We start from the raw sequence: 60,948 nt of genomic DNA, 5'->3' as shown, positions 1-60,948 counted from the left end.
CCCGAGCGAGGTGGGGGAAGCTGGCTGCATGGCCGGGGAGGGGTTAGGGGAGCGCAGGCCGGGGACCCTCGGGCCGTGCCCGGAGGAGGGACCGGCCCCGGGACAAAGGGCCACGGCCCCGGGGCGGCCGCGCTCCCGAGCTGCCCTGCGCTGAGGAGATTCAAACGGCGGCCCCGCCCGCCCGCGGCGGCCAGTCTGCCCCGGCCCCTCCCGGCAACAGGCGGGGCTTGGCTCCCATTGGCCGAGGGAGCGGGCAGCGCGCTCCCATTGGCTGTAGCGGGGTGGGGACGGGAGGAGGGAGGAGGGTGAGGGTGTTATACGGCGTAGGGAAGCGGCGGCCATTTTGTGTGGGAGATAGAGGGGCAGCGAGTCGCTGGAGCGGTTCGGGCTGTGCTTTGCGGGAGGGGGGGGGTTGTCGGAAAGTGACGGCGGAGGAGCAGCGGGGTCGGTGCCTAAAGGCCCGTGTGTGTGTGTGTCTGTGCTTGTGGGCGAACGAGACGGACAGAAGTCGGTAAGGGAGGAGCGGTGCGGGAAGGGTCGGGCGCTGTCGCCGCCATGTTGTGCTCGCTAGGCTGCTCCATTGTTGGGGAAATGGGGACGGGGGTTTCCAGCTCCCCGAGGGGTCGGGCGGGACGAGGGACGGGGGGTGTAGGTAAGACAAGAAGGAAGAAAGTTTGGAGACGAACAGACGAAGCTCTGGCAAGCGCTGATCCCGTGAGGGCCGCTCCGGTGGGAGCAAACAGCAGCTTGGATTGTGCTAAGGACGTTACTTTGGCCCTTAGTTTTAGTCGCAACAAGGCGAAAGCTGGAAACGAGGTTGGGGGGCTCTTCCTGGAGCTTTTGGGGAGAGATGGACTGGGGGTGCTGATGACTGAAGAGTGGCACGTTGATTAGGGGGTGGTGAGCAGATTTGAGTGCTTTAAGACTAAAAAAAGATTTCAGGAGAGGATGAGCCATGGGCTAAACAGGAAATACTCTAAGAGTTGTGGAATTACTTTGCTAACGAAGGTGAAAAAAACAGCTGACAGATTAGAAACGGAGCTCTGTTGTAATGGCAGGAGGGTTTGGGGGTGCCATTGGTGTTACGGGAAGTGTTGGGACACTTGGGGTCAGTTTCTGGGCGCAGTAAGTCCTGGGTGGTGCTTCCCTGTTGCGCTGCTCCCAGAGTTGGGTGGGTGAGTGCTCGAGGGGCAGTTTTCGGGGAGGGTTTCTTTGTGCTCAGGGGTGATGCATTGGAGCGCTTGTTTCGTAAGAGTTCATCCCAAAGTATTTTCCATTGTATGTGACGTTTTTCCCTACTAAAAAAAAAAAAGGTTCTTGCTTGCCTATAAAATACTTCAGAGATATATAGAGAGAGCATGATAAAAATGCTGTTCTTTGTGAAATGCTAAGTGTGATGGTAACGTTTACGTAAATAGAATAAGATAAATGCTGCTGTGTTTTTTGTTGGGTTTTTTGTTTAGTATATTGTAATCTTTTAACAAATGAGACACACGACTGACTGAATTCTCTGAACTATATCAGCTTTTTTTTCCCCCCCCAAATTTGAATTCAAACTTCATTCTCATTTATGCAGTGGGACTTCTCCCTTGGAGCTTCTGTGCCGAGAATCCGATGTTGGGCTCGGCTACCTGGCTGAATACAGCAGATCAGCCCATGAAAACTTCTATTCCTAGCCAAAGGAAGGAGTCCAGGAAAAGGCAGCACCTACTCTTTCAGGCTTGGAAGCAAGAAAGGGGGCAAGAGTTGGAAAGTGTGGAATCTGAGAAGACAACTGAAAGGTAAGTGGGGGTGGGAGAGGAATAGTACTAGAGGAGAGTCAGCATTAAGGTGTCAGGTACTGTGTGATAGTATCTGGCTGTCTGCTTTGGAAGTTGTTACAAATGGTTGTTTTCAGTTCACTTTGGGTTTATCAGAGTAATTCTTGGATTTAGCAGAAAGACTGGGGTGTGGCTTTATCAAGTGCAAACTTTGCCCAGATCTTTAGGAGTAACAAGCTTGGTTTAAATGTCCTCAGGATTAAATACTAACATCTTAAATTTGGCACTTTTTTTTTTTTTGCGAGCAACAGGCCTTTCACATTCTTCCAGTAACACCTTTTGTTGAGGAGAAAAGTGGTGTATTTAGTGATTGGGCTGCGTGGAGGACCAGCATTTTCATAACTAGGTAGAGAAAGCTGTGACTGATAAGGGGGTACGCTGGATTGGTAACGATGTGCTGGTCAGCCATCAGCAGCAGGAATTGTTAAACCATCGCAGAGTCAGTAATCTCACTGTTCTCAGGAATCAGAACTGAATATGCTCCAAATGTATATTGTTATCTTTAACAAATATGAGACACAACTGACTTTATGAATTCTCTCAATTATTTTAGCTTTTTTTTTTCTAATTTGAAAGAGAAAGTTGTTTCTTTTAACCTGAATAAAATTTAGGATTGGGTTCTTAGGTATTACTGAAGTGGCATTCAGTAAAGGAGAAAAACCACTGCTTTTCATTGACATAAATTTTGGTTAGATTGATTTCAGTCTCCTTGCTTATAATCTAAAAATTCTCTGAAATCCTTTGTTTTTTTTTAAAAAAAGTAGTAATGCAAACTCTGACTTTTTCCCTGTTTTTACAGGTGACATTTAAGTTGAAGATGGGTGGTGGAGAAAGATTCAACATTCCAGTTCCCCAGTCTAGAAATACCACCAAGAACCATCAACAACTTAAAAACAGACAGAAGAATAAAGACCAGAATTCGCAGATGAAGACCTATATGAAGAAAGAAAGAGGACATGGATCCAACTCATCATCTGGTGCATGGCAGGCCATGCAAAAAGGGGGAAAGAACAATGTTCATTTCCCCAATAATCAAAATTGGAGTCCTACTTTATCGAATCGCAACCTGTTTTTCACTCCTCAAACCAATCAGAACTATGCTGGAGCAAAATTTAGCGAGCCACCCTCACCAAGTGTTCTTCCTAAGCCACCAAGCCACTGGGTACCTGTTCCTTTTAAACCTTCTGATAAAGAAATAATGACATTTCAGCTTAAAACATTACTTAAAGTCCAGGCTTGAGATGTGTAACTTTTCATATTTTTAAAGTTACTTAAATTTACAGGGTTTCAAATTTGAGAATTTTATTCTTCACTCCAGGTGTACAGAACTAGATGTTCTTGCTGCATGTAGTCACTTGGAAGAGGAGGGTGTAAGTTTACATTCCCCATATGTTTTACCTCAAAAGTTGTGTGCTGTGTTTGCTTCACTGTGAAATAGGTATTTTCTCTATAATCAATCTAATCAAATCCTGAACAGTCACCATTTATTATATTTATTATAAGAGTAAATGGGACTGTCTCCCCAAATTGGAATTGTGACTACTTTTGGTATGGTGTTAGAAAACCAGCTTTTACCTAACTTAATGCAGCATTAACTGGAAAAAAAATGCACTGAAAGCTTTAGTCAGGTACCTTGCTGCTTTTCAAACTTGTGTAAAATTTGCTAGTTAAATAAAAACTCTGCAGAGCAGATTTCCTGAGCAGTGGAGACCCCCACCTAGGCATGAGGTAAACCACAGATAATTCTCTTGTTTATACCTGTGAGCTTTATTTGGTGCTCTTCAATTGGTGGACAAGCATTTCAAGCCTGTGACTTAAAACTGAGATCTAGGAAACATTGGTGTGTGTTCCTGAAAGGACGGAAGAACACATCGGGCAAATGTGTAATTGCCTCTCTCCAGCTCTAGCAATACTTCACTGAAATCTCAAAAATCAGACTGTGCCAACTAATGATGTTGCATTGCCAGACGACTGCCAAAAAACTCCAAAAAATCCTTTGTATTCCAATTGCACTGATGAGTTCTAAAATGTTTTTGTATCAGTTTTTAAAATTGTGAAAAAAGTGGAGTAGTTACTTAGACTGGTCTTCAATTGGTTACCCTGTAATAATTGTTTTAAGGTACAGTAGCTTGTGGCAGGTATTAAAATGATTTAATTTTGTAAGGGAAGACAGAGCCATGTAAATAAATGTAAAACTTTGTAGCATATGTAAATTTATGCTGGGCTTTCCTGCACAGAAGTATTTTTAGTACAAAACTGCTGAATGTAAGATGACCATGTTGAATACATGGCCTGATTTAAAAAAAAATATTTTGTTTAAAAAAAAAAAATTTGTGGCTGTGCCCTTGCACTTAAACACAGTGAATATGCACGTTTTACTTGGTTGTGAGCTCATTTTTGAAGTAAACTCAGTGCAAAAAAGGCTTATTTAGAATTTTTTAATAAAATTAAAAACCTAAAAAAAAAAAGCTGCTCAAGTTTAAGATACTTGTCCTGAATGTATAGGAGAGGTGTGTATTGATGATGAAAAAACAAAGGTGTTCAAAATCAAATCATGTTTCACAAGAAATGCAAATGGCTGAGTTTCGGTACTTGATAAAACCAAAGTACTGTAAATTTTCTGTTTCTAAAACGCATTAATGCTACATTTTGTCCCAGTATTTGCTAGAATATGTCAACATCAGAATGGGGACAGGGGCCGTTGCCAGCGAGCGGCGTTCAGCACTGTCACAGTTCAGCTGATCCTCTAATAGAAACAGCTGAACTGTGACAACAGAATCCAAGGTTATTTCAAAATACAGTAATTACTAAAAAAGTGCTTTAAGTTGAAAGGAGTTTTGCAGATTGTGGAATGTTCTTTGAGATGTCTTTCTGTACATTCAAAATGCATTGGCAGCTGGTTGAATGTTTACAAATCTATTGCTCCAAATGTGATGGAATTGGCAGTTTTTAAACTTTAACCAGTGAATGAGCTGTATCCCAGTTACAATTGTGTATACTCGACTTCAAATTGTCAATTATTAATGGCGTATGTACAAATTGGAAGCAACAAAAATTTAAATAAAACTAAACTTTTCACCCCCTAAAAGCATCTGTTTATTTTAAGATGGTAATGGAGAAGTGGGATTACATCATTTTGGCTGCTCAAGGAGTTCTATAAAGCTCTGACATTTCAGAATACCGATTAATGTATTTCAGTACCCCCTTTTGTATCCTTAACTGGCAAGGAACTCTTTAAAATTATCTTTTATTTGGCAAGAATCAGCAGCCCAGGCCCTGTGTGCTGCCTCAGGCAAGTGTCAGAACAAGCTGGAAATGGCTTCAGAGCAAGAGAGGCTTAACTACAGCCCAGCCTTTGTGAAACAAACTCTTACTCTCAGAACCAAACCAAAGCCTGCTAAGGGGCTGCCGGGCTCTGCCCAGGAAAGCTAGACTTGTAAGCAAGACAAGCTAGTCTTGAGTAGATGCAGCTTAAGCTTAGCTGAGTACAGTTGGGAGCTAGTCCTGAGTAGATGCAGCTTAAGCTTAGCTGAGTACAGTTGTGAGCTAGTCCTGAGTAGATGCAGCTTAAGCTTAGCCAAGTACAGTTGCAGTCGCACTCTCTGCTACCTCTGAGGCCTGGGCACTGGCTCAGGGCTGGGCTAGACTCTGGTCTACTCGGGTATTCAGTGCTTGGTGATCAATCTCCAACAGGCTACGGCTGTATTAATTAAGTCAGAAGGTGCTCTCAAGTTATAGTCAAAACTTGTACATTTTATTCCCAATTCACAGGGTTATTTGCACAGATGGAACACAAAACTCAAGAAGAAAGGATGTGTATGAATAAAACATTAGCATCTTTTGATCAAACACACTACAGGGTACATAGTCTTCCCTTCCTATAATAGTCTCATCAGTAAGAGCATCTTTAGACAAATATTATAGCAATGGACTACAGACTTTTTAAGCAAGTTACAAGATAAATGGAGAAAACCAGCAATTATTAATGGGTGATTATGTCCTAAAAATGTGTAAATTTATCCCTTTGTACTTCAAAATGTTAATCTGCAACATCCCTGCCAAAAAATCAAGTAGCAGTGCTGCGATGTAGATCAATCCAATTGCCCTTCTCTGAGCATATTTCAAGCTGTTACCCCAGACTAAACAGTAAGAAAAAAAAAAGCAGCTCTTTCTAAGAAGAGAGCTCAAAATAACATTTAAATTGAAAATTTCCACTTTGAATAAAGCCATTATACTGTACATTTAAACATCTTTAAAAGACATAGAAAGGATAACATTTAGCTTTCAGAGACCAGTCTATTATAGTCCCTAATTTAAACACCCAGCTACTTAACCACTAAATTTAAGATTTTTAATTATCAGTTGGGTGCATGGACTTTTGGTGAAAAAGAAGTTCCAATAGAGCCTTCTATTACTGCTGAGATAAATCAATACGCTGCAGATATTTTGGAGCACAGCCATTATTTTCAGCAGAATTTTTACATACTACTTCAATTCTACAAATTTTGCAGGAATGACAAAAATCTAGTTTACCACAGAAAAACATAATTCCCACCGTTCTTGAGACTCCAAAAGAAAGATGCCTATACATGATCTTTTGTAGCCTGCGTATGTTCTTGCATTCCAGCTGTGCATAACCTGCAGGTAGCTTGCACAAGACAGGCTACTGCTTTTTTTAGAGCAGGACTAGGATACCTGCATCAAGGAAGGGAGATGTTATCTAGATGGGCTGTGGCTTGACTTGCATGAATGCGTAAACATTCCCTGCCCTTTTGGCCACATCCTGCTAACTCGTCCCCAACTGAAAGGCCCACAGAACAGCTTCTTCACAATTTTTCCATGGGAGCAAGAACTAGGACAACATCTTTATTCATGCACTCTTGAAACATCGTGGGTTTGTGTTCGGCTTTTCTGGCTTGTTCATATACACAAGTCAAGTCAAAGTTTAGTCCTACCTCTGGGAGAGAAAGAAAGAACCATCAGAACTGTCAGATACTACATTATACTTGCAATGAATTGGATTTTCAAAACAAAAAAAAAAATTTAAACTGTGCTATACATAAATGTTGAGGTACACAATATAAGGACATGCTGACAAAATACTTCAGGTATAGTTACTGTTACTCTGCAGTCTCAAATTAGAACCTCAGCCTGGACACAAAGATGTTCTCCACCCTCCTCCCCACCGATCCAGCTGTAATTCGGGCTGGTCTAATGTGAACATTAATTACAGCAATCCCTCACAGGTTGCTGACAAAAACAAAACCACACTTTCCCACGACACAGGCAGGTGGACCATTTTGAAGTAGGATTTTAGTGATGAAAACTACGTTCATTTAAGAAAGCTGAAAAAGGGTGGGTTTTTCTGCTGTTAGAAGCAGAAAGCTACAAGATAATCACAGCTCAGCTTACAAAGTGTAAGAGCGGGTTTATCAACGCCATTAAGTGCTTTTCAGAGTTGTTCTCCTTCAGTGGCATAAGAACCACCAGCTGTAAATACCACAAGTGCCAGGAGGCAGCTTGGTTTCTAAACGTCATCAGCAGAGTTTTACCATCTTCTAGAGAACCACTACTGGCGTAGTTTTTGATATGGCAAATAGAAATCATTAAGGTGATACTAGAAATTTGGTTCTATATGAATCTTCAATTGTTGATTTTAATTAGTTCATAACCTGGCTAATAATATCTGAATTATAACCATAGGGCAGTCCATCCAGCAATAATGAAAGTTAACGGAAAAGAAATTTCAATATATTAGACTAAAACATATGCTTATCATTCTTATTTAGTCTAGTACCCCTTTAAAAGTGTGAAATATTTATTCAGACACTAAATGATAAAATCCTGACTTTACTGAAATACCATAGTAAGGATTTTACTCCATAAGGGATGCATAGCTCTACTCCTAACCATGCTCTGGAGTCAAATTCTAAAGCTACAATAATTCCAGTGGATCAGTATTTCCTTCATTTTTTTATTACAGCATGTTTGCTAAATTTACAGCAAGCAGAAAATAAGCTGGGTCTTTAGTTATTTTGATCAAAACATTGATGTTTTAAAGGTAGTACACAATATTTGTTAAAAAGAACATATAAAAATACCTTTTTAGAAGCCTCTATAAGAAAGGAAATACAAAGTTTAATCCCACAACTTTCCTCTGCTAGAGCTGCACGCTACTGCTACAGTTTTAAATAGACTTTTTGCTGTTTTTAAACTATACATCCAGGAAAGTCTACAAAATTAAAGGAACGTGCATATAAATGATTGCATAGCAGAACATGAACATTAACTGCAAACAGTAAAGAAAAAGTTAGAAATACTATCAAATGTACAAAGATTCTAGGATCAACCTCCTAAGCACGTTCCACTGCCAATATTTAAAAGCCATCTGTGTTTCTTTAAAGGCCCTGCTGAAAACACTAAAACCAAAACCTAAGACATTTCTCTAAAAAGGAACTTTTTGAAATCAATGTCTTTATATGCTACTACATAAGACAGTGAGGAACACTAGGTGTTTGATGCTGGCTTTTGAAGGTAAATAGAAAAAACAATGCCAAAAGCCATTTTCATAACAAAGTATCTTGCCTTCTAGAGAAATACTGGTAAGATTACACACTGGTTTTGTTATTTTTCACATTCAATTTACTAAATATACTGTATTAGTGATAAACTAAATAGCTAGAGATGCAGCTCTTGTTCATATCCAACTTCAAACATTTGCTCTTAAGTAAAATGAAATCTTGTAACCAAACCACTATCCATTCTGAGGAAGAAGTGATTCAGACTTGCTTGACCAAATACTTTTTGATGTGTAAAAGCAAGCCTTTGTTACTCAGGAAGAGAGATGGCTACAGTTTTATACCTATGAATACACCAACTAACCACAGGAGTCATTGGCATAAAAGTTTAGTTCTTATATACTGTACACACACAACTTGAAACAATCTACTTGTATCTAACAGCAGGAAAACTAAGCAATTTTATGGTTAACTGCTCACTAAAATTTAGAATAGATACAAAAACTGCATAAAATGTACACACAACCTAATATTTAGTTGCTCTGCCATTTGCTGAAATCTGAATTTAATCTTCCATTTCAAGGTGTTTTTTTCCCCTCACACATTTAGTACTAGCAGCCAGGTCAAAAGCAGTGAAGCCTCTATCCTGACAAGTCACGACACTGCATGAGTTTCCGAGACCAACTCTCTCCCCATGTAGTACATGCAATGTTAGTACCATCTCTCCAGATGGCAGGGTTAAAGAGAAATCTCAAAAATATCTCTCCATAGAGCTCCATTTACCAACCTACTTGTGTCAGTGGGCACGGAGAACACAGAAACCTGCCTTTGAACAACGGAAACATAAAATTGCCAGTCTGCATTTCACAGCAGTCAGTGTTGCACTACAGCTGTCCAGTTTTCCATTTTATCACAAAGTTTAGCATTAAGGAACAAGTTAAACGGTTGGTTTAACTGTTCAGCACAAACTGGTACCAATTTCTCTATGGGTATGACATTTTTAATAGGACAATGTTGCAAGTTACGATCAGTCAAGTCATCACCAATATCTAAGCATTAAAAATGCAAATCTTTACAAAAATATACATAGAGACACCACAACCAAATCAGTAGCTGCCCATGACATTTAACCAAGTGGACATTCTCTCTCTCTCTCTCTCTCTCAGTGGCTTCTCAACACTGTTTTAATTTTAACCATTGTCGGCTACAGGGAAAACTGACAAAGAAAATATTTTTTAGCACTGTTGCAACATCATATTCCTGATAATTTAAGTAAACTGAACTGTGTGTAAATGAATCTTACATGCCTAAACCAACATGGATACACTGTTAGTGGCCACTGGACTTGGGACTAGTCCATGACCTTGATCTGGATTTTGACCTAGATCTAGAATGTGATCTTGACTGTGATTTGGATCTAGCTGGTTCTTTTTTCCTCGACTCCTTTTCATATCTTGAGCTGGACTTATAGTGTGTTTTAGAATCTGTTTTAGAGGTGCCTCTAGATTTGGTGTGAGATGCAGACCTAGACCGTGATTTAGCCTTCATTTCTTTCTTGGGCTGTGACTTGGATCGTGATCTTGAATTGGACTTAGATCTTGAAAAAGATCGATTGCGGTGTTTGAACCTATCAGAATAAAGGGGAGAGAGGAGATTTGAATGTAAAAACACTATTCTTAGACATCTAGTACATCAAAAATTGTTTACCGTTTTTTTCAGGAGAAACTTTTTTTTAAACCTATAGTTAAAGGAATACAGTCATCTAGTTTCAATTTAAAAGGTGTAAAAAGTATTTTACCTATCATTGTCCGAATGGCTTCTGCTACGACGAGGTCTTCCAGTAGGTCTACTGCTAAAAAGGTACATCAGAAAAAGTAAACAGTGACAAATACCTACGTATGTATACAAATGCTTAATAAAGTATTTTTCAAGCTGTGCATTTGCTTTTAATTATTCTTCAATGAAGCAGAAAATCATTTCAGTCAATATTTCTGATCTGATGTAGCATGCAAGATACATAACTCCCACAAGTTACTCCCACAATAGAAAAAGATTATTCAAAATTTTAACAACTAAGTAGTCAATGTGGTGTTTCTCCTCCAACAGACTGCTGTGCAGTTGAAGCCAAACACATACTACACTTACCTTCTGGGACTATAGGATCTTCTATAGCTGTAATCAAAAGAACGACTTCTAGACCGTCTCCTTTCGTAACTCCGACTTCTAGATCGCCTATATCTGTCATAGTCATCGTAACGGGAAGAACTGTATAGGTTTCTCCCTTCCTTGGCTTTCATTTGGTTTGGTGCTGTAAAAAATAGAAATATTTAACATTTTAAGTTATAAAAATAATATGCCCTACTTTCCCTTTAGTGACATTACTAATCCATATATTCGGTGTTTAGCGGAAAGCCTAATTCGTTACTCTAGCAGAGATGTTTATGAAAAGGACAATGAGACACTGCTGTATGCTGTTTGCTTTTTGCTGCTTTAACTGCTGGACAAAAATTAATGCAGCCTTGCGGGCATTATAAATCTAGGGAAAAAACAAAACAAACAAACCCAGCCAAAAGCCAGTAAGAAAGGACTAACACTCCATAAAACCAGAACACAGAACTGGCTAAGGTGATTTCTGGCCACCTGGAAATTGGTATGACAGGCCAAACCCATGACTGAAACATTCTAACATTCCTGAATTTACCCAAACAGTGAAAGCTAACAGGGAATTAATTAAACATCCATTTTCTTGACTACACAGCACCACACATTACACCTGATCCACAGTCTTCTTTAATGATTAAAAGACAGCTTATGCAGAAACATCAATAGATGCCACACAAAGAGGTTTGAGTCTAAAAGCACCCCCCCACCAGTACAACAATGCACATTCACTCTGTAGCTTACTTATTAAAATAATTAAGAATGAACTTATTAGTCTTGTTGTATTTTCTCTGAGCAGCACAGCTATCTTTCCTTTATACTAAATCCCATTCTCATTCAAACCCAAAAATCATGCTCAAAGTATTTTAAACATACCATGCCATAATGAAGATTATCTGTACTAAACAGCTACAATTTTTATGTTTTAAGTGCTGCCATTTACACCACTAAGGTAGATTTAGTTAATTTTTGTTCCGAAACTTATTAGAATCCCAGTGTTTATATACAGCACAGAAGTTTGTCCTTCAGAGCATGTAATTTCCACTGACTTCCATAAAAGTGAGTTGTGAACATTTGAGGGAAACCTGGACTGTTGGGTTGTTTCTTTGATAGCTTTAACTGGAAGGTCTTGAAGCGCTTTTACTCCCAAGCTGCGTATGACTATCATAGCCCTGGTTTAGATCAACCAGTATGTGTTAGGTTTACTGACAGCATGTTTTATTTTTAGATAATATCTGTATCTATATATTATGTATACGAATAACAGATTTAAAAGACTTAAGTTCTCTTTACAATTATCTGTTCAGAAAATAAGACTTCTGTTCCATCTTGAATTGAGATACCTCAAAATCTACTTTTATCCTGAAGCCAAATGAAAATGATTACCTCAATCCTGGAAACTGGACTGCACTGGGAAACATCACCACAGAACCATTAATATACTTCAACACAATATAAACATTGCCACGTGTTAAAAGTGGGCTACTCATTTTGACAGGGAGACTTCTCAAGAGTCAAGCTTTCTTTGCAGAAACACAGAGCTGCACAGAGAGCTCAAGAATTTTCAGCCAGCAGCAAGAATCAGATTGTGGTAAGTGACTGTTGTACTCAGTTATCTGTTTTTAATTAAAATGAGTCATTAATAGTTACGGGATAAAAAGAAAACATCCACATACTCTTTATATACAAGTAGGAATGTATCACAATTAATAACACATGCAATGTTGCCTGGCACTAAACATTAAGGCTAAAACCATAGTCTGATGAAATACACGCAAGGCACTTACTCTTCCGATCCCCCTGTGCAAACTGGATTTCTATTTGCCGACCACAAATCCACTTTCGATCCAAATTATGGAGAGCATCTTCTGCATCACGGACATCTTCAAATGTGGTGAGTGTTAAGGTACTTGGGAATTTGAGTATTTACAGATTTGGTATTTAAAATAAAAAAAAAAATCAGTTATTTTCTAATTTTACAGATTTTTGGGGGTTTGGGGATTTTTTTTAAGTTATTTTGGTCATACTGCAGTACACACTAGTAAATTTTTTTTTTAATTAACCACCAGCTATCTGAGAACTCCTACAATAAAATTAAAATCTCATATGACCACGAACTTATCCATCATCAAGCAGTTGCTACGTGATACTCTAACTTTTTTCTTCTCCGACTTGTACTTATGCAAGAAAAAAAACCAGTATCCTTTTCAAAATACATTTGTTAATGGTCATTCAGTTCTCTCCACACATTGACTTTACTAAAATTAAACCCTAGTTCTAAAATTATGTTAGGCACACCAACAGTAAAAATTAAGACGTGTCTATTAATTTTAGAATTGGGATAAAGCTTTCCTTTTTTTTCCACCAACTGACTTAAAGTTATGTAATGCCATGGACATGTATACAGACCTTCAACAGTCTGAGATAAAAGCATACACTAAAACCCCTAAGCTATCAGTCAGGTCAGCTGTTCAGTAACACAGACATTACTAATTTTAACCCGCGAGATCGACCACTATTGTAATTCACACACCTTCTTCCAGCTATGTGACCTGAAAGAACAAATTGCCTTTCTCCTTGTAGCAACTCGGTTCATCATCAGCATCATCTATGCAGCAAATCAACTATCACGTTGTAGGTATATATCTTGATAAACCAAGAACGAATGCACTTTCATTCAAGACCACAGTTACAGCAGCACTCACAAGAGAAATATTACAGGTTTTGTCAATGGACTAAACCAGAATCATTCATCAAATTACTGCTTACATGACAAACAGAAGAAAAACTGTTATTCTGTAGGATACATCAGGTATGACTCCTTTAATCTTGGCCACCATTCAACTTCATCTTGACCTTTAACTCTTTAAGTGCTTGTCAGAAGGACTTGTCATGAGATGCTTGGCCAAAAATGACAGATGGCTTTATCTTTTACTTTGAAAAACAACCTTTTCCCCCTTTTGTAGATAAAGCGAAGCTTTGTCTCCCATTATGGCTTGTCCTTCTTCCAGCTTTTCTTTATTTTTTCTTTTCCCAAACTCTCCCTTCTCTTCAAGCCTGATCCTTAAGAGGTCTTTGGCTTGTCTACTTGCCTTAATTGTTGAACTCTACTCTAAAGGTTCTTTCATGCTTTCTCTTTGGGGTCGCCATTACTGTACAGCTTTACATTCTGAGGCAACAACAGAGGACAGTAAATTAGGGGACAATATTAAAGAAAGAAGTTCACCTCATTTTTTATACAATCTGATTTTGATCAAGTGATTCCAGTTTCCATTCGTTAAATTAACAATGAATACCAGCCACAGTTTGCTAAGCACAAGTTTACTTACATACCAGTGATAATAAAAACGTGCTAGACAATTTTGAGTCAGTGATAAGCTTTCATTTAAATCATATAGTATTAATTTCAGTGACATAAGCAAGCTTTTATATTACTGGACTTGATTTACGTTTTGCAAAAAGGCAAAGAACAATTGAGAGAAGTTAATCTTCAAAAATAATGAAACACCACAATATAAGACACTTATTAGATACAACACAAAAGTAAACCGCTTTTTCATTTAGATTTGTTACCTCTTACACAAACTTGAATTTCAAACTTCAACACCCCTCACTAATCAGCCATCTGAAGAAAGGATATTGAACATAAGCAAATCCTCTGGGACGACGAGTGTAGAAGTCAAGTGGAACGTATACATCAACTATAGGCCCATAACGACCAAATTCACGGCGCAAGTCTTCAGACCTAGAATATCACAAATATCTTATATGTTTTTTCACTATTTAAGGTGTTACAGAACATCCACCAAATTAATATTTATTTTTAAAAATTAAAAATCTACAATTAATATGACCACCCATCTTTCTGAAAGCAGTTGATAGAGGATGAACGTAGCAAAACATTTTGGGGGAAAAAAGTGCTTGAGCAGTTCACTGTTAAGCAACACGCTCGGCTTTTCTGAAACTCAAGACTCGGGATGCTTAAGATATACCCTGGCATTCTGAAACCAGTGTTCAGCATAACTCTACAACAGAAGCGTAAACTGAGAAGTGCCACATATTAGTCAGTTCAATGGAGGCTGTACTAGCAAAGGTTGGCAGAAAGTGAAAAGGATCTAAGAATTATTCAAGTACCTCACATAACTCTTGACAATCATTTTGCAACGTGGGAAACATCAACTGTGAGATCCAAACAAATAGTACGATAATAAACCAGTCACACAAACTCATTTCCATAGAATAATCAATACTTACAACCACATCAAATAGAGCAAAACTTGAGCGAGCAACCACTCATGCCCTTAGGATAGCTTTTCCAAAGAGTTGGCTTTAGAGAGCCGAGCACAAAACCGTTCAACAGATCTGTAACTATACTTGGAACAACTACCGTCTCAACAGAGAGGTTTCTTAATCACATCAGCTTCTTTACATGTATTTTTGTGTCATTTAAGGACAATAAGCTGTATGAAAAAGGCTGATGTAATGCCACATTTATACAGTATGAAAGAGTTACTACTATTCTTTTTCTCATCAGTTGGGAAAGAATCTACAGTGCATATAGTCAATGACGGCAGAAGGAAACTACGACAAGCAACATCAAGATCTCACAATGAGACCACCTCTGAGAAGAACGTACCGCCTAATCGCAAGCTTATGGTGAAAGCCTCAATATGGTGGACATTTTTTTTAAAAGTTTGGAAGAAATAGTCCTCAACTGTTCTCACAGTAAAATAAACTACTGGAAAGATAGAAAACTCACACACACAAAAAATTACAATTTTAAATTTGAAGCTATTTATACTTTTGATCACAATAACGTTCTTAGTTCATTCCATTCCATCGTGCCCACGCTACTGTTATGTGCTGAACTTTGGTGCAAGCTGCCCAGGCAGCAAGTTCGAAAACTCTTGCTTGCACTTTATCCAGCTAGCCCTTACTGGGACTTCCATATAAATTCTACAATACTTAACCACGTAAGAGTGCTCCAACTCACATCTACGTTCTATGCTAATATGCTCTATAAATGTTTCACAGCTGATAACAAACACAAAAGGGACTGACTGATAAACTGCAAAACAGAAATGGAGAAATCTAGCAGTTTACTAAAAATATCTAAGCAATAAATAGGCACCTGTGCAATATATATTTTTAATTCCCTATGAAAACTTATTTCACTAAGTTGCTGCAGATATTTAGTCCTTATGGAACCTTGCTACAATACAATTATTATGGAGAAAGAGCTCCGTTTCCCTTCCCCACTCTATACTGAGCGTCCTAAGAGCACACGGTGCATAACAATTAATGCAGTAACATTCCACCTGAACTGGCAGCAATTACCATACTAACGGGACCAACTACGCCATGAATTTTGGGGACACCCACAGCAAACGCGCCGTTTTCTCCCTTCTAGTAACAATCGCTGTATTTCAGAAGAGCATTCAAAACTCCAGCGGCTGCCGAGCATCGCTAAGGGGCACAGGCAGCTACCCCTCAAGCGGGGATGCAAATCCCGCCTCGATCTCCCGCTGGACAAACTCAAACGCGGGTGCCAGAGTTTCACTTTCTTCTGGCCCAGCTTTGTTCTTTCTAGACGTTGTTTTGAAACCGATCCTCGTGGAGAGGAGGGAAATAGAGCAGCATCACGAGGAGGGAAAGGAAAATGGAGAAGGGCGCGGAAGGCAAGGCACGGAAAAAGGTAAAGCAGAAGGGAGCAGGCCGGCCTCTCCCCTCCCCTCCCCTCGCTCCGGGCGGCCCCCCGCGCCCCTCCGGCGGCAGCCGCCCGCGCGGCCTAGCGAGCCCGCCAAAGCCTGCGCAGCCCCCGCGCCCCGTTGGCGCCCGCCCCCACTCACCGGGTGTCGTCGGCCACGTTCCGCACGAAGAGCGAGGTGTTGGGGGGGCGCAGGTAGCGGGACATGGCGGTGGCGGCGGCGGCGGGGGGGGGGTGTCGCGGGGGAAGGGAGCGAGCGAGCGGCAGGGCCCAGGCGCTGCGGGGAGCCGAGCGGCTGAGGCGACCCTCCGGAGCTGCACGCAGCGCCACCGCCGCCCGCCCGCCGCCTCTCGCGAGACTTCCAGCGGGGCTTCCGGCGAGAGCTCCGCGCGAGGAGGGAAACGGCCGGGAAAGGGAGGGGGGATGGACCCTGCCGGCGCCAAAACCGGCCCTGCCCTCACTGCGCAGGCGCGCTCTGCTCGCGGGGACCGTGCGCGTGCGCAGAGCACGCCCGCCCGCCGTCACTCACCGCCCCAGCGGGAGGGTTCCCCCGCCCTCCGGCGGTGCCCGCGCATGCGTCCTGCGCCGCCCGCGCGCCCGCTCGCCTTTCCCGCCGAAAGAGGGAGAAGCGCGCGAGCTGGGCGCCTCGCGCGGGCAAGATGGCGGCCGGGCCCCCGCTGTGAGGGGAGGGGGTACTGCCTGTTTCCCGCTGTCGCGTCTCGGCACCATGGCTCACTCCTGTGCAGTCGGCCAGCACAAGACTGACGCAGCAGTGAGTTGGGGTGTCAGGCTGTAGGGTGCGTTGCATGAGGCCTTTTCCCGTGGCTCGAGGGATCACTGTTTTGTGCCATTACCAACAGCATAATTGCGCCCCATGAGTTTTCATCAGACAGTTGTAGAGCTGTGCTGTTTGCAAAGGACCAGCCCTAAAAGCCGTTTGTGTGATAAAGACGATAAAGTAGGCGAGTAGAGAGATCTTTCTCGTGGCTCACCAACAGATAATATTGGCAGATATATGGCAGATCTGTGACTGAACAGTTACAGGTGATTTGATGAAGGGTTCAGTAAAGCGGTGTGTCTGCATCTTTGCTGGTGTGAGGAATTTTTGGCGAACTGCAGATGGGAGAGAGAGTTGATGCAGTCCTGATGTCTGTCACTAGTGGATTTTCACTATTTTTAATGGCAGAATATGAATGAAAACTGGTGGGTGGACGTTGCTAATATCCTGACAATCTCACACTCAGAATTGCCTGACATTTCTACAGGTTTTGAATGACAGATGAAGTTCGATCTCTCACACGGGAGGTGTATGTCAACTGTATATGCTGCTCTTCTGAAAAAAAAAATCATGGTTGTGTGCTCAGTGGTCTGTGTTCAGGACTCTGCAGAGAACAGATGGGGTCTCTGACAACATTTTCTGCATTTAGTATTTACAGTTAACATTCTGTACTAAGTATGCTAGCAGCAGGTTGAGTTTGTTAACTTGTGCAATATATACAGAGATCTGCTTACACAAGTCATCAAAAGAACATGAAAATCAAGCCAAGAAAGCACATTAGAGACTGAAATTATGGTGGGAGTGCGTGACAGAAAGCAGAAAGAATTCCTTCTGTAGACATTCTGAAAAACAATGGAAACACCGTTGGTGATGGATAGAAATACTTGCTGCCAGGAATACCCTTTCAGAGCTTTTCGAATAGGAAATGAACAGTTTTGAACAAGATCCAAGTAAGATTATAAGTACTCTCATTAAGACCTTCGCAGAAAAATTCTGTTGTTTTGTGAAAGAGTGGATCCAGTGCTATCATCGAAACCTGTAAGAGTTTGTCTTCTGGAAGGGATCGATTACTCTGGGCAATGGGGCAAGGTTCACAATCTGATCAAAATCCTTCAGGTTTTGACTGCTTCATGTAAGGAGCTGCACTGAATGTTTCAGCTAAACCTGAGATGTCCTGTGGCAGAAGAATATTGCCGTGTAATTGAGAAGATTGGCACGGTTGTTGGAAATATAAATCACTGCAATTGTGAAGTAAGGTGAAGTATTCTTTTAAGAATTTTTTGTGTTTTCCAATTGGTTTAGCATCAGTTTAAGTTCTATATAGGATTAGTGTGTGGCACCTACAATCTATAACTTAAACCGCCTTTGTGTACTAGTTGTCACGTATTGAGGTTGAACTTTGATAAGGGGTTGAATAGGGAAGAAGCAAGTTTCCAAGGCAGATTATGTCAAGTGAGCTGGGAATATTTGAGTAGTTATTGAACCAAAATAAGACCTTCATGTTTCATTTAAAAGCAAACAAATATATATGCATTTTGCTTTAACATCATTCCCATTTCATGTCATAATGTAGCAAAGCAATTGTTATTTTGTAACAGGCTTTAAAAGCGTGGTGTTCAGAGTAATGAATGATCTCTGCATTAGTTTAGAAATAAACCTAAATGTGTCATATTTTGTATCCTACAACTTGCTGATACAGCATTTTGATCACTGAAGACTTGGGAGTGTTCTGCAACTTTACTGTTGGAAAACTGTGCTCTGTTTTGTAGTGTTTCGTTGTGTAGTTAGCAGCAGTTACCCAGCAACTTTCCAAACAGAAGTGTTTCAAGCTCTTATATGGCTTTTTTGCAGTACCAATGCTTTAAAGCAGCCTTCTCCCTGAGTTTTACCAGTGTCTTGATTTCTCTTCTGTTGATCTTATTTATGTGTAACTCACATGGAATTTAATTTAGTCTGCAAAAGTGTATTTAAGATTAGAACTGCCTGAGAAGCAAAATGGACACAATGATACTTGTATGGTTACGCAAGTAAAACTCCCCATGAGGACGGCCTTATCCCAGAATAAGAATACACTTCTCAGATTGCTTATATCATGTTGCAAGTGTTATTAACTAGAACACAACCTCCCCCTTCTTCTCCTAGCATAGGAGGATGTAGACTCAGCACTCTTGATTGGAAGAAAATGTCCCCATGAGGATTTTAAATGGCATAATCAGCCCAGCAACTTTTTTCATGGAGGTCTTACACCCAAGACCAGTTCTAACAAATCTGCGTTGACTTATCTAAGTATGAAATAGGACTGCTGCTATAATACTGGGTTCTAATCATCAGTGAACAGAGAAATGGTTATAGGCATGAGTCCTGTGCATTTTACCTTTCAGTAGATACACATAATCTGAACATAAACAGTCTGGTTTACTTGGGCTTCACAAACTTGAACTGTGACAAGCAGATACTGGGAATATGTTGCAAAGTGGAAGAATGTTTCATTCCCTTTGCTCTTATAGTGCCTCATTTTTGTTTAATTATACTCTTGTGTACTTCAGTTTAAGAGCAGTCATTCCTATTATTACTTTGTTTATGACTGTTAAATACTTCATAGCTTTTAAAATATTACTGTTTCTATTCCTGTTACAGACACGTGGTGCAGATCAGCTAAACAAATGTCTAATTGTTCTTTGCTGGCTAGATTATAGAGAAAGGATTGTACTAGAAGACTAAACTTTGTTAGACAAAGGAACTGAAGCTGAGTATGTTCTCTGAGTATGTAAGAAATCAAGAAGCAGTTCTTTCAGCTTTTGTCCACTCCCAAGGATTATTATGATAAATCATATTGTTCCAGTTAATGTCCAGGTTTGGTTGTCTGGGAGGCAGACTTCTGTCACTTTGAGTATAAAAGGAATCTGTAAGCATACTCAGGGAAAACACAGTCTTACAATAATGGGAAGTGGCGTGTGTGAAATCATAATTATTTTTTGTACTATTTTTTCAGATGACAAAGATCACGCCTGTGGAAACTGCACTTTATTTTAGGTATGTAAAGATGTCACAAAAAAGGTGATCTGTCTTTAAACTCTCTTGCTTCTTCTGACGAGTGTTACTCCACCGACAGTCATAGTCTGTAGAATATAAATAAGCGTAACTTGTTTTTCATCTAGACTTTAGGAAATCTGTTTATAGCTAAGTGGTTAGAAGGTTCTGTAATTCATGTATAAATCCATCTTCCACAAGAAAATACATTTACAGTACCTGCCTATAAATATGTGTATAACATTCATACCAAGGTAAATTTTTTTACAGAATCAGTCCTGAAGGCAGAAAATCTAAACATAAATGCCGTAATCAACTACATTTTATCACTCTGTTTTAAGAGTATCATAGATACTACCAGAAAGATATGCTTCCTGTAATAGAAATCCACTGTCCCAAATAGTAATGGGTTCTTTTGCCTGGTGTTTTGCTTACTTAATGTTAGAAAAGTAGTTTGAGACACTCAAAATGATTTTAGGAAATTGTATGTCCAAAACATATAATTTTAATGTAGTTAGCTGTCATTCCTGTAGTAGTCTTTACCCAAGTGGACACTTCTTAGAAGCCTAATGAGCTTAACTCTATAGAGAAAAGCTCTTTGCCAGTACTGAACAATTTAGAACTAAAGAACTTTGAAGAATTGTAGGTGGAAGGAGTGTATTCTACATTTTCAGGTTTGACTCAGCCCTTACTTTCTTTTCAGATTTAATGCTGTGGATAAAGCTAAGGGTGGAAACGCTGCTATAGTAATCTAGAGGAATTTATAAGGAGTCTTTCTGCAACATGCTCAGCAGCTAAAGCCCTTCACACTTCAGTGCCTAGAATTGGCCCCAGGGTAGTAATTAATAAAAAGATTTGTTGAGCAGGATGCATTAAATATATGACCAATATTTAAAGGAGAGTTGTCTAAGGCAGTTGGTTTTAATAAGAAACAGGAATAATAAAGGTTACTAATAGTATTTTCCACTAACTGTGCTTAGTTTGAAATACTAAAATTCTGTATCTGCATATTTAAGCACCCGTAAGGAATTCTGCAAGTAATGGAGTAATTTAGGGCCCAGGATTTGGTTAAGGTATTGAGCCTACACTAAGAGCTAATCAACAGAGAACACTTTTTCCTTCAGTATTTTTCTTAATGTGCCATGATTTTCTAACACTTACCTCCACCATTTCACTTCCTTTAATTTCTTGTTCATGAGAGAATTTTTCTGATTTGCACACAAGCTTCCCATTTACCATGTTCACAGTGCACTGTTGAAGCAAATTTAAAAGTTATAAAAAATTTTAGATTTTGGAATTCAGTTAGAATAAGTAGAGGACCACATAAATGGAAAATAAATTATACTGATGTTTCATAATCACATCTGCTAATTTAAACTGGAGAGCACAGCATTTTAATAGGAGTTTTAGAAGAAACATTTCTCTTTGTTGAAGTGAAAGAAAGATATGCTAATGGCAATGGTACAAACAAGTTTCGCTCATACACAGAAACTGAAGTACAAGGATGAATAGAGAGATGCACCCATCTCTGAAATATATTACCTTTAGCTTTTTGCCATTCATAGTAGTAATGTCAGCCTCTTTTCCAAGCGTAAATGAGTTAGTTACAGATTGCTTGGGTGTTTTTGATGTCACTACAAAGTCATTTCCTTTTTGTTGTATTTCAACAACAGGCTTAATATCTTTGGCGACTCTGATAATGTCGTCTGGCAATGCTGTAAAAAAGGCAAAAAAGGACTTTTTCTGTTACAAAGTAGTGTGTTGATATGAAATAGCAAATTCCTTTCTCCGATAAAGGTGCAAAAGATACGAACCAACAATAGAAAGGGATATCCAAGTTAAAAGACAAATCCTGTTTTGGATTCCTCACTTCTCTGCGGGCATATTGTTCCATTTCATCTAGTTTGTATAGATTTTGATATTATATTTGTTACTCTTGTGTCAGAATAGGTATTGTGTCTTTCAGTAACGGCTTGCCACGTGATGACATTTCTCCATGACAAAAAACATGTGTGTACTGTTTTGTTTCCCTCACCTCTTCCCAGGGAGATTGGAGGTGGGGGTTATCTGTCTAGTCAGAGCTGCAACAGCGCAAGTAGCCTCAAACTACCTTATCGGGGTGTCTCTAGCATGATTTGAGATATCGTCTTTATCAGCAGAGGGATTGGTTCAGGCATCGTGCGGTTGGACTAGGCTTTTCAACTGTAAGTGAATTTTATTCTACTGAATACCTCTTATATACTCTTAAAAACCCCGGTGTGAATGTTTTGTCAAGACTGTCAAGAAACTGAGTGCATTTTTATTAATGTAGGCACCTACTAAGTCATAACCATCAAGTCTATTCCTTACAGATTACTAAACAGCTATCACCTATGTTAATCACCAGCGCTGCAGAAAGTGCCTGCGCTACTAATAGCACATTGGAAATCTGTATACGTCATTGGCAACGTGTTTCTAATTACATGTATTCATAAAGTTATGAGTTAATTAAAACAAGCTGATTTCTGATATACCTCTTCTTTCATGAGAGACGCGTCTCATATTAAGATAGGGATTTGGGGGTTATCTGTAACCTTTCTACATCAATTTGTACGATTTTCAGCTTCTTTTCATTTCCAAATTACATGTAATATATTTACCTGGCAGGGCGTAGTTTGTCATACAAACAAAAGAAAAAAATAGAAATACAGTAATAAAAGATGTCATGCAAAGTGTGTGTTGCAATCTGAGCAAAATATTTCAAAACTAACTAGAGACTTACCAAGAGCTTTCAGAAACTCTTCATAGTTCTCTTGAGCATAGACCTGCCAGGTCCCATTGAACGCCATTATGGATGTTATAATGCAGTTTGGGACGGTGATGCTAGCAGGGAAGTGAGGGCTCTCCCTGGTCATTCGGATGCTATTTATGGAAAGGGAAGAGCCAGCCCAAACTGTGAGATGACTGGCTAATTATTAACCCATCAGGTTACAATTATTAATCATTTATTTGTTCTTAATGATCATAACCTCTAGTTCATTCTGCTTTGTAGAGAGTCTTAACCTTGACCAGCTGGTTTGGGATGTTATGTTTATTGTGGGTAACTGAACTCGGGTAATTATTCATAATTGTTGTAAAGTGTTGCATAGATTAGTTTGTTTTCTTTTTGTTCACAAATTCTGTGTTTAATATATTTTCTGTGTTTCGGATAGAATTCTTCAGATAAAATGCTATAATTTACAATAGATGTGAGGTAATTACTGTCTTACAGCAGGAACTTCCTAAATATCACAATATTCTCTACTATGGACACTTGAACCTTAAGTGGTGGGAATAAAATCCACAGCTATTTCTTCCAAAATTGTGGGCCTCCAATTGCTTGAGGACAGGGAAAATCCTGTTGGAGTGGGCAGTCAGATAGGACTTCAGCCAGAAGATGTCAGTAATGTGCATCTAAAGCTGTATTAGATTTGGTTTATTGTTTGGTTTTTTTTTAATAATCCATACAAGGAAGATTAAAGGTAAAATAAAACACGAAGCATTGCTTGGAGACCAAAATGAAAAAAGTAAATAGGATGTATTATTTTTCTTCTCACCAGTTGCGCCAAGAATTCCTCACCATTATAGCTATTGAGCGATATTCCTTGCTGTCTTTGCAAGCATGACTGTTGATTTTGGAAGACATTCATTAGATTATGTGTCTTGCAATTATATTGCTCAATTCAAATAGAGCCTGTATCCCAGGGGTAGCTGACCTTTCTAAGTTAATTTTTATTACTCCATACCAGTCAGTAATTCTATTTAAATAGAAAACCAGTGCTGACCTTTTTTGTACAAATTCACAACTTTTTTAGCATGTATTTTTACAGAAAATTCACACACAAAGAGACAGTTTTGTAATTACAAAATGCTTCTCTTCATTCGCTGTAAGATCATAGGATCATAGACTCATGGAATGGTTTGGGTTGGGAGAGACCTTAAAGATCATCCAGTTTCACTCCCCCTGCCACGGGCAGGGACACCTTCCACTAGCCCAGGTTGCTCCAAGCCCTGTCCAACCTGGCCTTGAACCCTTCCAGGGAGGGGGCAGCCACAGCTTCTCTGGGCAACCTGTGCCAGGGCCTCCCCACCCTCACAGGGAAGAATTTCTGCCTTAGATCTAATCTAAATCTGACCTCTTTCAGTTTAAAACTGTTACCCCTTGTCCTATGCCTATACCTCTATCAAGAGTCCCTCCCCCCTTTCCTATAGCCCCTTTAAGTCCTGGGAGGCCACTCTTAGTCTCCACGGAGCCTTCTTTTCACCAGCTGAACCCCCCCAACTCTCCCAGCCTGTCCTCACAGGGGAGGTGCTCCAGCCCCCCGAGCATCTTCGTGGCCTCCTCTGGCCCCGCTTGAGCAGGTCCATGTCCTTCTGATGTTGGTGCCCCCAGAGCTGGACCCAGCACTGCAGGGGGGTCTCAGGAGAGCGGAGCAGAGGGGGAGAATCCCCTCCCTCGCCCTGCTGGCCACACTTATCTCACTGCAGCCCAGCACACGGGTGGCTTTCTGGGCTGCGAGTGCACATTGCCATCTCACAGTCAGTTTTCCATCCACTAACACCCCCAGGATCCTTCTCCACAGGGCTGCTCTCAACCCACTCATCACCCAGCCTGTCTTTGTGCTTGGGATTGCCCTGACCCATGGGCAGGACCTTGCCCTTGGCCTTGTTGAACTCCATGAGGTTTGCACAGGCCCACCTCTCCAGCCTGCCCAGGTCCCTCTGGATGGATCCCTTCCCTCCAGCGTATTGACCACACCACACAGCTTGTTGTTGTCTGCAAACTTGAATCTAGACAATTAGCTAATCTCTCACTTTTTAATATGAAATTTAATAATATAAATTATATACAGTTAATTTAAAGTCATGTCTGAAATGTAACTGCCTTTGGTCAAATGATTGGTAATCCTGTAGAGGATTGCTGTGCTCATTTACGTTGACACTGGAACAACAGTGTCCCTCAAATAACCGGGAAAAATACTGCTGTTGTGAGAACAGTTTATAGTAGTTTGTGGAGCAAGGTAGGATACTATTTCACTGAATAAATAAGTTTAGCTGGATGGCTGTATTAGGAATACAATCACTTTATCTCTCACTGATACAGTTTTACTGGTAGAAGCTGGGAGTTGAGCTGTGGCTTCAGAGCAGTTGAGAGATCAGTTTCTTCTATATCCAGAATAATCTAACATAACTAATAAACCTAAAAATATATTTAATTCTGAATAATATAGGTGTCCAGTAGGATGGAAGGATCTGAGTCTGCCTCTGTAGACTTTCACTCTACCCTTTTGTGTAAACGTATTACTGCATGTCAGTGCATACACAGAAGCTGAATGTGTTCCTCTGTAAAGACCCAAGCCCTGAAAATGTCCCTGCCTTGTTTTCTTCCCCGGTGGCTTAGGTTTGTAAAGGTGTGTACTTCAAGGCCCCGATTCCACATGGTACTTAGGAAAATTCCTAACTTCCCATACACACACAGGCCGACTGGTTTCAAGATGGATGTGCTTGCCCACAGTGCTGAGGTGTCACCAAAGATATAAGTTTAATAATACAAACACACAAGCATTTGTCAGCTACAAGATAATCAGCAACACATGGTGATTTAATACAGAAAAACTCCATGAAAGCCTGGTTCTCATATGTGAATCCTCTGGTATTTCCCACACAGATTTACTAGGAAAGAGTTTCTCTGTAAGGTGAACATGCATGTGCACACGTACACATACACACACACACACACACACACAAATTGTTTTCTAACAACTGCACAACTACAACAGTAAAAATACTAAAATATTACTAAAATAAGAATAGAGACGTGAGCCTGAATTTTAGGGCACAGACACTGACAGGAATCCAAAGGAATTAAATTCCTTTTAAATTCAATGAGACATAAGTGATTAATTCATTTAGGCTTTTTCATTATAGTCCCACCTGGGACTTCCTCTTCTTCCAGTCCTGCTGGTATCTCTCCATGCTTGTAGACACTGATAGTAACCTGCCCTGTTTCAGAACCATACTTATTCTTGACATAGATGCTGTATTTTCCTGTGTCTTCATTGCAGACTTTCTCTATGGTAATTGTGACAACTGTCCCCTTCACATCCATTTTGTAACGATCTTTAAAGACAATAACCTTCTCATTTTTGAGCCAGGTGATTTCTGGGTAAGGATCTCCAGATATACAGCAAGTTAAACACAGGGTCTATTGTAAAACAGATAGCAGAAATAGATTATGAAGGTAGAAATGAGCAAGGAAATTCAGTTGATGAGAAATTAAGAAAACTAAAAATCAGTTCTCTTAGATTTCCTTTTCCTGACATCTTCCAATATAATCAGGATTAACCTGACTGAAATCACTGGGCCTGACTCATATTTGTGCTACTCTTTTTATAGCTTGCTTACACTGTAAAGTGACACTTAAATAGGCGCATGGTGAATTTGCAATTGCTTTACAGGATTTTTATTCTGCTTGTGTACCAGTAAAGGGGAGTGTAACTCAGAAATGTAAGCAGCAAGCTGATATGATGGGAAAATCAAGTCCAGCCCTTAAAAGACCTTAGGCTAATCCTATGAAATGGGAAGACAACAGAGAGGATCTGGCTGTGAAACAGACCTAGGAAGCAGTAACATCCAAAACCTGCAAGAAGGAGGTTCTGTGCCACAAAGAGCACCTGTATGTGCAGAAGCACGTGCGTGGTTGGAAGCACCGTCAACAATATAGGGGGCTGGTGCAGGTATTGTGGAAGGTACCACTGCACACTTTTGGCAACTGCAGTAGCTCGGAAAAGCTCCTGGGAACATACAGGAGGGGAAAACAAGTAGTTTTCTCCCCATCAGTTATTCTTCGGTGCCTGTGCAAGGGCCAGTTATATGAACAGTTACTCAATGTTACCTTGTCCTCCATGATGGTGGCAACATCTGGCAGACCTTGAACAACTCTGGCACGACCTGGGAATGAACAAATATGACCTTTTAGTTGTACTTATCAGCATAGCACTTGGCTTTGTTTTGCAGAAGGAAGGGAATTAATTTACTTACGCTTTTCTGCTATTGCTGCTTCCCTGAAAGTAAGAGAGAGAAAATTATAGTGGTTATTAGGCAATCATTATTATTAGGCATTGTATTCTTGGTGCAGAATATGACACTTGAAATTGATTTAGATGTGAAAATATTTAGGCAGGAACTTACTTTAGCCTTCTGTGCTCAGCCAGGGCGTCTTCAAAGGCTGCAAGGAATGAAAAGAATTTAGGGAAAGTTGCCATTTATTTCATTTGACTTATTAGATTTAACATAATGCCTCAGTGTTGGAATTACAGGTATCTGGGCACAGAGGTAGGTATAATCATCATCTAGACAGTGTCTATATCTGGCTTAAGGAAATAGGACTCTATTTATATAGTACTGAAATAAGTGGGATCTAGTACCCCCTTTCCAAAGAGAAGTCCAGAGGAGCAAAAAAAACCCCAACTTTGAACAGTTTGGAAAAGTCTTTGTAAACCTGAGGCCACATTCTCTTTTCCAAGTGCCACCTGTAAGCTCTGTTGGCCTGTGGAGGAATCGGACACATCGCAGGAGCAGCTGGCCTCCCACTCATCCTTTCCGCAGGAGAGCCTTACACTATGGCAGCAAGGCTCCCGACAGGCTTCAGTCCTTTCTGCTGTGCACTTCTCCTCTCCCTGTGTTCCCTCTGACTCCTGTGGGCACCTCACTGTCCTTAACCCAATTTCATAGTGTGCTATCACAGAACTGCGGCTCCAGCTCAGATAAAGGAGAGAGGAATCACTGCCCATGATTTGAAGGAATCTTGGAAAGCAGCTCAGGTATATCTCATTCCTATGACGGTATTGTTTGACTCAGCTTACCTTGTCCAGACAAGTCTGTTGACAGTTTGCGAGAGTTGTTCCCATCAAATAACTCCAGGGTGTATTTTCCCTTATCTGCATCTGTTGGGTTCAGTATATGAAGCCAGATCTGATTCATTGTGCTCCCAGCTTTCAGTCTGTCACGGCTTTCCAGTTGTTTCTCCCTAAGTAAACAAATGATATCATTTCAGTAGTATTTAGTAGGGCTGTATAAGTTAGAGCGTTAATTTTTTTTAGACCTATACTGGTTAGAATAAGAGAGTGGGAGTCAGGCCCTCACTGTTAATTTCATGGGGAGTTATGTGCTCAGTCACTTTTGAAGATCTCATGGGGCATCTAGCTGTGCTTTTAGGCAGTTTGCCAAAGCTCTACAAAGACCTCTTAGTTCTTATTTAGGAGATTAAATAGGATTTAGATGTTGAATATTTGTAAGTGTTTAGCCCTTAAACGTTATTAGAAATTGGCCTCCTTACACACGTGTGTAGGTGGTATCTAATAAAACACCATTTCTCTATTTTACGCAGACATTATGAGGCTAAATTAGCTAGTGTTTGGAAAGAATTTTGTATGTTTGGGAATATTTGTTATTCAGAGTGGGGGAATACAGTGGTTTAGGGAAGTACAAAGTAGTGGAAGTAAAAAATTTTAAAATTCTTTTCCTGTCTGTAACCAAGGTGGCTGTAACTGAGCAGTACCTTAAATGCATCATTATTATTCTATGATGATCACTTATTTTCTGCAGTGCCAAGATAAAAATAACATGACTGCTTATTTTGGAATTCCCAGGCATGTTTCAGGATGCAGAGTGAATTGTGGTTTTCAGCCCTTAATCAGACAAATCTACCATTGCCTTTAAAAGCTGCCAGCTCAGGCCCAACCTGTTTAATTTTGATGATAAACAGTTACAAGCAACAGTACTACAGAAGCCTTGCAAATATCTTTTGGGGACTTACTTGTGATACCAAGTTGTCTTCATGTAGTCTGTGTAGTACTTCACATCTGTGTAGATTTTGATGCCTTCTTCAGTAGGCTGAATTTTCAGAGGTGTAGCAGAAAGAGCTAATAGTATAATTGAAAGACTGAAATTGAGGAGGACGTTCAAGCATGCACAATTTTACACATTACACAAACAAAATCCCAAGCAACCTATTAACATTTCTCTCTGGAGAGTGTGGCTAGCTGAAGGTGAAGTGGTATTCTACCTCTTGAAGACCCTGGATCTTTTAGCAGCTGGTAGAAAAATGTCAGCATCTCTCCTTGAGACTTGGGTCTGGAATACACATCTCATAGGCAGAAATAGTACAACTTGGCCAAATTCACATAGCGAGTGATGTGACAAGGAGCAGGCTGCTGGCACGTAAAGGTCACAGAATTAATTTGTAAGTGCAGAGGGCTTTATGTCCCTGGGTTTATTTATTGACCATCCTCCTTGACCGTTTGAAGATGCTTCTAACACTAAGGAGTAGTAAATGGGTGGTATTGTACCGGATCCAAGCCCAGGGACAGCTCCTGAGCAGTTTGCTCTGATGGTGGCACCCCACCTTTCTCCCCTTCCATTGTTACTGTGTTAGCTGATGAGAAAATGACATACCACTGATCCTACAGAGCTCCTTGAGAAGGTCTTCAAAGGCTGCAAAGACATAAAGATTTAAGTGTCTGTAAATACAGTAATTAGCAAATCACATCTGATCTACCAACTTAATTTGATTATGTTGAGAATGTAGTATATCTAGTAGTTATTAGTTGTCTTTTTCTGTTGCAAAGCTTACTTGGAATGGAGTTTTTGCCACTGACTCATTTATTTTTAGATGCTGGGCATTTCTTACTAAATTTAGATGCTTCTATCTTCCTTAGCACTCAATGTGTGCAACAGACTGCCTCACAGAAAGCAGATTTATGTATCAGGTTTAAATGATAGATTCCAGATGTCAGGGTAGGATTTAATCTTGGCAAGCAGAATCTTCTGATTGATACTGAGTTGAAGTGACTGAAACATTACTGAGCTTTTAACTGTGGTGCTCGACTGAATTTATAATGCGGTCATAGCTTGATAAATGACTATATATGTAAATGACATTAGAATGTCAGAACTGCATATTTATTTTTGCAATTTCCAGAGCATATTCAGAACACTGAAAAGTGAAGCAGAAATCTGCAGTAACATGTAATTGTTTTTCCACTTGATGTTGTCTTTAACAACTATTCGGTCGTGATTCAGCCTAGAATTTTTTTCACTGGTGGGGGATGCAGAGTGGAAATGGAAGTTTGTTTTCCTGATGCTTCGGAGGACTGGCTGAACTTCCAGGAGTGAAAAGTTGTCTGTGGATTACCAAATGAAGTATAGTATGGACAGATGCAAAAAAACCCTCTGAGATCAGCTACAAAGAAGACTTCTATTCTGTTCATTGGGCTCTGTATAACTCTTGCAGAATAAGAGGCTGTTTTACATAGTGCATTTTATGACTCCAATCTTACATGAAATACTTGTGATTTTAAAAATGATCATCATCTATATATATATGCTATAGTAGATCAGAAAACTCTAAAGCTGACCAGTAACTTTTTATTCAGGTTTTAGTCCCTACAAAAGCATGTAGGTACTATGGTAATTAACAATGTGGTAGAAAGTTACGAAATTTGTTTTTAAATCCAAAATTAATCCCAGGCAGGGGTGTGAATGTGTATTATTGCCTGATACAAGGTTCTCTTACCTCCTTTTGTGAGATCAAGTTGGGTGTAGTCCTCTCCTCGGTCATCTGAAACAACTGCTTTGTATTGGCCCTCATCTGCTTTGGTTAGCTAGCAAATAGATATGTACATATGTAATATTTATTAAAAAACCAAAACAGAACCCAAAACCAAACACACACACCCTCCCAACAGAAATTTCACATATCAATGAAACAGGGCAGGATTTGGAAAAGGGGGGAAAAGCTGAGATTTTTTTTTCCCTCACTTGTGTGAGCAGAGATTCCCTTTCACATACGTTTATCTACTATATAGGTGATTCAGCTGTTTGAAATTAAGATGAAAAATCAAACCCAAACAAGATTCAAATTAGCCACGTGGAGATTGCACTAAAACTCTAATTGCACCATCAAGTTCCCTTTCTTCAGCGGTATCTTCTCTGAGGCAGAGTTAAGATTACAAGGGGCATTATATCAGCTTGTCTGGCCTTCTCTATAGGTCAAGCCATAAAATTTAATTCAGTTACTTCTGTAATGAGCTCAGTAACTTTTTTTTTGTTACTTAAGTTCATCTCCAGAATAGGCAACCAGTCCTGATCAGAAAACCTGAAAAGCCCACACTTCTTTTTTTAGCCACTTGGGACATGTTGAGCTTTTAACAGCCACTCATGGTTAAAAACATCTTATTTCTAATTCACATCTATCTGACTGTAATGTTAAATTGTTTCTTCTTTTCTGCTTTTCTCAGCATTTGTTCAATTTCTTTCATTTAGTGGGCATCACCCAAAACACACATGGAATATTAATAAGATCAACCTGTATTTTTTGCATTTGCATGTGATCACCAAAGCCTCTGAGTTGTTTTACATTTTTCACCTTTTTAATAGGAAGAGTTCCTATCCCAGTCTGTGGATCAAACGCACCACCTGCTCGTGCTTTCTTATTGAAGAACCATTGGAAGCTGGTGTCCTTACTCAGGTTTGTTGCCTGTTTGAAGTCAACATTTAAAAGTCAGAGTCCCAAATACATTTTATTTCTGAATGTCTGGATGTCCTTTTAATATGAAACATCACTTGTGTTAGAGGATTGCTCCAGAATCTTAGAAACTTCCTTCTTTATTAAGATTTCTGTCCAAGATAAACTATCTCTTAACTCGTTGGTCTGCAGATAAGCATTTGGATGAGCACTTTTCTTACCCTTCCCTTAAAATTCACATCTAAAATTTAGTGCTAAAGGCATTCAGACTGCAGTTGCATCACACAGCTGTATGTACCTTGCAGGTAAGGAGTACTTCACAGTTCTCAGTAACCTTCCATTTCAAGTTCTCTATGAAATGTGGACCTATAAAAGAAAAGAAAAGTCTTCTGCAATGCGTTTCCATAGCTTTCGAGAGTTCTCTGCAGAAATGCCTCCATCTACTGGTGCATCCCCGCAGTGCGGTCTGTAGGGAATGCTTCGTGCTACTGAGCTTTGCGTGCAGTAGGCACCACAGTTTACACCGTGTAATTATTGCTGGCTTTGTAATGTCCTTCGGTAATGTATCTTTGTTGAGAAATCCTATCTCAAAATGTAGTTAGTGATGCTTCCGAACCAGTCCTTTATGACTCTATATCAAGTCGCTGTAGGAGTGGATCGGTATTTCCCAGGTGAATTGCAATAGAATAGAAAAGCCATGTGCTCTCTGATTTTCTTCCTGATTCTGGGAGGGTAAACTGGGGGACTGATTACTTTATGTATACTTTCCTCTTATTCTAAGCATCTCTGAAGACAGGAGACTAGACCTATAGTCTAGTGTGATATCACAGTTGCACTAAATGAATATTTTTATCTCTGTGAGAAGGGGATCACCTTTCCAATTGGAATATTTTTTCTCTGAAACTGTTTTATAAACTTCCTTATTCATGAATATAAGATGGGGGATGAAATGAAAGTGGAATGCGTGGTCCTTTTTAAACTTACCTAGAGAATCCTGTTTTCTACAAGGAAAGTGAGTGGATCTTAATTACACAGTATATATTCAGATTGGATAATTTTTAGAATTCAAAAATGTTCAGTGTTACAGCACTGATGCAGAAGATCTATACTAAGGATTGTGACTAGCATGGCTAAAACTTTAAATTATTTTGATTTTTAAGAGCAGGACAGAGTATCTTAAAATAAGGAATCTTATCCTAGAGTATTAATCAGCTTAAATAATATACTTTTAAAAGATGATAAGAAAAAGTATTTAGAGCACTCAGTGAAATAGCTTTGCTCAGGTGTTGCCACCCTGTTGGCATAGTTCTGACAAGTCATTAACCTTCAGCTTATCTTACCCTGCTTTTTCTTCCATTCTCTCCGTTTTGCAGCAGCCTCCTCTGCAACTTTAGCAAAACCTACAAGAACAGCAATGGTCACAGTCAACAAACCCCCCCCCATTTCTCAGTGTAACACTTTAGAAATTTCTGATCACGAAAGGTATTATGATTAGAGCTGTGATATTTGTTTGTAAGACATCTCTAGGGCATGAGTTACCTCTGGCCCCCACTGAGAACCCTGAACAGATTAGTGCCATCATTCGTTCATTGTACTGCTTGCTCAGAACCTAACATTTTCATTAAAACAAAAGAGTCTTTGAAGACCTGACCATTATGCATTGAGGAAAGGAAATAGGAGTTCTGAGTGTACAAAAAGGTAGGCCAGAAACCCTGAAATTGAAATATTTTAAAACTAAGAAACACAGAAGACAGAGAGCATAGAGTTTAGACAACTGCATGTAACTTTAGTTATCTTTACTTCCTTCACTGTCAGTAAAGGAAAATGGGCACTTTTAGAGCACAATTAACCAAACTTATTTTATATCCTGAACTTAGCATGTGCTGAATCATTCTGTAAAACTGCCAGTTCCTCTCCACCGGCTATGAAGGGAGTAAAGTAGACTGGACATTTTATAAACACTTTCTGTTCAAAAAGTTTGGAAGCTTTAGAAGGTCATTTGAAAGCAAACTGTTTGCAAGAGTTGAAAATAGTGATAGACATTCTATGGAGAAGTACTTGAATGAGAATTTTATTACTTTCTGTTTTTAATTAATTAAAAAGGGCTCTCTGTACTAGTATATACAAGGAGCCTGTGTGTTTCATGTTCAGCTTTCTTTGTTGCTTGGACTTGTCCTTGAGTGTAGTTGACACTGGTTTCTTTATTGCATTAAATTTAATGCAACTAACCAGCTGTTAAATATACTGAATTTTCAACCTGATCCTGTCGTGAGATAAATGAGTACATGTAATAACATGTCACACAGTTTACTGCCAAGACACAGACAGTTTGCCATGGCAAGGTAATATGGAAAACATTTGAAAAAAATACCAGCATTCACTGGATATTTTGCTTTAGCAGACCATTTTTATCATCAGGGACCCTATTTATAAGACCAAAAGCTTCAATTTATGTTAAAGAGAAATTCAGATAATTTCTTACATGATTCCTGGACTTTAAATGTGTGCTAAAATAAGTATTTGTTCTCCCCATTCCCAGTGTGCCATTATAACTGTCGGAAATAATTTGAGGCCTTAAGTGCCTAGAAAACTTTCCACTGAGCACGGCAGTCTATATTTGATCCTGAATTTCCACTTACATTCATCCATGAGAGCTAGGGTGAATTGATTTTTAGCTTTCCCATCTTTCAGCTGGGCCGTGTACATCCCTTTGTCGTCATCACAGAAGTTCTGGATTATCAGTTCTACGAGACCTTTTCCTTTGACAAAGTTTATTTTATGTGTCTGTGTAAAACAAAGGAAATACGATTAAACTGAATAGTTTTTCCACAGCGGAACTGTTCCAAGGTCAGATCCTGGCACAGCATGTTCTACAACACTCAGACGTTACAGTCCTTTTATGTATGTATCCTTAGATACTTCCCTCATCTTACAGGAGTAATGAATCTAATGCACTCCGATATTCTATATTCTGGGGTTCATCTATTATGTTTATGTATGTAGGAATAGTAGAATTGCTTACAGCAGAACTTTTCTCTGGTGGAAAGTTTCTGTTAAAACCACAGAACACAATACATTTTTGCTGTTGGATATTACAGACTTCAGCTTACCAGAATCTGTATGATTTTTAGTATAATAGAAGTGTCGCAGTTAATTATACATCTGTGGCAGGAAATTGCATATTTGGGCAATGATAAGTAATATTGCCACCTCCTTCACATCATGCAAACACTACTGAACCTTTTATACATACATCCCAAAACCTGCCAGATGCTTAAACATAAATATCATCATTATGCCTTACTGCCTTGTTTGCTCTAAGCAAATATTATCGTTACAAAGAGCTTGACAAATACTTTGTAATTGTGTGTAACCATGTCAGTTCTTCAGTGTAGAAAAGACAGTTCTTAGAATAGACAAAGCCTTCAATAAATTTGCTATACATTGCTTTAAAAACCCCAACATCATAATTACAGCTCTGAAATTCTTTGGCCTAGTCCTATCCCTTTTTTATATCTGTTCTTTTTGTTATCTTGGCATTGCTACACTGCATTTAACTGACAGGCGAATGATTTATATTGTTCTTCATTCTCAACTGTTCTCCCCTCTGGTCCTGTCATTCCAAATACTTTTTAAATGTTATAATATTAACTTGATATGGGAAGACAAGGAGGAGGCTAGAACATTTTTTTAAATGTATCAGAAGGTTGAAGTGCACTGTAACACATGATGCAGTGTTATTTCCAGTGCCTCAGACTGAGATATAAATCACTTTCATCTGCTCTTAGAATTCATGAGATTTATCCATATTCAGTTCAAAGAGATAGGATGAAAAGCTTGCAGCTTTGCTTGGTAAAGCAGGAGAAAAATATCATGTCTCATTGTGAGAGACAGCATTTCTTTAGCATCCACTGAAATGAGTTGAGTTTGTTCATCCAAGACAAAGCTCTCTGCCCTGCACAGGTGCCCTTGTACTATCAGATGAATTACACATGGCTCAGGTTTGTTGTCAGAAAATTCCCTTATAAAAGGGAAGTTTCTGCTGCAGCAAGATTGTCAGAGGCAGCTTCTCAGGAGGAGGGGGATAACAGGAAAGCTGGATAAGGAGGGGATGTTGTCTGAGTATTAGCACTGAAGGTTTTGCTGGACATAGCACTGAGGAATATTAGACTGTCTTTAATTAACAGCGTCAGTGCTGCAGCCTTGCTTCATACTAGGACTGGACAGCTTGAGAATCAGACAGTTTGGCTTTCTGTTTATGCAGAGTGTAAAACCAAGCCCTACAGTCTTCCAAAAACACACATCAAAATATCTGATGGGAATTTAGAAAACTGGGAATGTACCCATTTGCTCTGTCTCCCTGTTCAGCAGGGGGAAAGTAAGTCAGAATTAAAAACAAAACAAAACATACTGGAGTACTTGTAAGTTCCTTATCATTGAAGATTAAATGCAGCTCTGCATTTGGTGACAGCTTTTCAACCTCCAGCCACAGCCGCACTTCTCCTTTCTCCAGAACATCAATGTTCCATCCAGATATCAGCTTGATCACTGGAAAACAGAGAGCGCCACGGAGGGGAATTCATAGGCAAACCACAGAATTTGGCTCAGCCAGAGTTACGCCAGGGTTCCCCTTTCAGAGTCTCTACATACAGTAGTGGCTTCTTACTGGTTCAACTTACATGGGTTCCTGATTTCATGGCTACGTTTCAGTAACTTGTCCAGATCTGAAATGCAAAGAATAACGAATCATTTAGATTAGTACAGCTAGGCCAAAACAAATTCATTGTATCGATTGAATTTAATTTGGTTTTGAGCTTTATTTATGTCAAGAAGAAGATAATAAGTACAAAATATTTGATAGCAGGGAAGACTAGAAAAGGTTGTGAAGATAATTCTTACTTATGACTGAATAAAATGTTGGCTGTATCAATTCAAGAAACATGTTAAAGAAGTTATAAATCACTGTGATAGTGTAGCTGTGTGTGAAATCTGAACCGTAATGGAAAAATGACCTTCAGGAGCATGGAATCTTTTCTTAGGGGACTGTAAATGAAACTGCCCTTGAGCCTTCAAGGAATGGGAAACATCTTTCTAATGATGCCACTATCATTAAGTGATGTCAGTCACTTACTATTCCTCTACAAGAAACTTTCCTCTAAACATCTAATATTAGAAAATTACGGCACATTAGATTTTTGTTCTTGTCAATTATTAGTTTTTACCTTCTTTTGTTAAAGTGCAGCTGGCAGAGATATCATCATCTACATCCGTGACCTCCACTGAATATATACCCAGATCCTTTTCTGATGGGTCTTTCAGTATAAGCTTAGATCTTAGAAATAAAAGTAATAATAATAAAAATTACATTTTCCTCAAAAAATATGCCTTCTGTAACAGAAAGCAATACATTTGTTACATCCGGAACATTAAATATAGTACTCATTTATATATGACACTGAGGAGCAAGGCAAAAATATTAGTAACATGATGGCTGATGCTTCCTCTTTGTGACCTGAAGATTGCACTGAATGCCCCATTTCATGGACACCAGAGCTGAGAACTGGGGACAGAGATTGTGTATATGTATTTTAGCTGAATCTTGGAAGCGGAAGGAAACATTTGGCTTCACGTTTTTCTCAGTTTTTAATGTGTTCTTCATTTGACAGTCCACAAATAATTTTCTCAGTGTGCATTATATACTCACTTATTGCCTTTCTCTTCAATCTGAACTCTGTCAGCATCTGGTGGTCCTTCATAGTCCTTTGACCAGATAAATTCAGAGGAGTCATTCTTTTCAGGAGCTTCAAAAGCCATATAAATGAAACCCTCTTCATCAACCCCAAGTTCAATTTCATTTGTGCCTGTATAAGCAAAAAACCCACAAAACATTCCTTACCAAGAGAGATCAGGGCTTAGCTTCTGGACATCTAACTCAAAAAAACCCCAAACCAAAACCAAAAACTAAAAAACCCAGAGTGTACAGCAAGAGTAAGTTAATTTGGGCATTTTGATTTGCTAATCTTTATTTTGACTGAGGTTGTCTTGCTATGAAACATGTAGCTGATGTTTCATAAAGCAGTTTTTTACCAAAATCATCATAGTATTTACAGACTCGCACAATCTCATCACTTTTAGTTTTGTACCGGGTTTGGTTTTAGCCACCACAGGATCTGAGGGGAGTGAAGGGGGTCCAATTCCAGCCTTGTTCAGTGCTCTTACTCGGAAAATATAGCATTTCCCTGTCTCCAGATCTGAAACCTGCAGGAAACAATGATAGGAATTAATGTAAGACTTAATGAGAAGCAACACTTGGATACTAAGAGCATATACAGACCTTCATATGGGTGGGGGCTATGGACTGCTTATTTATTTGTTTCCATTCCTCTGACCCTTCTTCACACATGTCTACATAATACCCTGTAACTGGACCTGCTCCTAAGTACAATGGTGCTTCCCAGTGTAGCTTCAGGGATGAGTCTCTTACTTCAGTGCACTTCACATCGTAAGGAGGGCCTGTTCAAAGAAGGGTAGGCTGTCAAGCAGTAACATTAAAAAATGAAACCAGGTGCACTTTGAGATCAGGAAGCAGAGAGTTTTAAGGTAACAAGTGAATAGTGGCTCCACAGGAGATGCTTTCTATGCGAATTAACTGTAGAGGTAGGTTCTAGAAAAAAGCATACATCAGCTGGTTTAATGTTACTTGCTTTGGTGTAATATACAAAGACGTTAAGATATAATTAGATCCAGATTCTTCATTCTCTGGAAACAATATTATTAAAAATACCTGGGTGCTGTATCTGTGTAATGCAGAAATAATACTCTACGTCTGAATCGGAACTTCCCTAGAAGTGTTTGTGTGCTTTTCTGTACTGGGAGCCACCTTTGTACAGAACTATAGTTTTCAGAAGTCCCTTGGATTCACAGAAGAGTGAGGAGATCACTAGTATACCTGGTAATATTTTTCTGGCTGTTGTTTTTACATGAGAGATACCTGGTTCTGGCATTGTCCATTCCTCACATTTGAACAAGTCACTTGGTTCAGATACTTCCCCAACACCGGCCATGTTCACTGCACAGGCACGGAACTCGTACAGGTGACCTTCCTCAAGGTTGCTGACCTTTGGGTTCAGAAGTGCAAACAGATGATTAGTGCAGCCCTGCATGGTCGAAATCTTGTGAGCGTAGGAAGAGAGTTCTAGACTAGAGGGAGTAGAGGAAAAACAGCTCAACTGTTGTTATAACTACATTTCCCACTATGCTTTAAGAAGGACAGTATTATATCTGAAATGAATACCGTGTAAACTCGTTGAGGAATTGGCTGAATATTGACTTCATGCCAGTCTAGTTCAGATGCATCATGCTGATCTAGGAAATAACCCAGAATCTTTGTTCCTCCCTTGCGCTTCGGGGGTTTCCAGCCGATGGTCATGTCAGCTTTCCCACAGTTTAGGAGAACAAACCCATGTGGTGCTGATGGACAAGCTGTGCAGCAAAGGGAGAGAGAACACAGGGTATTGTTCAAAGCAGGTTTGGGATCTAGGGATCGGGAAAAGAGGTCTAAGTATGGGATGAACTGGGCTGAGGAAATCTCTCTGTGCTTATACCAGATGTGATTCTATTTGTGTTAAGGCCCTCTAATACCACTTTTGCCGTGTAAAATTATTTTAAAATGACCAGATTCTTATTTGAAAGTCACAGCAAAAGTCATGGATGTGTCTCAGGATGTTTCTTGCATGTTGCTTTGTGGTTTGTCTGACAGAAAAGATGGAAGCAGTGGGTCGATAAAATGGAGAAGATGGAGGGGTTAAATCCTAGCTAATGTGGTTGGTAGGATTTTATAATTGCCCTGGAGAAATTCACAATGCTGATTTCAAGATGCCAGCATAACTGAGCACTTAAAATGGTCACTGGTGCCAAATTAATACTGAAAATGTAGCACACTGCTAAATCAAAATGCTAATTAACTCTGTCCACCCTTGACAAGTGTAACTGATGACAGAAGCTGCAGGGTACAAGAAAATCAGTTCCCTGTTGCTTTGCTTATCTGCTCAACATTATTACCACTACATGTAATAATAGCTATGCATGATAGATACATTTTTGAGGGATTTGATTTTTGTGTGTATGTGCATGTATATGTCACTACTTACCAATAGCTGGCCTCACAACGATAGGATCTGTTTCTGGTGAGCTTTCACTCAGTCCTGCCTCACTGACAGATTTCACACAAAAGACATATTCTTTTCCAGGCTGCAGCCCAGGAACTGTAAATCTAGGAGAGCAAATTAATATGTTTGTGTTTGACTGTTCAAAGTACAGGTAAACAGTTTTTTGAACAGACAGCAATACATTTTAATAAGGCATTGTTACTTACAAAATCATTATTTGCCATTAAATTAAAGTGCACTGTGTCACATAAATGGCTACAATAAATCAGACAGTAAGTATAGATCAAATAAAGAGGTATCACACTGCTGGCTGTCAGTAGAATAAACAGGACCTTTTCTGCTTGACATGAGACCCCCACAGCTAGAGAGGTGTTCTAAATCCTGTGTGTGAGTGACACAAACTTACTCTACTGGAAAGCAAGCAAAAAAAAATGGAATGTGGTTCCACTGGTGCCACAAGGTCTATCTACCTCCTGCAGATCCAGAGCCTATGGAGATATACACAGACTTTGCTGTCAGTCTGGCTTTGGATGTAAAAGTGAGACTCTGAACAATACTTAATTCTAAAAGAGGACGTGGTGTTTGTGTGCGTGCAAGCCTATGTGTGTGCAGTGAAGGAAGTTCGTTTTTTATCTGAAATATGACGCCAGCCATAAACAGAAGATTCCAAGTTGGCACCCTGTCTTCTCTCCGTGGAGTATAATAGCTGAACTCACTCATTACATGTCACGGGCTTATTATTGACAGTTTGCCATTCTTCTGTGCCAGTCTCCCGACAGTATATGTAGTAGCCAAGAGGCTCCAGACCATCCTTTAACTTATCCCACTGCAAAACAACAGATGTCTTGGTGTCTCTGAAAGCTAAAACCTGAGATGGTGGAGGCAGAGTAGCTAAAAAAAAGAAAAAAAACACAGAGAAAAATAGGGGGGTTTAAAATTTATAAATTTAAAAAAATATTATAGGTGAGTTGGCCTGTTTGTTTTATTCACCTTTTCCAGAACACCATTTTCAAATTAAAGCAAAATACCATGGACATTATCCCAGTCTACAGCCTATATTTTTATGTTTGGGTTTGCCATATTTCATATTCCTCTCCCTTACAGCCCATTGATTTCTGCAGAATTACACCTACTTAACTTTCTCTGAAGCAGAGGAGAAACAAGACTCGTATAGTAACTCTCATTAACTCCACCATGAAATGGCACCTGCTTCACTCTTGAGAAAAAAGGACAGTATGAATGAACACTAGAGCAGCTTTAATATGGGAGAATATCAAAAAATAAGAGTGAGTGCTCATCTCTCTGCATAAGGGAAACATGAGCCTGAGCCTTTGCGTCTCTTACTGTTGTCAGCTCAGTCTGGGAAGAAAACAAAACAAATCAGCACCGCAAAAACTGCTGTTCTGTCTGGAGCCCCAGAAACAGGCTGCTTCAGCAGTCGTGTCATTCCTTCCAGCACTGCTCTGTGTAACCTCTCTCTTACACAGTGCTGGAAGCATACTAGGATTAAACGCAGGCTTCAACTGTTTCTTATTTTATTAAATATAATTTCCCCATCATTGTTTGGTTAGATTTACACTGCACTGACCAACTGCAAAGTAATTAAACAAGGATTTAAGGCTTTAAGAGATTTCCTGATATCAAAGCAACTGCTATGTAATCATATACCGTGAAGTTTAAAGGAAAGAGGGGGCAGGGGAACCCACATGTTACTTTCATAGTACATGTCCTCATTAGTGTAGAGTATATTAATGAAATATAATTACCCAGTTTTGCTCCAGCAGTTACAGGTTCACTGGGCAGGGATGGCTCACTGATTCCATATTTGTTAACAGATCGCACGCGGAAACGGTATGATTTTCCTTTCACAAGATCAAAGAGTGCAAATCTTGGGGAATTAACTGGCATATCCAGATTAACCGTTTGCCAGGAGTTGCTGCCTACAATCGACTGTAATGAAAAAGGTGATGATTTACAACTCATGTGGTGACTCAAACTCCTGAGCAATAACAAAGCTGGTCTTTACAGGAGAGTAGTTTTCAAAACAAACAAAAAACCAAACCAAGAACATAAATGATGTATTTCTTGTTGATATACCCAAACTTTTCTTTCTTGGCAACAGAGGGCCCCTTTGCAGCAGAAATGGTACGGCAGGTGGGAAATGAGTATGTTTGAAAGGAGATTGGTAGAAGATGCTAATTAACTGGCAAAATGATTAGTGGGGAACAGAAAAGTAAACTATGGTGCAATTCTTCACAGCTTTTCCACGCTTAAGGTCTCATAGGGCAGAATAGCTCTTCTGTTAAAACTCTGCTACTGTTCTGTGGGGTAAAACTTGTTTATTCTTTGTTAATCATTACTGCTTGAGTTGGTGTCAAGAGTCAGGATCATAGCTCAACTAAACTGTGGAGCTGGAGAGAGGCTGAGCAAGCCATTTTTGAGGCTGTAGTTCTCCACTTATTGGCACAGTGAATAGCCTTGTCAGTGCTATAGACCGTCTGAGAAATAAATGATTCTGTTTTGCAACTTATCTTCTATGTGATATTATTGTCTTACCTTCTCCACATAATAAGTCAGTGGCTCTTTGCCTCTTGGATCTGGTTCATCCCAGGCCAAAGCCACATAATCTTCTCTGACCTCACTTGCATGAACATTGGTGGGTGGCAAGGGAATTTTAATATGTCCTATGGGAAGTCAGAATAGACTACACTTTAGTTATAATGTGGCAGGAGAAAAAAGTTCTTTTATAATGGATTATGTTTTCCCACTATAAAGTAAGATTCTTCACTATAAAGCAGGAGACTTAAACCCTTTGGGGGCATAGAGGCAAACCAAGATTATTATAAAAGCCTGTGCTGTTTACGGTAGTTTCTGATCCTTGTGCAGCTTACAATGATGTTTCACCATATATTTTCCTAAATGTATTTTCTTGAGAGTCATGTTATTACAGATCTCATTGCTGTAGAACAATCATTCCTCTCTGAGAGAACGGCTCAGTGTAAATTTGAACTTACCTTCCAGGTCATCCTTGAAAATTTCTATCGTCCTGCCGTCGTCATATGGAATAACTGTAATGTCAAACAGGGCAGTGTTATCCACTAAGAGAAGATGCTTGAGGCTTGTCGAGAAAGACAGAGCCCAGGACTGTGTCATTTTGTTATATGCATAGTTACATACATTTCACACATACAATGAAATGTCATAACTGGTATTTTGATTTTCTCTGTTCAGAATAGTGCTAAGGTGGGTTCAGCAAAGGCACAGCATGGCAGTATGTTGCAGTGATATTTGTGAGAATGAGGAGCATCTGGACAGACTGCATTCAGTTATACCTTCAGCCTCACATTGTACTTAAGGAGCAAATTTTCTTGGTTTTAGTACGAACCTGTCAATCTCTTGTCCTTGCTGGGGTCATATGTTGTAACTGGATCACTGGTTTTTGAAGGATGACTGATGCCCTCTTTATTGGCAGCCTTTACTCGGAACTGGTATGTCTGTCCTTCAGCAAGGCCCAAGACAGGGTACCTGCAGGTTTTCACAGGCTTGTCATTGCATGGGACCCAATCCTCTGACCCAGCGACACACCTGAAATGAAACACAGACCATGGAGTTCCTTCATGGCTTTTCCACAACACAATCATGAGCTTTTTTTGCTCAAAGATGATTAACACACAGACCTTTCAATATAGTATCCCAGGATCGGACTTCCTCCATTATCACTGGGTGCTACCCAAGAAAGAATCAAGCAGTCTTTATTTACATCATGGCATTTCACATTGAGTGGGGATCCAGGTGCACCAGCTGTTTCTGCTGCAGCATCTATAGAAACACCAAGTGATAGTGGTTAGGGTTTTTTCTTCTCTGCACCAAATTTTTCATTCAGTAGTTTAATTATAAGTGTCTATGGTCTACATCCCAGTAATACAAGTCATATTTTCTAATACCTAAATCACTACTGAAAATAAGATTTGGACATTTTGATAATTGTATCCATGCACAAAATTGGGAGATATTTTCTTGTGTATGAGGCTGTGAATCCCTTTATGCCAAGGTATTAGGAAAGAAGCTTTTGTTCTAAGTAGGATGGAATCCTGCTTGTACCTCTAACAAACACATAAGTGGTCTGCTCTTTATATCCATCCAGTGAGGGGATGCGGATAGTGTAGAATCCCTCATCTTCTTTGTAAGCACATGACACCGTCAGAGAAGCTTCCCGGTCTTGGTACTTCAGTTCCCGACATGCAGAGTTCTGCAGCAACTCACCTGTGAAGCATGAGAAGGGGTAAAGGAACTCCACCTGAATGGGTTGAGTCAGGGGTGGCATATTTCCAGATGCCAAAAAAGCCCACAGAGCAAGATGAGGAATCTGTAAGACACTCCTGATATTATTATTTCTCTGAGTTATAGTTATGATCTCTGATCCTACTTTGTTGCTGTGACTCTCTGTTCCCTTTGTATGCAAATTCAGAGCAAAAAGCATGGTCCTTGTCCTGAAGAGCTTGTAGTCCAAGCAAAAAAGAGTAGCTTTTTCAGCTTCAGATGAATTAGTGAGTAAAAGGTACTCTTCACACCAGGTAACTGGATGCTCTGAAGTCTGCTAAATACTACGCCAGCTCTAACTGAGGATACATTACTGCTCAGCATGCAGGATCTTTTGTCCGAGCGGTGCTTAGAACCAAGAAAATGGAATGGTGCATACTGTGCTTTTTGTGTGTATTTATCAGATCTGAGAAACAAACTCTACCCAAATTCTCCTCAAATCACTAAAACTCAATAGGTCCTGCTATTTTCACAGCTGATTCTGGCAGAAGTGCTGGAATGTCAAGAGCAGTCTTACTGCATTGCTTCTGTTTTTCAAAACTTAATAGCACAAGAAGATTACCAGTTTGGCTAAACTTGACATCCTTGATTGTCAGCGTAACAACACAGATTATCCAAAAGGTTTTTTCACTAGAGAACCACTGGCTTTTCAAACACTTCATGCTTTCACTGTATAGAACTAAGGCTTTAAACTATTCTTACGAGCAGAAAAGTCTTTACCTCCAAAATATTTTAGTGGCATCATCCTTTTACAAAATGTACAAAATAAATAAACATCTGTAGCTTGAGAAGAGCTGAGAGCAGGTCAAGACCCCTGAATTCTAATTCTGTTCTGTGAACATTAGATCACAGCTATGAATTCAAATGGTATATTCATACAGGTATATGTATATAAACTTAGCTGCTGCATACAAACCATCTCTGAACCAGGTAATGTCTCGTTGGTGTTCAAGTAAATCAGAAGAGAAGTAACAGGAGAGGGTGAAAGGCTCCTTTTCTCTTGAAAATAAAGGTTTCAGTGGAAAAGCAAAATCTGCCTCTCTGGCCATAAGAGATCCTATGAAATAAAAGTCAGCATGATAAAAAGACTTCCCAGAGCCTTTCTCCTTGCAGTATTTTTATTATCGTATCTTTAGAGTGGTACCTGAGCCTTGCACTTGTCATGTGCAGTCAGGCTAATAGGAAAAGCTATAGCTCAGAAAAAAAGAAGCAAATAGCTTCAGGCTATAAAAATAAAATAAATAATAATAACAACAATGAATTACTCACTTCTGTATATTTCTGAATCAAATCCTGACTCCTTTCCATAATATTCTATAAGACAAGAAGAAAAGACATTTAGCAAATATCATGCCAGTGTTTATCTTCCCCTCAAAAACATACAACGATGCTCAACAAACTGTTTTTCCCTCAAACCAGCTCTTAATGTGAACTTTCAATGTGTCGTCGTGTGGTAAAACTTTAATTCATTTGACAGCTGATGACCTTCACAAACAACTGAGGATGCGTCTGCTTAGGAAATTGTTCGTATGACTATACTAGTATAAGTAATACTGCTTTAAATGCTCATGTGCACACAGTTATTCATAGCTAAGGAGGGTTTTTTTCAGTTTGGCTTCTGTCTTTTTAAGCTGCAGTAGGAAAGTTGGGCTGAATAAAAGCATTCATGCAGGGAGCTACAACTTTTGTCATATGAGTGTACCAATATGGTACCGTCCAAATTAGAAGCGTGACAACCTAGAATCACCCATAACTGAAATGCTTCAATTATGTCCCTGTTTGGAGACAGCTACTCATTGCCACATACACCATGGGAAAGGAAGGAAAAAAGTGTTGGTGTTATAAATATTACTGGAAGTGGCCAAACCCCTGGGTTTAAACAGCATTCCCAGAGGATGATGTGGGAGTCTTGAAGACTACCAGTGACTGGGACTTCAAGCTTTAACCAAGAGAAAGGATATCTGTCCTGAGACACCGAGGTAATTCCTGGAGCTGAGGGAAGCGTGTCCCCTGCCAAATCACTTGGTTCAACAGCCGTGGGTTCTTTGGAGGCATCATACGTGAATGCTGGCCCGCTTCACCTGACCTAGGCTGCAAGAACTGCTGGCATCACAGCACGAAATGAAATGATTTGGAGCTGAAACCTAAGAACTGATGCACTTAACATGGGATGAAGTTGAGATACTTTCCTTTCTTTATGATCCATAAGAAATGCACATAAAATAATGCCTATTTTTTCAGTGAATGAAGCTTGGCAGTAGCAGAGCTCACTCATAAGCAGAAGATGAGGACTGAGTGTTAATAGGTGAAGAGGAAAGAAACAGAAAGCACAAGAGGTAAAGCACAGTCTCATCCCAGGTCCTGTGAGACCCTCAGTGATGTCTTCAGGGAAAGTGAACTTCTGCTGTAGGAGCCACAGATCCCAGAGACCCTCCCCTGGCACCAAGGGCATTCCAGACAGCGTGGGGCCAGGAGGAGAGATGCCATCGGCCTGCCCGGGGGATGAGGAATGTTTCCAGTGGAGGCAGGATTAAGGCCTTGGTGTAGTCTCTATTTTCAGCATGTTAAATGCAAATAGCAAAAGGAAGAATCATGTTACCGGGATGGCATTAGACAGGGTCAAGGGAGAAGGAACAGCGTGGGCCTCTCACCCGCAATCACAAGGAATAATGTCTGCAAGCTGTTTGAAATGCTGATCGGGCCTGAGGGAGGACGGTTTAATCAGGCACTTAGAGGTGAAGAGAACAGTCCTGTCCAAGGTTTTCTGTGGTAGACCACAGCCCTTATTCTATCATCACGCCTGCTCTGATCCTAAAGATTCTGACGGGAACTGGGAGGAGTATGTGATTATTGCCATGGATTTTTTTCTCAGGCAGCTGCTTCTGCTTTATGACTCAATTCCTGAGTTCTGGACATACTGTAAGAACCTTTATAGAAGAGAAGCATTGCACACCTGGTAACTTTTTCTGTATTTCTGCATTAGGGTAAGGGGAATTTAGGCATCTGGGAAGGCTTGCAAATGAAGGTTTTCTGGGCTATTATACATGTCCCTGTAGAACTGGTAAATGTGTGCTGCATATTTCCAGATATGCTGAATTTTGACACTGTTTAATTAAAAGAATCTGAAAGATATCATAAACAATACACTTCTATAACAATTCTGGAGTCACATTCTTCTGTATGCATATGTATCCCCAAGCGATATTCAGATGTGATCAAAATACGGCATGCAAAGAATAAGTATGATAATAACATAACCCATGACAGAGCCAAGAATATATTAAAGCGCTAACAATAAATATACTATCTAAACCAAAGAAGACCCCTTCTGTCTGAAAAAATAGTTCAAGCTGGCTTTGCAATTCAATCAGTTGAAGAAACCCATCTTTTCATGACCAGTAAGATGTCCAAAACAAACCTGTTCCCTTTGAATTACGCCCTGGACTGTCAGTCCCACTGAAGTGTTTAGTTGTCTACAGTTCTGTAGCTCTATTGTGTCCAGGCTTTTTAAGACAAAATTGTTATTTCTTTTATATATATATATATATATATGAAATGTGAACAGCTAAACTATGATCCTATGAGACTGCACTGCGTATTTCTTAAAGCTTGATATAATTTCCCTTTTTAAGTACCAGTAGTTTACTTCCTTCACCATATGTCTGGATTTGGCTTGTGCAGAATGTGTATCTACAGAGTCTATGCCAGTTATTTTAAGAACAGCACAGATCAAAGAAGAAAATCTTGTATTTGCTCGTGGTAGTTACTGGTTTGAGAGAGAAATATGGTGTTCTATGCAATATTGCACTGAGAGATCCCTTTGAAAGCCACAGTACTTGTTAACCAATTTCCTGCTTATCTTTAGAAATGCAGCAGACTCTTTCTAAGCCTGTTATGTATTTAACTGTATGGCTGTTTCATATCAGTCCAGAAGAAATAAGTACCTAACTTTAGTACAATTTTAGCACAGTGGAAGGACATCTGTGTCCATATGGAATCTGAAAGATTTTGCCTGAGTCCAGAAGTGACTGAAAAAGGGAAGCCATTATATCAGCCATATTACATATTAGTTAGTGGTAGCTAAGGATTTTTTTAGCCACTTGTGCTTTCTCCTCACTAATAACTGAGAGAAGGTCTCTCTCCTATTAACAGAACGCTCACTTCTTTCTCTGTTTTTCCAGGGTGCTTATTTGTTCCTATGATATAATGTATAGCATTGAAAATATTTTGAAGAATCTAAAGAATTTGAAAAATTAAAACGAAAGGAACATTTTCTACTTACTCCTGACAAGCACTGTGGCAAATGAATAAGCCTCGCCGTATTGATTCTTAACTTCAACACTGTATTCGGCAGAATCTTCCATGGAGCATCTGGAAAAAAAAAATATTTCCCCTCCTTTTTAGCTTTCAAGTTATTGTTCATACTTCACAGGACAAATTCAAACAGGTTCTGCTTTAATCCCAGAAGTTGAAGTAGATATTTGCTTTTCATCAAGAAGCTGCTTTTCCTTTTGATTACAAGGATTTCTTATAATTAGTGGTAATTTTTTTCTCTTGATACCCAGAAGCAAAACATTTCAAGTAATGAACAAGCAAAAGACCTGTGGAACACTTGGTTCCACTGAAGATATGCGTGTATCTTTATCACATGTATAATTCACAGAGTTGAACTAACGTCAGATTACATTGATCCATCCTAAATCACATTGGTATGTCTGCTTGGGAAGTGCTCTTAATGTGCACGGCCTTACCCTGAATGAGAAAGTGTTGGCCATGCCTAAAAAGAAGAGCAAAAATAAATAAGGCTCTCTCTTTTTCTTTTAAGATGTTTTAAACCTCGTGAACTGCTGTTGAGATTGCTTCCTCATGGCAAAGGTTTAGCTCAGAAAAAACACACTAAAGTCAAGCAGGGTCAGATTCCAGAAGAATTATGTTCTTTTTTTTAGCATACACAAACTGGGAGTTTCAGGAAAGCAGGTCTTATTCAACTGCAAAAATAGCTCAGACGAGCACATGCATTACCTGCTGATGTCCAGGGTCAGCATCCCAAACTTGTTTTTTATCTTGTATTTTCCTGCTGGGGCTAGGCGAGGATCAATGCGGACTCCATTTTTATACCTAGTTGAACACAAAGAAAACATGCTGCTTAGGAAAGGACGGAGAAATTGACTGGTAAAATTAACACTTTATTTTAAAATTAACCATGTCACCCAACAGAGACACAACAGAAAAGAGGAGTAGACACAATTCCCTCTTTTACTGGTCTCCTACATCAATCCAAAACCGCCTTGCAGCTAACCTAGATCCCCTCCCATAGTCCTGCGTGTGCTCCTGCCTACGGGCAGCTTAGCCTTGGCTTGTTGCTTCCTCCTCAGTTTATGCTCCCTGCTTTGCAGGTTGTGTGAGGGAGTTAGAGCAGATGTCTCTTGCTTCTTTGTGTTCATTGGGGATCCGTGGGAGGTTCATATTCCCTTTGCTCTTTCAGTAATTCAAACAGGTTGTTCTGGAAGGACTTGGGACATCAGGAGCTCTGACAGTAGTGGAGTTCGCTGCCTACAAAGCCATTAGTAATCCAAATGTTTGCATACTTCAAACCTTCCATGGGAGCAGTGGTCAGTCACTTTAACAAACATCAAAGTACATGTTGAAAATTGTTTTTTGAGGTGATCTTTCATTTATTTCCATCCCTCTGTTATTAATGGTAAATGCAGCAGTCAGGCCCAATACAGAACACTTCCTCTGCTGTGGTTTGGTAAATACGCAGAGCTGAGTAAACGAAACAGTTGGTTTGTATTTTACAAATTGTAGAAGTGATAGCAGTTTAATGCTAAAACTTGTATGGTATCCATGGTAGCCAAGCCTTGATGGTGTGTATGTGTGAGGTGATTTAGTGCTGGCAGTAGATTCTGGTTTCTGAGACTTAAATCCCAAGTTTGCCTGCAGGACAGAGGACAGCACCAAGGGAAGCAGGGAGGTCTACATGAATAGCAGTCCTGACCCAGAAGGAGCCCCATAGGACTGTCCGCTGCCTCCACAGCCCACTAAATACTTAATGTCTTTACCGGTCCTAACAGTGGAACTGGAGAATTGAAAGTGTTTTATGTGATTTCTGAAGCTCTTCCTTCCTTCTTTGTAGCAGGACACAGCTGTTACTCCTCTGGTTGCTTCCTGCAACGCACACAGAGTGTTAGCCACACAGGCAGCACGAGTCATTGCTCTCGACTGACATACCAAGTGACGCGTGGCGGTGGGGAGGCCAGGACTGTGCATGCCAGCTTCACTTCCATCCTCTCCCAGACTGCATGTACTCTGAGGGGGATCCAGAACATGGGTGGTCGCCCCGAACGCAGCTCAATGTATTCCTTCTCCACGCGTGCCTTTTCTACAGCCTGTGACAAGGACAGACTAAATAAAGGCAATGGAAAGGGATTATGTTCTAATTACACAAAGTCTTTTACAAAAGGGACATGTGTGATAATGCTTCAGTGGCAGAAGTATAAGGCCTCGAACGGTTTTGAGGTTATGCTAACACCTGATTACATTTACTGTCCTCTCCAGAATGCTAGTTAGTCTTGGCAATTTTAATCCTGATGGGATTTATGCTACTAAAAGAGATGTTGATCTGACCTTCCTCCGAAGGGCCTTCCGGTCAGCTCTCACTCGCAGCAGTCTGCAGCTCCGAATAATGTCCTTTTCGAACTTTTCCATGTCATTCCCAAACAAAATTCTTTTTTGCCCCCTCTGTTCCAGCTCTAGTATGGCAGCTTCTCTTCTTAGCTTGTAATCCCTGGAACACAGGATGATAAAAACCAACAGAAGTTAGGATAATGCTTTGTATTTTGTTTTAGTCTTTTTTGTTGTTGTTTTATAGCACATATTTTTGGTTAAATCAGAATGTTAAGGACAGAAACATCAACTTGCATGCAGTATGGATATGAATGTCAGGCAATTATGCCTCATAGGAATCAGCAGCACTACCATGAGAGATACTACTTTAATGGTACAAGAAGGGAACCCACTATTTGACCACTTTTAATCCCTTGCAAGGAACTGGGAGAAGGATTAAAGGGAGGAGGGATGTTTCTAACTACTTAGGTTGTTCAGCCGTCACAGAAGGATGGACAGCAGGATCGTGGCCAAAATTTTCTAGGAAAGAGGGGGAGTGCCATCTGTTACCATTAATTTATTAATCTGACTGTATTTTCCATTTATTCCTATGAAATCTGGTTTCTCTTAAGCCCTTGCTTGTAAGCAGGGCAATATTACTCATTATCACAGGTGCCAAGGCGATATAATTTAATTTCCTGCATTTTAGTTGAAGTCTGGCATTTTTCCTTTTAAAGGAAGAACCTCTTGATTGAACCTGCTCTTTTTGCTTCCAACGAAATGAGCTGGAAACTGTGACCCCTATATACAAAGGCGATGTTGCATACAATGGTTGTGTTTGAGTTCTAATGATTTCTGACTTACTGTGGTATTTCGGAGGTCAAGGCCAGGGCAGCTGCTATTGATAACTCTGAAGGGCTGAAAGTCTCTTCTTCCTCACTTCCAGAGGCAGACACATGTAAAAGAATCCAGACAAGGTTCCATAAACTCAAATTTCAACAAATCTGAGTGCTCAGTGCCAAGTGTAGAAAGTCCTGTCTGGACCTGATTTACTCGGCCTACCCCTAACTCTGTGATTTACCTGGTTTTGAACTTTTTCTTTCTAGTTGTAGAGGTCATTTGCAAGCTCTGTTGCCTCTCCTCCTTTTGCTCCTCCTCTCTGTGGTGGAAGAAGGTTCGGGTTCCCATGCTGGGAAGTCAAAAACAAACTTTCTTGCTGGAATAGAATAAAACATAAAGTGGCTTTCAAATAAGACATCTTAACAGAATCTCTTTAAGTTATCGTTAAGTTCTTGCTTTGCTTTGATGTTCAAGGGATGTGAATGAAAGTTCATAGAATACTATCTTCTGGCATTCAGACTATGAAAGGGGTTTGTTTCATGATGCTTCTGTGAAAAATGGAATCAGATGATGAATTTAAGTCTTTAAAGGCAGCTGGAGCTGTAACAGAACAGTAAGTAGGCAGCATTTTCAGTAGATTTGGTTTCCTAGGACTGATCTTATGCTCTAAATCTGGTGGATATTCTTCCAGGGAGTTCCATTAGATCAGACCCCCAATATAGCATGCAGACAAATGAGGAGCATCATGAGAAGGAAGATCAGAGGGACATGGAAGACTAGGGACAAAATAAAGTATGGAACATCAGATAGTGAGATACGGAGGAAAAGTTTAGAAAATAAGCAGATTTTTAGTCTAGAAACTATATTGTATTATGCCAAATAGCCTGTGACCTGCCACCCAGGTTGTGATTGCACCATGTTCTGACCCTGCCTGGATGTGCCAGGGGTTAGATAAGGCAATGCTGCTGAACCAAACACACAGGCAGCTCTGCAGAAATCACTTAGTGTCTGTGATAGTTGGAAAATCCAAGCGGGTTTTCTGGAACTAAGCAGTTCCAGTTGCCATTGTCAAAACAGAGCACTTCTTCAGCCTGTATTCCCATCTGTGTATCTAGGCTGCTGACAAGAACAGTTATAGTTCAATGCTTCAAGAGGATAATGCTTTATCCAGTCCTTTGAGTGCAAAAAGGTTGATAAACCATGGAGAAAACATAGCATCTTTCAAAACATTAGTCTTAAAGGAGCTGCTCAGTAAACAGCATCATTTTCCCCACAGTGACCGGAGAAGCCTTCCCAGAGAGATCCCTCTCCTACAGGTGAAACACGGGGAGCAAACACCAGCGGTCTTGGCTCCCATCCATCTCCTGCATTAGCTGCTAAAGAACTAGGCGGTTGCTGCAGCCTCTCCTCTGGGAATAAGCAGCGTTGCTGCTTTTAGGCACTGACTAATGAGTGGGCATTCAACAAAAGTAGATTTTAAAAGTGTATCATCCCTCCTTATCTCATTCTGTCCTGTAATTGGTTCAGAAATGTACAGCACAATCCTTAAACTGTTCAGATTTTCAAGTTCTAAGAGCTTAGGTTACTTTATAAGAACAGCTTTGGAAATGTAATAGTTGCTGAACAATATTTGTTCAAACATACTTGTAAATCTTTCCCTAGCTCATATTCCATTATTGAAATTTTCCCTTGGCAAATTTTGCACCTTTTACTGCTTTCTAATCCTAAAATGACAAAAAATACAACCCCCCCAGCTTTTACTAGCAGTACAATTTTCTGTTAATGGACATGAATTTCTTAAAACAATCCATGGAAAAGCACAGTTGTAGTAAATGTAAAATATCCCAAAATGCAAATGAAAATACAGAATTATCACAGTAATATTTCCTCGGTAGAACAAATGCTGGCAAGTATAAGAAAGAGAAAATCAAACAGGCTTTTATGAAAAAAATATCTTAGTAATTTCATAGAATACTACGCCCTTCAGTACTATTTCAGCTGCAGAATGACTGCTGGGCATCGGATGTTTGTTTCCATGAGTTGTTACTGATCCAGGTTAATTTTTACTATATAATGTTTTTTATTTTTCCCTGGAAATTTTTCAGTGCTCTATAATCTGGTGTTTATTGTAAAAATATAAAGTTCTGATCTTCTAAAATCTACACTTTTCAATACTTTTTTCTAAACAGACCAGTAAAACAGAATAGATTCTTGTGAGAAAACTTGAAGTAAAACAGTATTTTCCTAAGAACAACACTGGGAAAACAGTAATTACACTCTAAAGCAGCTATAATCATGAAGCACAGTCTACGTCTGAAGTGCAATTCAGTTAAAGTGATCATACAAAATAACTGATGCTGCTATGATGATCTTATAAAATCTTGCTATAAACAGTAGATTATTTACAGATAAATGAAACTCACCCTGTGAAGACTACAGTGAGAGTGTCTGTCCTCAGGAAAGAGAAGGGACAAAGGAGCGTTTCCTTCTCCCTGTTGATGACACTAAGAATGACTCTCCCCAAAAGAATGTTCCCCATGTTTGAGTGCCCATCCTGGAGTCTTAAATATAGCATCCTACCATGCCATCGCAGTGACAATGGGGAGCCCCATGCAGGGCGTACGCAGTTGGAGCTGTTTACTGCAATGGCAACTAATCACAAACTCTTTCAGATCAGGCAAATTATTGCCTTTGCCAAGTGATGTAAGGAAAGACAGGTGCCTCCAAAATTCAGGCATCAGAGTATTGGATTATCCTCTGCTCATTTAGGATAGAAGCTCACAAAGCATCTAAAATGAATTATGAATGTTTTACTCTCTTCCAGGAATTTCCCTTGGGTTAACATTGCCGTTGCTGCATAATGGAGTGAAATCACTTACTTTGACGTCTCTTTAGTGAATGCCAACTCCAGCCAAATTATGTCAGTGTATAATTAGATCAGGAGCTAACAGCAGCTCTTATATTTTGGTTGGCTGAGACTATTATACCTTCTTTATTACAGGCAAATGAAGGCTTGCTGCCACAATAGCGGATGAGCTTACATTTCCAGCTGCCCATGGTGGTATCTGAGAGTCTGGGGTAGGGTAAAAAAACAGAGACTGCTGGATTTCCATTTATTTGAGATAGGCTTGCAGTTTCAGCATTCAGGATGAACCCTTCCTGGCAGTGTGAGAAGCAGGTGATATTTTTTGTGGTGTCAGAAGGAGAAATGAAGGTTTGAAAGTAGTGAAGCTCTGAGGCTGCAATAGCAGTTTGTGAGCCAGATGTTCTCCAGCTACATTTTATTAGTTGAAGAGTCAATGCATCAACAGTGGCTTCTCAGAGCCGCTAGAAGTCTGTAGAGAGGATATGTAAGAACATAAGATTGCCATACTGGAGGAAGCTGAAGGTCTGTTCAGCCCAGTGTCCTGTCTCTCGAGAGTGGCCTGTAGGTTTTCCTGAGCTGGACACAATGCTTTATTGCTGCTAACAGTCCTATCCCCGTTAAATTGCCTAATTCCCTTTTGAACACTTCCTGATTCTGCCCTCCACAAGGCCATGTGGAAATGAATTCCACCACCAAATCTGGCACAGTTTGAGTCACCCTGCCCATATCAGAAGGATCCATTTCTAAGAACCTTTCTTTGTTTCACCATCCAAATAAAGCAAAGGTGAACTCCAGCAGGATCAGCACTAGAACTACAAGGACTTCTGTGTGTGAAGTTTATTTAGTGGTTGTGTTTCAGACGTTCTTAAGAAAGCAATAAGCAGGTACTACTGGGCAGGCATGACTGAATACATTTTGGTATAAGCTGAGCTGTCAAAGTGAGGGAACACTTTTCTTTCATTGGTTTTGAACTGTTGCATAACCACTTGAATGCTGTCCAAAATTTTGTATTATGAGAAGTAATGAGTAATTATCATCTGTTCTGCTTAATATTAACAAGTTCATTCACCTTTGTCATATGAACCCTCTGTCGTATGTTTTAAGGAGAAGAGCTTTAAATTTTTCTCTCCTCATATGAGTGCTGTTTCAAACCTTTGACCACTTTTTCCACCTTTTTCTTAGAAAATTTCTTAAAATCATGTCTCACAGCTCTCATTATCTCAGCCTGAGAAGAGAGAAGCTATACAAGGATATTTTAAATCCTTTGTACCAGCAAGCGTAAGGCCACTGGTTAGCACTGTGATCCAGCTACTGTGCAAGTTCTTTCATTTAGTTCTGCTGCATCACACCTCCCCATCACTAACAGCAGTACTGTTAGGCCAATGTGATGCCAGAGCTAAGATATAAAGTCTTATTTTATCAGGGTCCCTAATACTTTCAGAGCTGCCCCTCAACTCTGCTTCATTCTGTTTCCAGAATTTGGAGCTTTTAATTTGTTCCTTGAGTAAGATTTTCCTCAAAGGACTTGTTAAAAAATCATCAGTGATTTTTTATAGTCTCCAAAGAGGGCACCTTTCAATGCCCAAACAGACAAGGAAATAGCAAGGGAGAACGTGAGCCTCAGTCTGCAGCAACAGGTTCATCCCTGTGCAAGGATCCCTGGTGAGCTGCGAGCGGGGCTGCTGGTGTGGGGAGTGGCTAAGTGACAGCTCCCAGATTTAGTTGAGAAGACAAAGAGTAATACTTTGCTATAGGGTTACAGCTGCCACCTGCTATGCTGATATCCTTGTGACAACTGGAACTGCAGTGCTCACCTGTCATCGTCGTGACATCTGCCGAGGAATAAGCACAGTCTTTGTGGCAAGGCACTTCTAGTGTTTATTATCTAGAGCTATCAAAACTGTTGTCTGGAAAAGTCAAGATAAATGAGGAACAGTCTGCTATTAGATACAGATGGCTTGCATGGGAAGACCTTTGAAACAATGTTGAAATCCTGCTGTTTATCTGAAAATGTCCTTACACAGAATGAGAATGAGATAATTAGATCCTACTGTAGCTGTTTGCTGTGATGCATTTTGAAACAAACAAGGCTATCAATTTGATTTTGAGAAGCAGTGAAGCAGAAGGCAATAAGGTCAGCACATGTCGATGGGGGATGGATGAGCACTTTGCTTGCACAGCTACAATAAAGCTCAGTAGTGTCAACATCTGTTTTCAACCTTTTCCAAAGAGAAATAGTTTTAGAAGGGATGATCTTCCTGTTAAATTTAAGAGGTGACTCATGAGACAAGAACTGATCTCCTCCTGCTTAGTATGTCAGAGCCTAAAAGGTAAATACTGACTTAGCCGTGATCAGAGCAGGAAGTTGAGACTATTGCTGTCAATCACCTCCTTAAGACATGGCTTACACAGTCTCTCTCTTTACCGTGTTCCCTGTTCATTACAGTTTCTACTGTTAGGAGTAGAACAGATGGGGATAGGATGGGGTAGTAGCTCGGTTGTAAGTCTTTAGGATCATTCCTATCATATGCAGCCTTTGAGTGTAGTCAGAGGCAATGTAGCCTTTAAGGTATGTAGGTGCCTGAAGAAGAGACCGACATCCCAGCCACGGGACACTTGGCATCTTTAGGCACCTACACACATTCTAAAGATCTGGTCTAGGCTTTCTGTGCCTCAGTTCCTATCTCTCCTTCTGGGGCACCAAGATGATACATTTATTAAGGGCTGGACAAGATCAGACCCTGTGGCAGGGGGTCTGCAGAGGGATTTGAAAAGGGTGTTTAAATAGGAAATGTATTTTTTAGCAGCATCTTCAAATGCTCTCCTAAGACTCCCTTCCGCACTACGCTGCCCATACTGACCCTGTGCTGAGGATTACGTTTCAAAACATGAGCCAAAATGTTGACATTGTGGCATTTGATTATTCCCTGAGTAGCATCACTGGGAATGTTGTTGACACAAGATATGCAGCCCACAGGCAACTCTGAATAAGGTAATTGGCATCACTAGCTTGAAATGCAGCATCTCCAGGGGGGAGTTAGTGGGGCAGAATGTTACACCTGGGGTCTCACACTCCTTGGAAACAACACAGCTGGGCTGCTGCAACTCCTGTAAATGCGGTGATTCTGCGTGTGTTGGTTTTGAAGGTATAGTTTGAACACAGAGTACACGAAACAGCTCAAATGACATTCCACAAAACCTTTGATACTGAATGGTATGAAGTAAAGCTAGGACAGTGGAAATGGCCTCTCGGGGTGCTGCCCAGACCACGCACACATTCAGACCTTTCACACCCTGTGCCATGGCGCCTCTTCACCACATCTGGCATTTCGACCTTTTGGCCTCATATGACATGGCCACAGCGCTTTGTTCGTTATTGATGCTGGAGTTAGGAGCTGAACCTTTGCCTGTAAAGTTTCTAACACCATTCCTTTAATCCTGGGTTGAATCATCAAGCCCCTTTACTTCAATAAGGCTACAGTTTATTTGCAAAATCACACCAAAGCAAGTGGAATTTAACCTTTAGCCTCAGCTTCCCTGGACTGAGAAAACACCTAAATTAATTTATGGTGAGAACCACTGAGTTTTGCTTCTGGTCAGCCTTTCTCTGGCAGTGCTCTTCAAGTGAGTACTTCCCCATACCATTCAAAGTCTTGCTTATTCCTATAAATAGTTTCAGTTCTCCTCTAAAACTGATGTCATCCGACACACTTTTTCACCACACCAGTGGAAATCAACACACTGAACTACACTTTCCTCTTAATGAAAGATAATTGCCTTCTCTGTCCCTCAAATAAATACAGTTTAGTTTGCTTTTAGTAAAGGTGCAGTGCTAAAGGAATCTGGCTCTCAGTTTATGCTGGTCTTGGTTCATTCCAGCCCTGGAGGTGCCTGTGCTGGTAACAGGAGCAGAGGAGGGCTCTGCAGTCGTAGACTATCATGCAAATGGAGCATGTTCCTCATTGACAATGTCAGCAAAGAGTGGGAGGAAGCAGCTCAAGACCTCCCTAGTCTCCTTCGTAAAGTTTACTGAGTGCATGAATTGAGATTAGTGTAAATTGAGATTGAGGGTTGAACTGAGATTAGTGTAAATCCTCACATACGTGGAATGTGATCCTAGCTGGATTTCAAGGGAAGAAGAGAATGTGCGACTATTTCAGAGAAAGAAACAAGCAGCAGCTGAGAAGTATGTCAGAAGTGGGCCAAGACTGCATTAATCTGTTGCAGAGATGAAAAGGGATTTATCTTTCTACAAGCATTAAGGAGCACAGCAGGATAAGGGACATGTAGTTTCACAGAATTGCTGCATCAGGAGCTATCACCACAGTTTCAATGACTGTTTTAAAGGCAAAGTCCATTTCATGGAAGTAGCCTACTTCTGCACGAATCATAGATCCAAGGGTCGAACACCAATATATATTTAATTCTTTTACTGTAGCACAATACATTTAATTCTTTTAGGTTTGCATGCATCTGCACCTGAATTTCTTCAAAGGGTGGACATATTGTGGACCTGGATCTTTGGTGTTGGTAAAGAGCAAATACAGTTTCTGTAGTGAATTTTGCTAAATTTTCAGTAAACTGAATCTGGAATTTGCACTTGAATCTTAACTCACCTTTTAAAGTAGTCCAATTCATAATAAATATGAAGAATATGCGAGAAATAAAGGCCCATTATTTAAGTGCAAAGATACAGTATTGCAGTGTACCAAGAAGTAATTATATCAGTAAAGGTCCCTATCTCCACAATAGAACAATAGTGGAAATGCTCTGACAACTCTGTGCCATGTTAGTACATCCAAGGTTAGCTATGTTTATTTACATTGCACTGTTTGCAGGGTAGGCTACTATTTCATGCAAGCAAACATAATCTGGATTTCGATATCATTAAGTCTTCCTAATAAAATTCTGTGTTTTCATCCTGATGCCACAGTACTTTTAAATCCAAATCTTTGAACAGCATAGTGAGAGGAGTGCCATTGTCCGGGTCTGAGATTGTGTCTTGGGACACACTGTTATTCAGTTTTGTGCAGCCTAGCTCCTTTGTTGCTGTTAACATTTCTGTTTCTTGAGTCTCTGGGAGCTGCAGTTTATTTATAGAATGTGAGAATGAATCTGGCAACATCCACCGCTCTGTGGTGTTCTCTCCAGGGAAGTTGTTACCAGTACCAACTGAGAAAAGGAGGGTTGCTGGTAGAGATGACAGCGATTCATCCTCTGGAACAGAGTCTGTGTCAACTTTCACTGAAGACAATAACAGTGGGAGTTCTGCTGTCTGTCGCCTATAGCATCCTCCTTGTTCCAGCAAAGACAGTGACAGCTGGGACACATGCACTTTACTTTCCATCCCATCAGTCTGCAGCAGCAGTTGCTGTGTTTGCCCAGGGCTCCACTGTAAGAGACCTGACTCTCTTGTGTCACTGCTGTCCCACAATGCCAAGTTCGGCCTCTGTTCTTTGTAATTCCAATGGCTGCAGCTCTTGCCCAGCATCTGGGTTATGAGCTTTCCACCAACAAAACTATCTGGAGAAACTTCCTTTAGCATTTGGTTTGGCTGCAAATTCTTCTTGTCAACATGGTCTGTGCCTTCGACACACACCCCATAGGTTAGGGGCAGAACGTTGCTGGCCGCGGCAGTAGGAACGCTTCGCTCAGCTGCGTGAGGAGCATAACCAGCAGGAGCTGTGGTGGCCAAGCAGGGTGGCTGAGCGGGCAGCTGGAATGTCAGGACATCCATCTGTTGCTGATAGGCAGCTTCTGGTGGACGGAAAGACCATGGTGGTTCCAGTGCTCTGTCCAAATATTGGCTGATCTGTGGTAACTGCACTTCAGGGATGAGAAGTGAAGGTTTGGATAAATTAATGGGCTTTATAATATGCTCCACTGTCAGTGTAAGAGGCTGGAACGATGAAATCCCTCTGAAGTCCTGTTGAAGTAGATAGACAAACATAAGTTATTAACAAGAAGCTGTGACTTTGAAGGTTTGCTTTAGATTCTTTAAAATTTTCTTTGGAGACATATTAATAAAAGCCAGTAACAACCACCAGGGATATCCTCTGTTGACAAAAGAACTCTGTTTTTTTTCTGGGGAATGACCCTTCAGAGGAACAGACATCTCTCATCATGCATCAGGGCAACTGTACAATCCTAAAATATGCAGAAGAAAAAATCCTGCTTTAATTTTTGCAAAATTTGGCCTAAACACTGGAGCATGGAAATAGATTGCCCTTAAGCTCATTTAGCATGCAGAACTCATGCTTGGTACAGGAGATGAAGGATAGGTAAGAAGGCCCAGGGTTTCAAGAGGAACTAGTGATTTAGGATCCTCAGGTTTTAGCTGCCTCATCCGATACCTCCTTTAAAGGGCCAGTTTGGGGGAAGTTCTGAGCACCCGTCTTTAAACTACCAGTAGTCTGCAGTGATTGCCTAAACAGTGCTCTTGTCTGCTCACTCATCCTCCTCAATTAGTGATGTTATTTAAGTGCAGCACATAGTCCCCAGCATTTTAAAGATTTGCTGCAATGGCTTAAGAAGACTTACCAAAGACATAGGCTGTGCACTGTGTTGCTTGACGTATTTGTAGATCACGT

At 40.1% G+C, this 60,948-nt stretch overlaps 5 protein-coding genes across 12 annotated transcripts in view; 1 reads left to right on the top strand and 4 right to left on the bottom strand.

The window, feature by feature from the left end:
* Positions 1-338: 338 nt before the first annotated feature.
* Positions 339-4,908, top strand: PNRC2 (proline rich nuclear receptor coactivator 2). Its single transcript, XM_074894679.1, has 3 exons — positions 339-511; positions 1,577-1,781; positions 2,620-4,908. The coding sequence occupies exon 3, from the start codon at positions 2,638-2,640 to the stop codon at positions 3,058-3,060; it is 423 nt and encodes a 140-aa protein (XP_074750780.1). The 5' UTR covers positions 339-511; positions 1,577-1,781; positions 2,620-2,637; the 3' UTR covers positions 3,061-4,908.
* A 644-nt stretch (positions 4,909-5,552) lies between these two features.
* SRSF10 (serine and arginine rich splicing factor 10) lies at positions 5,553-16,663 on the bottom strand. Of its 8 annotated transcripts, none has more exons than XM_074894673.1 (7): positions 16,348-16,660; positions 14,139-14,243; positions 12,286-12,389; positions 10,484-10,646; positions 10,137-10,190; positions 9,864-9,965; positions 5,553-6,777 (listed from the first exon to the last, which is right to left on the bottom strand). In XM_074894673.1, exons 1-7 carry the CDS (start codon positions 16,410-16,412, stop codon positions 6,759-6,761), a joined length of 612 nt encoding a protein of 203 aa, XP_074750774.1. In that variant the 5' UTR covers positions 16,413-16,660; the 3' UTR covers positions 5,553-6,758. The 8 variants fall into 8 exon arrangements, with proteins under 8 accessions (XP_074750774.1, XP_074750777.1, XP_074750776.1 ...); XM_074894677.1 differs by lacking the exon at positions 5,553-6,777 and adding an exon at positions 13,032-13,667 and having other exon boundaries at positions 7,781-9,965; positions 12,286-12,407; positions 14,072-14,243; positions 16,348-16,407; XM_074894672.1 differs by lacking the exon at positions 5,553-6,777 and adding an exon at positions 13,268-13,667 and having other exon boundaries at positions 7,781-9,965; positions 12,286-12,407; positions 14,072-14,243; positions 16,348-16,407.
* A 3,327-nt stretch (positions 16,664-19,990) lies between these two features.
* LOC141954573 (fatty acid-binding protein, liver) lies at positions 19,991-22,896 on the bottom strand. Its single transcript, XM_074894238.1, has 4 exons — positions 22,775-22,896; positions 21,556-21,728; positions 21,175-21,264; positions 19,991-20,102 (listed from the first exon to the last, which is right to left on the bottom strand). Exons 1-4 carry the CDS (start codon positions 22,839-22,841, stop codon positions 20,052-20,054), a joined length of 381 nt encoding a protein of 126 aa, XP_074750339.1. The 5' UTR covers positions 22,842-22,896; the 3' UTR covers positions 19,991-20,051.
* A 2,653-nt stretch (positions 22,897-25,549) lies between these two features.
* On the bottom strand, positions 25,550-51,840 carry MYOM3 (myomesin 3). The gene is made up of 36 exons (XM_074894493.1): positions 51,734-51,840; positions 51,517-51,591; positions 50,674-50,833; positions 50,278-50,435; positions 49,069-49,164; positions 48,329-48,417; positions 45,316-45,360; positions 44,963-45,103; positions 43,828-43,989; positions 43,404-43,545; positions 43,112-43,311; positions 42,741-42,794; positions 42,283-42,410; positions 41,493-41,676; positions 40,443-40,617; positions 39,709-39,830; positions 38,853-39,040; positions 38,550-38,676; positions 37,893-38,071; positions 37,702-37,816; positions 37,263-37,419; positions 36,781-36,890; positions 36,238-36,282; positions 35,970-36,106; positions 34,198-34,342; positions 32,899-32,958; positions 31,857-31,924; positions 31,460-31,570; positions 30,608-30,695; positions 29,488-29,526; positions 28,850-28,955; positions 27,897-28,060; positions 27,223-27,259; positions 27,073-27,095; positions 26,927-26,982; positions 25,550-26,236 (listed from the first exon to the last, which is right to left on the bottom strand). Exons 1-36 carry the CDS (start codon positions 51,838-51,840, stop codon positions 25,937-25,939), a joined length of 4,293 nt encoding a protein of 1,430 aa, XP_074750594.1. The 3' UTR covers positions 25,550-25,936.
* A 6,920-nt stretch (positions 51,841-58,760) lies between these two features.
* Positions 58,761-60,948, bottom strand: part of IL22RA1 (interleukin 22 receptor subunit alpha 1) — a 7,806-nt gene continuing 5,618 nt past the window's right edge. Inside the window, exons 6-7 of the mRNA XM_074894475.1 lie at positions 60,899-60,948; positions 58,761-60,284 (exon numbers count right to left, since the gene is read on the bottom strand). The exon at positions 60,899-60,948 is cut by the window's right edge and continues 72 nt beyond it. Coding sequence (XP_074750576.1) covers positions 59,256-60,284; positions 60,899-60,948 — 1,079 coding nt within the window. The 3' untranslated portion in view covers positions 58,761-59,255. The remainder of the gene's footprint in view (positions 60,285-60,898) is intronic.

The sequence above is a fragment of the Strix uralensis genome, chromosome 25 (assembly GCF_047716275.1).
Source record: "Strix uralensis isolate ZFMK-TIS-50842 chromosome 25, bStrUra1, whole genome shotgun sequence".
NCBI classification, from domain to species: domain Eukaryota; kingdom Metazoa; phylum Chordata; class Aves; order Strigiformes; family Strigidae; genus Strix; species Strix uralensis.
This window is presented reverse-complemented; position numbering and strand designations above follow the sequence as displayed.

Coding starts and splice junctions, on each gene's coding strand:
- PNRC2 (XM_074894679.1), top strand. CDS start 2,638: ATGGGTGGTGGAGAAAGATTCAACATTCCAGTTCCCCAGTCTAGAAAT.
- LOC141954573 (XM_074894238.1), bottom strand. CDS start 22,841: ATGGCGTTCAATGGGACCTGGCAGGTCTATGCTCAAGAGAACTATGAA. Junction 21,265..21,555: donor TGAATGGCAAAAAGCTAAAG/GTAATATATTTC, acceptor TTGCTTCAACAG/TGCACTGTGAACATGGTAAA. Junction 20,103..21,174: donor AAGGAAGTGAAATGGTGGAG/GTAAGTGTTAGA, acceptor TATATTCTACAG/ACTATGACTGTCGGTGGAGT.
- MYOM3 (XM_074894493.1), bottom strand. CDS start 51,840: ATGGGAACCCGAACCTTCTTCCACCACAGAGAGGAGGAGCAAAAGGAG. Junction 42,795..43,111: donor CAAGGACAAGAGATTGACAG/GTTCGTACTAAA, acceptor TTGACATTACAG/TTATTCCATATGACGACGGC. Junction 26,983..27,072: donor AGCAGCAATAGCAGAAAAGC/GTAAGTAAATTA, acceptor GTTCATTCCCAG/GTCGTGCCAGAGTTGTTCAA.
- SRSF10 (XM_074894670.1), bottom strand. CDS start 16,412: ATGTCCCGCTACCTGCGCCCCCCCAACACCTCGCTCTTCGTGCGGAAC. Junction 10,647..12,285: donor TGCACAGGGGGATCGGAAGA/GTAAGTGCCTTG, acceptor TATTTTTTACAG/CACCAAACCAAATGAAAGCC. Junction 9,966..10,136: donor AGCCATTCGGACAATGATAG/GTAAAATACTTT, acceptor TTATTCTGATAG/GTTCAAACACCGCAATCGAT.